We start from the raw sequence: 72089 nt of genomic DNA, 5'->3' as shown, positions 1-72089 counted from the left end.
TTCGTCCGACCTCTTCGTCTCTTCTTCTTTTTCGAGGCTCATCCGATTTGTTGGCTAAATATCGATCTAGTCGTCCTTCTCTTACCAATTTCTCAATAACATTTTTCAAGTCGAAGCACTCATTGGTAGGATGTCTATAGATTCGGTGATATTCACAGTATTCTTCCTATTTCCTCCTCCTTTCTTGCTTTTGAGTGGACGAGGTGGTGGGATCTTTTTAGTATGGCATACTTCTCAGTAGACATCCACAAGAGACACCCGGAGAGGAGTATAGTTGTTGTATTTTTTAGGCTTCTCGCCGTATTGATCTTCTTTTTTCTTGGACTCTTTCTCCTTGTCCCGGGATGAGTAAGAGAATCCAGATTTTGAGGTCTCTCCTAAACGAGAGTTTTCCTCCATGTTGATGTACTTCTCCGCTCGTTCCTGTACTTCATTCAGAGATGTTGGATGTTTCTTTGATATGGAATGACTAAAAGGTCCTTCTCGCAGGCCATTGATGAGACCCATAATGGCTGCTTCCGTTGGTAGGCTTTGTATGTCCAGGCATGCTTTGTTGAACCTCTCCATGTAACTGCGAAGACTCTCCCGATCTCCTTACTTGATCTCTAGTAGGCTTGGGGCATGTTTGGCTTTGTCCTTCTGGATGGAAAATCTGGCAAGAAATTTCTTGGCCAGGTCGTCAAAACTTGTGATGGATCTAGGGGGCAGAGTATCGAACCATTTAATTGCTGTCTTTGTTAGGGTTGTTGGGAAGGCTTTGCATCGAATGGCGTCCGAGGCATCCGTGAGATACATTCTACTTCTAAAATTGCTGAGATGATGGCTGGGATCCGATGTGCCGTCATATGGGGTCATGTCGGGAGCTTTGAAATCTTTTGGAACTTTGGCCTTCATGATCTCTTTGGTGAATGGATCTTGATCTTTGTGAGAGCTACCTTCAGGATCAGGTTGGATGTTTTTTGTTTGAAAGTCGGCTTCGAGCTTTAAGAGCTTGTCTTCTAATTCTCGATGTCGCCTAGTTTCTCTCCGAAGGTCCCTCTCGGCTTCCCGTTGATGTTCAACCCCTTTTTTGAGCTGTTTGAGGCGATCTTGTTGAGCTTGAAGTGCCTCCATGATTTCCGAATTTGGCAAATTCTTGTCTTTGTTTGGTTGAGAAGTATCCTTTGGTGTGGTGTTCGCGTTCTTGTGCGGCGTCTTGTTTTCTAGATCAGAGACGTGGTCGTTGTCAAGGTTGTCCGCCATGATGGTGGGATGACTTCCAGGTTCCCCAACAACAACGCCAATATTTCGAGGGTTACCTGAAACTGTAGGTCGATCTCAAACGAGATCTTCCGTGCTGGTCGGCAATGATGTGTCCGACTTGTGGGTGGTGGCCGGAGCTGTTGCGTCTGACTTGTTAGGACTGTGAGTGCTGCTGATCCTTCGTCACCGGAGGGTGGGGGTACCTGCAAGGAATGTTCCGAGGGTTACCTGAAACTGTAGGTCGATCTTGGACGAGATTTTCCGTGCTGGTCGGCACTGATGTGTCCGACTTGTTGGGACTGTGAGTGCTACTGATCCTTCATCACCGGAGGGTGGGGGTACCTGCAAGGGACTCCGATGCTTAAGTTAGCAAGGGTATTAAACAGGTTTTTTGTAGAATCAGAGTATGAGTTATACCTGGGTGCTCCAGTGTATTTATAATGGTGTGGAGTGACCTTTCTGAAGATAAGATAGTTATCTTATCTTATCTTTGAGTGAAGTCATCTTATCTTCAAGGGAACCACCCTTATCTCTCTAGGCTTGGGTTGCCTTTGGATTTGGGTCGTGTTCCTCTGTTTGGGCCCTTTATGGGCTTTTCCTTGGTGATTTGGTCGAACTCTTTAAGAAGAGGTCGGGTAATCCTGACCTGAAGAGGTCGGTCGACTTGTTGTCAATCAGCCCGAGTCGTACAGCTCAACCCAGGGCATGAACAAAAGGTGACTTGGAGATCAAGTCAGAATGAAGGTACACACCAGAGAACTTGAGTTAGAGATGGGGACAAACTACCTTCACCTATTTACAGGAAACTGAATTCGAATTTTGTGGACAAAATTCCCATTTAGGTGGGTAGAATGTAAAACCCGGTTAATTAATGACTAATTAACCCATAAATTAAAATATATTCTAGAAAGTGAGAAATGAGGTTTTTATGGTTTAAAGTGATAGAAAAAATTAAAACGAGAATCTTGACACCAATTTTTAAAAAAATCGGCCCAAGATTCGGCCGAACGGGCCAAACTGGGCCAACTGGACCCAAGTTGGGCCCAAGGGCCCAACCCAGCTCTTATTTAATGAGAGAGCTCAGCACTCTCTCTCCTCCAAGAACACACACGCTGAAATTGGCAAAGGGGAAAGGGAGAAGTTCCAAAACCCTTGACCCAAATTCAATTGATCATAACTTTTGATCCGGAGCTCCGATTGACACACCGTTTGCGACCACATGACCGCGGCGTCGAGCTCTACAAAATCCATACAAATATTCTGGAGGTAAGCCATGTCTTATTCCTAGAATTTTCAGCCCTTAGTTTCGAAAATTTTGGGTTAAAAGTGCTGAGATTTTTGAGTTTTGATGTTATAGGATCTAATTAACTTGAGGGGAAGGCTTAGTCTTGCCTTCTTGATCCTTGGGCTTGGTAAGTATCTCAACCCTAAGCTAAAAACTTGAAATTTTTTGATTTAGTGATTGAGTTATTGTGTTTGGGTGTGATATTTGTGGCTTAGGTTGTATATATGTGGGTATTGGAACTTGATTGGTGGTTTTGGAAAGCTTTGGAGTGGAGCACCAAGCTTGGAAATCTGTTGGGGACGTTTTGGAGACCTTGGAAGTTGAATTTGAGAGTGTTCCGGGTTAGACGGGAATCGGCCAAGGTATGGTTTTGGTTTCCTGTATCTAAAATATAATGTGGTGTGAAAACTTAGGCTAGAGACCCTAAGATAGGAGTTGAACTATTGATATTGTTGATGGGTTGAAATGAATTGTGTTGTTGTGTATGTATTTAGTGGATGTGAAATGTTGATGTGGATTAAGTTGAGAATGTGTGAATAATGATTGATTGGTTGTGAATGTTGCTAATTGTTAATGAGCATGGAAAGTTATGAAAAGTATGGATTAATATGCCCAAATGTTGTTGAGATTGAGACTCAAGTTGGTAAGCATGATTTGGTGTGATATAAATGTTTGTGCTCATGGTGATTGTTGAAATTGAATGAATGTTTGGAAGAAATTGAGTTATGGAAATGTAATCCTAAATGAAATTATTGAATTGAGGTTGGTTAAATATGGAACAATTGGTGGGTTGAGGGTTGAATGAGGTTTGGAAATGATTGATATTGGAAGGGTGAGTTTTAGTTGGTTTAAATTGAGAATTGGAATTGTATGTTTAGAAATTGGGAGTTTTATGAGTTTTGGTAAAAATAGAATTTTGATAAACTTTAACGGATCATATCTTGAGTTATTGTTTTTAGAACTTAATGATTTTTATATCAAATGAAAGATAACTTCATAAGCTTTAAAATGGTTTAAATTTGGTAGAAATCCGAATTTTGTGGAAGGAGATATGATCGTTGAAAGTTTGGGCCAAAAATCTGAATTCTGCAGAATTTGTGATTTCTGATTTGTGTGCGCACGCACACCCCATTGATTTTTGGACTCGTGCGCACGCACAACCTTGTGTGTACGCACACACGGGGAAAGGGCCACTGATGGGAGCGCTAGCACAACCTGTGCGCGTACACAAACAATAAGGTTTTGCAAGCTGTGCGTACGCACACGTTGGGAATGACATGCTGTTGGTGGCGCTAGCACACCTTGGCACACACACAACAATGGAGATTTTACTTTCTGTGCGTACGCACACCCCTGTGCGTACGCACGCGACCCTGTTCTTTTCTAAAGCTTTTGTTTTCAAGTCTTTCACATTCCCAACAAGCTTATAACCTTCCGAGATGCTGTTTCAGGCTTATAAACCCCCCATTTTCATCTTTTAAGTCTTAAATCAATGTAAAATATCTAGTGATTGAGGGAAAGTTAGAGAAGGGGATAACTTGTGGAGGAAGAAAAGAGATATTATGATGAGTTATGATTAATGATGATGACATGAGTTGTGGAGGAAGGTGATGGAGTGCTGAGTATGATATGAGTCGAATGGCTGTGTATGATGATGGTTTACAGCTGGTAATGAATTATGATTTGTAAGTCGATTGGCTGAGATGAGGAAATTATAAAGATAATGAAATTGAAATTGATTGCGATGTGCCTCCGGGTAAGATACAGTGGTGTTAACCACTTGCTCCGGGTAAGAGGTGAGGACTCCGGATAAGATGCAGTGGTGTTACCCACTTGCTCCGGGTATGAATTGAGAATGAATGAGTGGTAATGAATATGAAAGTGTGTTTCTGTATGTGACTCCGGGTATGATGCAGTGGTATTATTCACTTGCTCCGGAAAGGCTGCGGGTAAGATGCAAGGGCTGTGTTCTGTTGCCGCTTGCTCCGAGCCGAGAATGTAACACTACCTGGGTAAGAGGCAGGGTGAAGTTGTCCCCTGCTCCGGGTACGCGGGTAAGATGCAAGGGTTGTGGCATTGTCCCACTTACTCCGTGTTTGGTGTTCTGTCCAATGGTTAGCTACCAGGACATGTTGGGTTGGCTTTGCAACCGACATATGAGACTCATCAGCTACTAGGACAGGCATGTATCATATGCATTTTATGTGATTTGTTTGGAATGCCTAACTGATTGCATCATTACTTGCTAATTGTCTAATTGTCTTACTTGCTTCCTACTTGTGCATTTCTTGTATGATATACTTGTGTTTGCATATCTTTACTTTTGGCGGTTGGGAGGTTTGACGGACTTGGAAAGTGGATATTTAGTTAGATTGAAGATCCTTAAGTTAGTTGCCTGTTTTCACTTTCTCATGGTTTAGTATATTCATACGCTTTGATTATAACTGGAAGTTCTAGGATTGCCTTCGGCTTCCCCAGGACATTACATGTTAGATATTTGGACACTGTTACCATGCTGAGAACCTCCGGTTCTCACCCATGCAGATTTTGTGATTTTCAGATGCAGGACGTGAGGCTCCTCGCTGAGGCATACTGGAGACTTCTATTTTGGCGAAGATCCTTAGCTCTCGGGATTATATTTTGATCTTATATACTTGTTTAGATACTTATATTCTCCACTGTATGTATATTTTGTATTAACTCCTCTTAGAGGTCATTTTGGAGAACCAGGTTTTGTATTTTGTGTCTTGAATTCTTTTGGGACTTTCTACTATATATATATATATATATATATATGCTGTTATGCTCGGACCGGTTATCTTCGCAAAACAAGTCCTGAGCCTTGATATCTGTATTGTTGGAACTCTTTTGTATATCTCCTCATGTTAGCTTATTCTTATCTGTTTTGTTTACGTTATCGATCGGAGTGTTGCGCTTTTCGATTTAACGGTTTTGAATTACTCCTTTTTCTTCAAAGGCTCCTAGTTATAAACCTTTTCATACTACTATATGTACAAATTTTATTTTTAGAGGTCGTAATACCTCGCCACCTCTGTCTTATGACTTAAGCATAAGACTCTGTGTGGTAGAGTGTTACAATACTCTAATAGAATATTGTAAAAGTAACATCCGTGCTCTATCGTGGACTCAATTCCAAAGCATCGAATGATTTCTTGGCAACCACCGCTTTTACCTTCACAAACTGATTTAAAAATCTGTTCTTCTTTCTTCAATGAAAATGCCATCCTGGAAATGCAGTTCTTTACATCAATCAAGTTTGGTGTTTGTATATTAACAATAATTGCAAGATAAACAGTGCCATAAGAACCCGCTTCAAGACCTTCAGTTTCTTCCATTGTAAACTACTCATCTATGATTGATTTTTTTTATTCCTTAATCAACATCAAATGTTACCTATAATCATCAAATAATATTATTTATCAATATATAATTTTTTGAATACCTGCAGACTAATTCTTGTGGATTATGAAATGAGTTTTGTGTTTTATTAATTATTACTAAGTTTGTTACTTTGTGCTATTTATATTAATTAGTTGTATCATTAAAAATCATATAAAATCTATTTTTTGTGTTTTTAATATTGTCTATCATCTTATAAATATCTATAAAACGAAATTTAAATAAAGGTTTGCTATATATTAGGACAATATATAGGAAGATAATTTTTAAAATGAAAATCAGGTGTCATTTCCAATTATCTTTTATATTTTTTGATATCATAGAGAAGAATGCCAAAACAAGTCAATTGGTATAGGTATAATTATATCATCATTTGTTTTTTTATAATTTTTTGTATTAATTTTATATATACTGAATATTAATATTCCTTGTATGAATTACATTTGCTATAAATTTAAGTATGCCCCTAAGTTTGTGTTGATTACATATATATTCTAATAATTTGATACTTGGACTCTAATTAATTAGTCCAAATGGACTAGGAGATGTCTATAAAGTTCTTCGGAAAGAGTTTCTGAAAGTAAAACTTGGCGATGAGAAATTTATTTTTCAACAATCATATCCTACAAATAATGAAAGTCACTGTGTTCTTTATTGCCGTTAAAAAATATTCTGCATTTCTGCAATATATTAAATGATGTTATCTACTAAAATGATAAAATTCTTGTTGTTGCAAAAAAAATATTTTAGTCAATACTACTCAATTATGCTAGTATGTAACATAAAAAGTATAGAACATTATATTTTAATTTATGTATTGGAATTCTGATAGGGTAGTCTTTTCTAATCCAATAATATTCATATTTGTAAACCCTACAATGTTATAATTTCTAATTTACTAAGAAGGTGGATAGATTAAAAATGAAAATGTTCATTTAAATAATATCACTTTCAAATTCATAACCATGCTAGAATTAGTATTCTTAATAGTGGATTAATGAAAGTAAGAATGCGTATTATATTCTAGCAATTATACATACATATAAATTATGTTTTTATCGATAAAATAATTATATATTAATTTTACATATTATTTCTTATATTTAAAAATTTATATTTCATACAATTAATATATCAATAACAATATATAATGCCAATATATGAATTTGGTATCCAAAATTCTTTTCCAATTTTACTCTTCCTAATAATCTATCCCACTATATGTCAGTTATTCCATATTAAAAAATTTTCACTACCTCATCTTCTCTCTTATCACATACATTCACGTTCTCTCTTATCTCATTAATTCACAATCATAGAACTTCTATAATTATCTCTTTTCTCTCTTACTATCTATCATCTCAGATTATTGTTTATGCATAATAGAAAAACTTTTTTCTTTTCTTATTCGTCGTCTCTTGCACCCTTCTCACTTTATTTAGATATAACATAAAACCTAATATAAGGATAATTTGTGTCTAAATTTAAGTTTCAATATTGCTCCTAAAAAAATTTATTATTAAAAAATTTTTTTCATCAGTTACGTTAAATAAAAAATTTTCTATCCATTTTTTCACAGTAATCTGATTAAGATTTTTGTATTGGATATAATTATTGTTAGTTTTTTTATTTGGATATATTTTTAAAAAATAAAAATAAAATAGTTCAATAGGGATAATTTAAAAAAAATAAATTTATACAGAATAATTTTTCTCTTATCATACTCTTCTAAAATACTCTAGGTACCTACCTAATATATAATGTCAATTGGCATCTAAATTTAAGTTTCAATATTACCCTAGAAAAGTTTATTATTAAAAAAAAATTTTTCGTACATCTGTTAGTTACGTTGAATAAAAAAAAATTTCACATATTTTTTACAGCAACTTTATCAAAAATTTTCTATTGGATGTAAATTATTCATGCAGATTTTTTTTAATTATGAATATGATTTTAAAAGAATAAAAGTAAAATAGTTTGACAAAACAATATTTTTTTAAAAAAATTTACACAGAATAATTTTTATACCAATATATCAAGATTCATTTTATATATAATATTCATTCATCTTAGTTCATTTATGGAGTACCTTATAAAAATTATATTTAAGTAATATTTTTTATCTTATAACCATTTTATATTTTGGGTTTCAAAATTTTGTATTTTTATTTGTATTCAAACTTTATTTTTACGTTTTATTTTAGTTCTATTAATAAAAAAGTATTAAAATTAGTTTTAATGTTAAGTTTATTTTAGGATAAATAGAAAGATGGATCTTTCTTATAAATTTGATGATTAAAAAATTATTTATTATAGAATAAGTTAAGTCTATTTTTTGACTATAAGAATATATATAATTCACTCTTGAATGTAATCAAAATAGATATATATTTATTTAATTTTTTAAATTTTACATTAATTATTAAAATCATGATATAATGGATGTATTCCTATAAAAAAAATAAAAATGACTTCATAACTATTTTTTTATTGGAATAAAATATGAGTCAGTGACTATAGAATATAATTTAAATAACTATAGATAAGTAACATAAGTAATAAAAAAATAGACATAAAATTTAATTTTTTTATTATTTAGTACAAAAATAATATAATAAAATAAATCATTGTTCTCATACATAATGACATAAAATTTAACATTATCATTTTCTAGAGCCATCTTTTTTTTAGTTTTTATCCTTATTTTTGTACTTTATTTTAATTTTATTAAACCAAAAATTACTAATATCATTTAACTTTAATTTTTAATTTTTATCATAAATAAAAATATGTGACTTTGAATGTATTAAATAATAAAAAAAACTCATAATAAAAAAAGTTAAATTTACTCATTCGTTACATTTATAGGAGTGTAGATGATTCACATAAGAGTTACGAGATTTTTTTTTGAACTTTTATTTTTAAAATAGTATTCACTTTTGAGTGTAATAATTATGAACTAATATATGTTGGCAACTAATTGCGATTGAAAAGAAGATAGAAAGAAAATAAAAACTGAGGAAGGAAGAGAGAACAAGCTAATATAAGAGTGGCAGTAAGACATACGTAGATAGATAATGATAAGAAAAAAAAAATAATGAAAACAAAAATTAAAAATTCTAAAAGAATAATAAGACTAAAGATAATTTAAAATGTTGAATATAAAATTATAAAAAATAAAAATTTTTTAGCTATTAAAATCATACGAGAGAAAGAGTGATTTAAATATAAATTTTTATATCTGTTTCAAATTAAATATAATTGAGAAAGAAATAAATTTACAAATATTTATAAATTTTTATCTTCACTGTTACACATAGTAATAACATAATGATTTTAGTATTATACCTAAATTAATTTAAATTCAATTATTCTATATATTAAATAAATTAAATAACTAATAATTTTTTTATTTTTTATTTAATTTTTCTATACAAAATTTTTGAATGCTTGATATCTTAATTTTTTTTTAAAATGATAAAATATGACTTAACAAGTAAGTATGAAAAATAAGTATCTTTATAATAGTTATACATCTAGATATCTAAATCAAACAAAAAATAATCCTTTTAATAAATCTTTAACAACTGAAAAGTTAACAAAATAGATATGTATGAATCAAAGTGACAAACAAAAATAAAAGCTACGATAATGGTAACTAGCGGCTCAACAGGCACTATCGTGCCTGTTCAGCCGCTTTTCTATTATTGTGAAGAGATTAATTTTTATAATTTTACTTTTAAAATTATAAATTTAATAAAATAATCTAAACATTAAGAATAAAAAAATTTAAAAAAAATAAAAATTTTATAAGTTATTTAACTTTTAGAATATATAAAATTTATAAATTTAAATTAAATAAGATATTAAACAAATTTATTATGTTGTTATTATATGTAACAAAATAAAAAAAAGATTTAGAAATATTATTTATACTTAACTATTTAGGAACGTTATTAAGTTTATTTATTTATTTTTAATAGTATTAAATTTAAAGTAGAGATAAAAATTTATATTCAAAACACTCTTTATCTTCATGTATAATTTTAATTGATAAAAAATATTTTTTAAAATTTTACATTTAATTTTTTAAACTATCTTTAATTGCATTTTTTTCAAAATTATTAATTTATATTTGTATTATATCACCTCACTATATCAAATACTATTCTTTCTCTTACTATATATTGTTTTCTATACACATACATGTCACGGTCTCATCGCCACTGTTATATTACCTTATTCTCTTTTCTCATTTCTTTTCTTCTCCTTCCACATTCTCTATATTACCTTATTCTCCTTTCTCATTTTTTTCTTCTCCTTCCACATTCTCTTCTTCCGATCGTTATTAATTATTACCAAGTATCATCATTGCAACTTTTACTGTTGTCTATCATTTTGATTTATAACTATCTATTATGTTAACTTTTATGAGTTGTTGAAATTTTGCTAAAAGAATTAAGACATAAAGCATTTAAAATTTTTTGAAATTATCAAAATTTGATGTCAATGATCTTAAAAAATAAAGTCAAAATATATTATTTTCAACCAAAATAATAAAAAATAGTACATAATTGTAAGTTTTTTAATTAATAATTATAAATTTAACCATAATTTATTATTTTCAAAATATATTATTTTCAACCATTGCTATCCACATTTGACTACTATTTTATAAGTTTCATAATTTATTTTATTGTGCACATCAATTAAACTATAATTTATTATTTTATTTTACATGTTTTGAAATAATCATTGTATTATAAGGATGAGATTAATTTTCATAATCTAATACAAATTTTCTTATTATTTTGTTTGTCATTTGAATACTATCCATAAAAAATAGTTAGTTAAAGTGAAACACTGTATAAAGAGAGATAAAAAACTTTTAGTCTTTTAGATTTATGTTTTGATTTGCTTTTTAAACCTCACTTAATATACTCAAATTTAATGGCTTTGATAGTGGTAATTTTTTGTAATTAATTAAAGAGTTTCAACTTTCTCTCTCTCTTTCTAACTCTCCTTACTAACTCTCCTTACGATTCTAAACAAATTTAATTTTGTTATTAAATAGTTTTTTTAAATTTAGAATATTTTAACTTCATATACAATAAGTATCTTTTAAATTATCTAATACATAAAAGGTTACATCTTTTTATATATCTTGAAAGTTAAAAATTAAAGTTAAATGATATTAGTTTTTATATTAAGTACAAAAATAAAAATTAAGTTTAAATGATATTAGTTCTTTTATTAAGGTAGAGAAACTTCATAAAAAGATAATATTAAATCTCATGTTCTTATATATGAGAACATGTACCATTTATTAGGGCAATTTACCTAAATAAATAAATTGGGTGAAAGCTTTACTCAAATATACAAAACAGAAATTCTTTATGTACATGTGCATTTTCACACTTCTATGTAAACCATGAGAAGCTACCACGGTTTCTGATTTGGTGTTTGTGGTTTGTGTGTAAACCGTGGCAAGCTCCAACGGTTTACGAAGAGAGAAAGCTAAGCATAAACCGTGGCAAGCTCCCACGGTTTATGAAGGAGGAATTTTTATTATAAACCATTTATTTTTAGATGTTTGATTGCATTAATGTGGTATCATTTAGACTTGCGCATGATAATTGTGACAGAATACATGTATATAATAGAAGCTCAAACCGCTTAAACTATCAAATACATAGCAGATAATATATTAGACAATTCTCAAACCTTTTTAACTATCAGTGAAGATTAGATTACATTAGATTAGTTTTGTTGGGTGCATGACATGACACAATAATGAAGTAACAGAAATGATAGTTAAAAAGGTTTGAGAATTGTCTAATATATTATCTGCTATGTATTTGATAGTTTAAGCGGTTTGAACTTCTATTATATACATGTATTCTGTCACAATTATCATGCGCAGTCTAAATGATACCACATTGATGCAATCAAACATCTAAAAATAAATGGTTTATGATAAAAATTTCTCCTTCATAAACCGTGGGAGCTTGCCACGGTTTATGCTTAGCTTTCTCTCTTCGTAAACCATTTGAGCTTGCCACGGTTTACACACAAACCACAAACACCATAATCCGTGGTAGCTTGCCACGGTTTATGTTAAAATCAGAAACCATGGTAGCTTCCCACAGTTTACATAGAAGTGTGAAAATGGACATGTACGTAAGGGATTTCTGTTTTGTGTATTTGAGTAAAGTTTTCACCCAATTTATTTATTTGGGTAAATTGCCCCATTTATTATATTACATATCATCTTTGTACCAAATACCATATAACAAAAGGTGAAAATCTATAAAGCCAATACAAAGAGTTGAGTACGACTTTAGTTTCTAATTTTTTGGACTATATTTACGCTCTAACAAACCATTTCATAAAGCAAATTATAAGAACAAAATAATCTTAAAATTTATTTTGAAAATTCTAATAACCTTCCACTAAAATAAAAACAGTTTTATTACTCCTATAACCATGATAACACATCTCTCAACAAAAAAATACAAGAGTGTCTGCAAATTGTTAATAAATCAGAAAATGGACTAAGTGAACATTAATATCTTCACATTTTTTACCATTCTCATATTTTGTTTAATTCTATATTAGTTTTAGTTTATATCCTTTATTTTATCAATGTCTTTACATTCTTCACCATCTTTATGTTTTGTTTAATTCTATGTTAGTTTTTGTCTATATTTTTTTGTTTAAATCGCCATTGTACTCTCACCAGTAGTTTGATTTCACTTTAATTATTCTATTAAAATTTTTTTATTTTTTTGAAAAATCTACCAATTTTGTTCTTCATGCATACTTTTACGTGTTTCTCTTACTATCGCCCTTCTCCTTTTTTCAACACCCTCAATTACATCTCCTCCATCGTCTTCCTTCATCCGCTGCAGTTATAAATTTTATTCGGTTTCACGCATAACTTCCACTTACATTTTTCTTTCTCTCTAGTTTACTTATTAATGTATATTTTTAGTTTTTCTTCTATCCTTTTAATTCATTCCTAACTCTTCACGTAAAAAATAGTTGTAACACCCTACTACACAGAGTTTTATGCTTAAGTCGTAGAACAGAGATAGTATGGTGTTATGGACCTCTAAAAAGTAAAATATATACATATAATTGTGAAAAAGAAAATATACTAGGAGCCTTGAAAAACGGGTAAAATAAAATCGCAAATAAAAAGCACAACGCTCTAGGAATAGGGTTACTTGCGTGCTAAGAAACCTAATAGAAAATGATAAAGATAATCAAAAGAGTAAAGGAAAGCCAAGGAAACAGCATAACTAGCTCCTGACTCAGCCTGCGAAGCCAAGGCTGGCCGGAGAATATATATACATACATATACAGATATCCCAAAATACTCAAAACTCAAAATAAGGTCCTAGCTCTCCCTTAACCTCTATGAAGAACAAAATAAACAAGTTTCTTGGAGAGCAAGCTAAGTACATAGGTACATATATATATAATCATAAAGCCCAAAATAACCCAGAGACTAATCCGCTTCAAGATCCAGACGCTTAGCGAGGAGCCTCTCGACCTGCATCTGAAAACAACAACACAGTATGGGATGAGAATCGGAGGTTCTCAGCATGGTAAAGGTGCCACACGTATAATAAATAAGGTCTTGGGAATGCCAGAGGCAATCCTAGAACTCCGTCGTATAATTGTAAAACTTAATTACTAAATAGAAGACATAAATAGGGGTAGGTAATCTAGACCTTCCTAGACTTGCTCAATTTTAAACCTAACATAACACCAAACCACTGCACTCTTTCCTCCGTTCCTCCGTCATCCATAATTCAACAGAGACAAGCAACCAAAACAAGTTCACGCACATGTAATAAGCAGATAGTGCAAATAACAAGTACAACAGATAGCAGAAGGTATATATTCAATTAGGCAAACCTAGAAAATGTATAGTAATCAAAACAAATAAATGCACGTGATGCATGTCTGTCCTATGGCTGATGAGGCTCATCTATCGGTTATTCAGCCAGTCCGACAAGTCCGAAAACCTTAGAATGTCCCCCGTTGCGCATCTCCATGAGTCTATGTATAGATTTCACATTCAATTATCATTCAAATCACTCAATGTGGGCTATCCATACCCGGAAATTTATACGTGTCTGGTCACCCTTATGATGTAGTGTCAACAGAGTATCGAGTTTCGACCTGGAACACGTGGTGGCAAGCCACGGTTCTTGCCGAGGAAAACTCGTATCTCAAATATCATTATTCATAAACCATTTCATTTTCATAATCAATGTATCATCATTTATCAAGCCATGGCATTAAACTTCATTTAACATTCTCATCTCCTTCATATAACTCATCATTTTGCCTCTTACTTCACCCCCAAGTTATCTTATTTTCCTAGCTTCAACTAACTACTGCACTTAGTACCATACCTTAAGTCTAAAAGGGAGAAAATGGAGGTTTAGAAGTGAAAATCTAATTTAAAATGTTAAAATCCAGTTTTGCAGCAAACAGGGGCCATGCGTGCGCATGGGCCACACGCACGCGTGGTGAAAATAGCACGTCACGCGTACGCGTGAGTCATGCGTACGCGTGATCATGCGCATTGGCCTCTCACGTGCACGCATGGCTATTCGCGCATGAGTCGTTAAAATGCCACACCACGCGTACGCGTGGATGTACGTTTTCCAAAAATTAGTAGAATGCCCAGAAAGCTGCATAACCAGTACTTTAACACCTGCATAACACAGTTTTATACACTAAACTTCCGTCGTCGATAACTTTCTCTACAAAATTTCATTTTTCACAAAATTGATATCGTTCAAAATCTTATAAAACCATCTTTCATTTGAAACAAACCACATTTCCATCCAATATTTGAGGAGCAAGTTATGAACTTTCATTTTCACCAAATTCATATTCCTTACCCATAAAACCTACATATTCTTAACATATCAAGTCCCTTTTCATTAATAATATCCACTAGTACATTAATATTCACACCAATACATAAAACTCATTAATCATAAATCCACCATTTCCAACCATAAGCTTCCATTTTAAAATTCATTAATTCATTCCCTTCATTCATTCATAACCAATCATAAATCAACTTCAACTAATTAAACAAGCCATAACCACCAAATCCCATCAACATATACCAACATCAACATCAACCCATCATTAATAATAAGTCCAAGAGCACACATTCAACAACATCAACAACTCAAGCTCATATATTCTAATTCAAATTCAATCATAAATTTATCCAATATCATCACAAAGCTAATCATTTAAAGCATTTAACCTTTTCAACTTAACCTATGGTTCTCTATCCTAGATTTTCACAACACCTTAAATGTTAAACGCGCGAAACCTAAACAATACCTTGGCCGATCACTTTATTCAATCTAAGGCAGCCTCACAAGCCAGAATACAGCCCCCAAGCTCAAAGAAACCAGCCACAAACCGAGCTTCAATCATCAATAAACCTCCAAATACTCCCTTTTCAATTCCAATGCATATATATGAGCTTAATTCACACCTAATACCCACATATATTCCAAATTCAGATTTTACCTAATGGATTCAAAATTAAATTAAAGTTTAGGGAATCTTTACCGCTCCTACACGCATAGCAACTCAAACCCAGTAAGTTCCACAAGCTAAATCGAACCTAGAACATCAAAATTGGCAAAATCTCACCATAGGATTTTAATTTCAAGAATAAAAAGGGGATAGAGATTCTGGAACAAAAATAGAGCTTACCGGTGAAATTAATCCGATAGAAATGTATAGCTCGATGCGCTGGACGCGTGGTCGCGAACGGTGCGGCGATCAGAGCTCAAACGGGGAAGTTGTGGTGGTTGGAGTGTTTGATGAGGGTTAGGGAACTCTCTTTCTCCCCCATTCTGTTTGGCGTCGCTGAAGCTAAATGAGGAAGAAGAAGCTGCTGCTTCTTTTAAGTTATGGGTCCGGTTGGACCCACGGGCCCAATTTGGACCCCAGTTCAATCGGTTCGGACATTTCGATCCAATTATGGGTCAAATTTTTGGAAATTGGTATCAAAATTCTCGTTTTGAGGAGCTCTATCCTATTTTGGTATTAGTTTTGTATTTTTAATTTTTCTAATTAAAATTCAATTTAATGACTAATTATTTACCGATTTTAGCAAGATTTACAATAGTTCTGTCTGTTTTTTTATTAATTTGATGTAAAAAAAATTATCTTATCAATTTGATGTAGAAAGAAAAAAAATTTATATAATATGTGTTCTTATATTTTTATTAATTTTTTTATAATTTTTTATCTAATTAAATAATCTTTTATTTAACATGTCAAGAATTAAACTTAACTTCTTTTATAATGAGTAGTTTTTGAATCATCTAATTTATAAAAAAATCACATCGTTTTATCTATTCTAAATTAAAAATTAAAAAATTAAAATTAATATTAGTACTTTTAGATTAACAGAATTAAAAAAAAATACAAAAATAATTCTCGAATAAAAATAAAAATGCAAAATTTTAAATCTCAAAATATAAAATAATTATAAGATAAAAAATTTACTTAAACATCATTTTTGTAAAATACTTTATGAATTGACATAAATATGAAATGAACTTTGAAATCATGATGTGAGCACTACTGTTATTCATCACCACAAAAATAAAAGATGACATTTAAATACATATTTTTTTTCTTTAAAAAGAAATTCAATAAACATATACCAAACGCTCTTCATTAAAAATAGTTATTTAAGTTCAAATCCATTCTTTCAAATTGTTGATACCATTCAAACTGAATATACTTTTTAAAGTTTTATGACGACCTTGAATAACAGGCCCTAATATTGAGAAGGTTTCGTATCCATGGTTACAAACAAAAAAAATTAAATTTATATAATCCAAGAGCAAGATAGAAGAAGATAGAAAAAATTATATAAATATTGACACAATTAATACCTATGTATTAATTACAGTAAGAAATCCGACTTTGATAATTATAATTTGTAAATATGAGGCTAATAGAATTATCTAAAAGATAAAAGAGAGTACTACCTGTATTTAGTGGAATAAAGAAGAGGACACCATAAATAAGGGTTGTGCATAAAATAAAAAAAGTAATCACAATATGAATGAAAGAAAGTTAATGGTAATTACATCTTATAACAATGTTACCTCAATCACTGTTTTGTAATAAGGTTAAAATGAGAATATGAAAGTTGGACACCATTCTCTCTATAGTCTCTTTATATATCACACATAAGAAATAGTTTATCTTTTTATTTTATCAATTTGATGTTAAATATTTTTATTTTATTTTATTAATTTGATATAAAAAGAAAAACAAAAATTTTATCTGATATGTGTTCTTATATTTTTTTTATTAATTTTTTATAATTTTTTTATTTAATTAAACAATCTTTTATTTAACATGTCAAGAATTAAACTTAATTTCTTTTATAATGAGTAGTTTTTGAATAATATAATTTATAAAAAAAATACATCTTTTTATCTATTCTAAAAATTAAAAAATTAAAATTAATATTAGTACTTTTAGATTAACAAAATTAAAATAAAATAAAAAAATAATTCTTGAATAAAAATAAAAATATAAGATTTTAAATTTCAAAAATATAAAATAATTATAAAATAAAAAATTTACTTAAATATATTTTTTGTAAAATACTTTATGAATTGACATAAATATAAAATAAATTTTGAAATTATGATGTAAGTACTCCTGTTTATCACCACAAAAATAAAAGATAATATATAAATACACAAATTTTTTCTTTAAAAAAATTCAATAAATATATACCCTCTTCATTAAGAATAGCTATTTAAGTTTAAATTCATTCTCTCAAATTATTGATAGTATTCAAACTGAATATACTTTAAAATTTTATGATAAACTTAAATAATAGGCATATACTTTCTCTTCTAATATTGAGAAAATTTCGTATCCATGGTTAGAACAAAAAAAATTAAAATTTATATAACCCAAGAGATAGAAGAAGACAGAAAAAAAGTATGTAAATATTGATACAATTAATACCTATATATTAATTACAGTAAGAGATTTTGATAATTATACTTTGTAAATATGAGGCTAATAGAATTAACTGAAAAATAAAAAAGTACTACCTATAGTTAGTGGAACGAAGAAGAGGACACCATGAGTGGGAGTTGTGCGTAAAATAGGTAACCCCAATATGAATGAAGGAAAGTTAATGGTAATTACATTTTATAACAGTTTTTAAAATGCAGTTACGTCAGTCACTATTTATTAATAAGGTTAAAATGGGAATACAAAAATTGGACACCATTTTTTCTGTAGTCTCTTTATGTATTGTTATAGAATAGATGTTGCCTTGTTTTATTCTCTTTTTTTTTTGTTTTCTTCTTCTATTCATCCCAATCGCAATTAATTATCACCGTATCATTATCCCAACTCTCATTTTTGTTTATCACTTCGATCCATAACTACTATTGTATTAACTTTTGAGTTATTAAAGATTTGCTAAAAGATTTTTTTTCTTTGATTTAGATATCTAGATGTATACCTATTATATAAATTCTTATCATTTTTCAGACTTACTTATTAATATTACTTTTAGACAAAATTTAAGATATCAAGTATTCAGATTTTTTGTTAATCAAATTATAAAATTTGTCAACAATTATAAAAAAATAATATCAAATATATTATATCTTCTTATAAAATTTGATTTAGCTACTATTAACATATACAATTCAATATAAAAATATTACATTATTGAATATCTCCCCTACTCTTAATACTTATTTGTAATAATTCTTAATCTTTCTCTAGATCTAATATGTCAACTTCTATGTCTCTAACTAATAAAATTTTTAAGATTTTCTAAAAGTTTCATTTAATTTCAAAACAAAATTATAATTTTTATATTATTTTTTTCTAATATTTTTAGAAAATTAATTTTTATGTTTTTAAATTATAAATTTGAGATAAAAAAAATTTAATGAATAATAAATTATTAATAAATAAAAATAAAAAAATTTATAAGTTATTTAATTTTTTTAATGTATAGAATAATAAAATTTAAATTAATTTAAGTATAATACTAAAATTATTACGTTGTTATTATATGTAACAATTAAGATAAAAATTTATAAATATTTATAAATTTATTATTTTTTAATATTATTTAATTTGAAGCAGATATAAAAATTTAAATTTAAAGAACTCTTCTTCTCGCATAATTTCAATTGTTAAAAATTTTTTCTTTTAATTTTATATTCAATATCTTAAATCATCTTTTGTTCCATTATTTTTTAAAAAAAAAATATTTTTATTTTCATTATTTTTTATCATTCTCCATACACATATTTATCATTATTTTTTTAATTAAATAAAATAAAGATAAGAATAAGAAATAAGACATGGGTAGAAGTTATGTGTAGAATAAAAAGGTAACTGTACAAATAATAAAGAAAAATTAACTAATAATTATATTTTTGACAAAATTTTAAGACAACAATTATATTAAACACTATTTATTAATAGGATTAGATGGAAAAGCGAAAATTGGATACCAAACTCTTCTATTCCCTTTATACATTGTCATAGATGCATTGTCATAGATATGATATGGTGGTAATTGATCGCGGTTGGGGTTAATAGAAGAAAAAAAATAAAAAAGGAGAATAAAACAAAGCAACATAATAGCGACGGCGAGACAATAATAGTTATGTATGTAAGAAGATAATAAGAGAAAATAATAGTGTATAATATGATGAGATAATATAATCAAAATAAAAATTAATAATTTTAAAATAATAATAAAATTAAGATAATTAAAGATGTTCAATATAAGATTACAGATGTTAGAAACAAGAGACTGAGAGCATAGTTGTCAGAACCAAACCGGTAATCGAACCGGTGAATTTACTGGGTCAATGGGTTACTAGTTCAACCGGTGGATCACTGGTCAAACCGGTTAACCCGGTATAATTAAATAATTATGTAAAATTTAATTATTTTTTTTTATTATAAGTACTTTTATTTTGTTTTTATAAAAATAATAATTATCAAATTTAATACTTTATTAATTAATTTATATTTATTGTATTATTATATTATTATAAGTAAAAACTTGCATACAGTTAATTTTTATGTAAAGTTGATATTTAAAAACAGTTAGATGATTTGACAAGTTTAACTAAATATCATTTAACGATTTTCAATTATTAACTTCATATGAAGACAACTGCATGTGAGTCTTTATCTATTATTATATACTACAAGTATTTATTGAAAAAATAATATTAATAGATATCATATAATCATAAAAAGAAAAAATAAATTATGGTTAATAATTTTTTTATCTTTTTAATATATATATATATATATATATATATATTAACAAAATTTATAGTTAAATAAAATATAATTGATTTAAAAATGAGTGACTTTAAAATTAAAATTAATTGAATATAAGTAAAATAAAAAATTGCTATATGTATTTATTAAAAATAATATTAATATATTATATAATTATGAAAAGAAAAAATAAGTGAGTTTATAATTATTGTTAAATAAAAATATAATTAATTTAAGAATGAGTGAGTTTATAACTAAAATTAAAATAAAATAAATAAAAGTAAACTATTTGATGAAAGATATATATATATATATATATATATATATATATATATATATATATATATATATATATATATATATATTATAATTTGCATATATTAATAAAAATCAACACAATTCAGCGGCAAGGGGAGGTTTTGATCTTCTAGAAGATAGGGGTTCGAACCCCATATCACACATTTTGGATAATTTTGCCTTTCAAACGGTTCGATCAGACCGGTCTTACCAAGTTTCACTGGTTCTCACCGGTTCACTCCGAGTTTGACCGGTTCATTCCGGTTTTATACCTTGTACGGTCCAAATATCAAACTGAATCGGTACTAAGTCCGGTTCACCGGCGGATCGGACCGGTTCTGCTAACTATGACTGAGAGAGTAATCTGAAAAGTGTATTATTGAGTTGTGTTGTACGGGTATTTATAGGCGCTAAATGAATCAAAGTAATAAAGACATAGAATCCTACAATTAATGTACAGATATACTATATAAATATAGACGATACTAATTTATCTAAATTGATTCTAATGATTCTCTAACATGATTCTCTAACATCCCTCCTCAAACTCAAGTGGGAGTTAAGGAGACCAACTTGAGTTTGGATAACAAAGTCCGGAAACGAGTCGGGTGATGAGCTTTCGTGAAGATATCAGTAGTTTGATCCAGTGTTCCAACAGCAATGAGATGAACAGCATCAATGAACAGCATCAATAAGAATACGTTGCCGAACAAAATGACAATCAATCTCAATGTGTTTGGTGCGTTCATGAAACACATCATTATGGGCAATCTGAATAGCACTGCGGTTATCACAAAAAACATCAGTAGGGGACGACTGAGGAGCACCCAGATCTTCGAGAAGCCAACGAACCGAGATAACCTCAACAGTGGTGTCAGCGAGGGCACGATATTCAGCTTCTGTGCTTGAGCGAGCAGTGAACGTTTGCTTCTTAGCACGCCAAGAAATGAGAGCGTCGCCAAGGAACAAACAGTAACCAGTAGTAGAACGACGATCAGTAGGATCACCAGCCCAATCAGCATCGGAGTATGCTTGAAGGGTCAAAGAGGAATGGGCAGAAAAATAAAGGCCATGAAATAGAGTGCCTTTGACGTAGCGAAGAATGCGAAGAACTGCCGCATAGTGAGTAGTACGAGGAGCGGTCAAGAACTGGCTGAGGACATGTACTGAATAGGCAATGTCTGGTCGGGTGACAGTCAAATAGACGAGACTGCCAACTAACTGTCGATATAGAGTCGGATTATCCAAAACAGTGCCATCCATAGAGGTAAATCGAACATTAGGCTCAATAGGAGTAGACTCAGTGCGACTATCTGTAATCCCAGCGCGAGCAAGAAGATCTGAAGCATACTTAGCCTGAGAGGGATAGATGCCATCATCTGTGGAGATGACCTCGAGACCAAGAAAATAGCTGAGAGAACCAAGATCTTTCATCTCAAAGGTATGGTGAAGTGAGGCCTTGAGATCAGAGATACCATCAACATCATCTCTAGTAATGATCATGTCATCAACATACAAAAGTAGAAGGACAACTCCACGTTCACTTTTACAAATGAAGAGGGCATTCTCATGAGGACTAGAAGTAAAACCAAGACTGCATATGGTAGTGCTCAACTTGTCGAACCATTCACGAGGAGCTTGCTTAAGTCCATAAAGTGCCTTGCGAAGGAGACAAACCTTACGAGAAGGACAAGGATATCCCGGAGGTGGTTTCATATAGACTTTCTTTTTCAAGTCCCATTAAAAAATGCATTCTTCACATCCATCTGACTGAGAGACCATTTTTTAACCGCAGCAATGGCAATGAGAGCTCTAACAGATGTAAGGCGAGCGACAGGAGCAAAAGTCTCTTCATAATCAATACCATACTCTTGCGTGCAACCTTGAGCAACCAAGCGTGCCTTATAATGGTCAATAGAGCCATCAGAACGAGTCTTGATCTTGTATACCCATCTACTGCCCACAACTTCCTGATCAGAAGGAGGATCAACCAACTCCCAAGTATGTACTTTTTCAAGTGCCTGTATTTCTTTCTGCATTACTTTTTACCAATTTAGATTTGTGGAGGCTTCTCTGAATGACTTAGGTTCATGTTGATGAAGAATAGTAGAAAAACAATGATAATCAAGAAGATGAGGAGGTGGATTCCTTACCCGAGAAGAACGAGTGGGAGGAGGAGGTATGACAGTAGGAGCGGAATCACCGTCCAGATTGGAATCATCGGGAGATGGGGAAGGCAGAGGGGCAGGAGCCTCGAGGGGTGGACTTGGGGTAGACCCTGTAGTATCATCACTAGGAAAGAGATCAACATTTGGGTTAGTAAAAAACGGTGACGGAGTAGAAGGAATGGACTCAAAAGAGGAAAAACTAGAGAACATGTGATGCTCCCAGAAGACAACATGACGAGATATATGAATACGGTGAGAGATAGGATCCCAACAACGATAACCCTTATGTTCAGAAGCATAACCAAGAAAACAACACATGCGAGCCCGAGGTTCAAGCTTATTATGTTCATGAGGCTGAAGAAGGACAAAGCAGACACAACCAAAAACACGGAGGGAACTGTAATCGGGAAAAGTACGATAAGACGCTCAAAGGGGGTAGTGTTACCAAGAACAGAAGAAGGGAGTCAATTGATAACATGAACAGCAGTGAGAACAGCTTCACCCCAAGCACACTCAGGACAGGAAGAGAAAATAAGCATCGCACGGACAGAGTCAAGAATATGACGGTGTTTACGCTCAACTCTGCCATTTTGTTGAGAGGTACCAGGACAAGAAAACTCGGATAAAGTACCCTGTTCAGCGAGGAAATTTAAAAGTTTGGAGTCACGATATTCCATAGCATTATCACGTCTGAAAATTTTAATGACCTTTGAAAATTGAGTTCGAACCATAGTAGCAAAGTTAATGTAAATCTGAGGCAACTCACAACGATTAGTCATCAAATAAACCTAAGTAAAACGTGAATAATCATCAATAAAGACGACAAAATATCGAGCCCCTCCCATAGAAGCGGTGGGAGCGGGGCCCAAACATCAGAATGAATAAGATCAAAAGGAGAGCATGCAATAGAGGAATTATTATTAAAGGATAAGCCAGGTTGTTTTGTAGTGCGACAAGAAATTCAATCTAAAGACTCATTTTGAACTTGACCTAAAACACCTGTAGATATAAGAGGACGCAATTTTCCTAAGGAGCTATGGGCAAGACGACGGTGCCACAAGTGAAGAGTAAATGGAGAGGAAGCAGCACAGAGATTTGTAGAGGGAACATGAAAGTTCTCGAGCTCAAATAAGTGTCCGACCTTACAGCCAGTCCCGATGATCTTTCCCGTCCGACGATCCTGCACACGACAATCAGAAATAGAAAAAATAACATCAAAACTGAGTTCAACAAGCTGACCGACAGAGATAAGATTAAAATTCAATTTTGGAATAAAATAAGCATCAGAGAGATGAATATTGGACTGGGAAATAATCTCGTGATGTGTTGCATGCAAGAGGGAACCATTAGCAGTGTTGACAGAAGGTGCATTTGTAGTGGGAGACAATGACAAAAAAAGATGACGCAGAGGAGACATATGATTAAAACAACCAGAGTCAAAATACCATTTAGAATTACCTAGAGGGGTGGAAAGAGTAGCGGGGGTATTAACAGAAAAAGAGAGAAGTTGCTTAAGAAGGGTTTCAATATCTGATGGAGATATAGAAGGTGTGTTGAGAGATGTGGAAGAGGTGGACTCAGTAGCAGCAGCAGCAGTAGAGGCAGGCACATGCAGAGAGTTGTTGGGGCGAGGTTGATACTTGTTCTGATCTGAATGTGGTGTTCGAGTAGGACAGATAGCAATCAAGTGACCCGAGAGCTTACAATAATGGCAGAATAGTTTCGGGCAGTTGGAGCCAATGTGGCCTTTTTGTTTGCACTTACGACATTCAATAGAAGGACAGTCAGAGAAGGAATGTCCAGGCCGGTTACAGTTGCAACAGATTTTACCTTTAATATCGGTGGCAACAAAGACAGTTTCACTTCTAGAACGAAGCAATCCCAAGCGCGTTTCTTCAGACTTGAGATGAGGAAGAGCATCTTAAAGACTAGGCAAGGGATTCTGATGAAGAAGAGAAGCCATGACCGGCTCATAGTCATCAGTAAGTGCCATCAGAAATTGGATGAGACGTGTCCGGTTCTGATAATCGTCATATGCCTTAGCATCAGTGGGATCTTTAAGAATAGGCTCACAAGAGGTCAACTGATCCCAAATAATCTCCATCTTAGCAAGAAAATCAAAAACTGCTTGGCCACGTTCTTGCTTGAGGCTATGAAGTTCCTTAAGCAGTTGGTACTGATGAGAGAGATCAGAAATAGTGTAACGTTTCGCCAAATGATCCCATACCTCTTTAGCAGTTTCAAAACGCCCAAACTGTAAATGAATGCCAGGAGTAGAAGTGTTGCGGAACCAAGTGATAATCTGATGATTTTTACTATCCCAATCTTCCAATTTCTCTGCATAGTCCTTTTCCTTCTCAGCATCCTCCTTTGATTTGGAGGCACCATCTTTGGATTTGTCAGTCACAGTTGGCTTAACCGGACAGGCAATATCACCAGTCACATATCGCCATAATTTTCGCCCTTTAAGAAATCCTCTCATAGCTTCAACCCAATGTGCATAGTTGGAGCCATTAAGGATAACAGGGATAGGCTGAAAGACATATAATTTTTCCATAGTAATAGAAGAAATAGCAAAGGGAAGAATAAAACTGCAAATTCGGGACAAAAAACGAGAAAATGGAGTGCAGAATCGGAAAGAGCTCACCAAAAAATCTTAGGGAAGGTCCCACTTGTCTGCCACGTCAGCGCCACGTCAGCAGTCACGTCAGCGCCACGTCAGCGAGACAAGGACAAGTGGCGGCACCTGAGAGGAGGGAGAGAGACACGCTGGCAGCCAGATGGAAGCGCGGGTCAAAGGCGGGTCGGGCCGGGCGTGCGCGGGTCGGGGCCGGCGTGCGCGGGTCGGGGCCGGCGTGCGCGGGTCGGCCAAGGAGCAGTTGACACGTGGCAGCGCGATGATCGTCCGATTGGAGCCGAGATCCAACGGCTGTTGAACCTTCAGAAGGAGAAACAATGGAGGCGGGCAGCAGGATTCCGGCGGCGCATGACGGCGCGTCCGGTGGCTGATGGTGGCGATCTCGGCGGCGTTGGAAAGCTGACGAAGAGAAGAACACGATGATGCCGGAGGTGACAAACCAAAGCGTCAAAAACAGATCGAAAAATGAGAGCAAAGAGGCACGGGTGGAATCTGGAAGGAAGATCAACCTAGTCGTAGCAGCGTCTTTCGGCGGCGCGTGGCGGCGCATCTGGCGGCGGATGGCGGCGGTTCTGATTGCGTTGGAATCACGGCGACAAGACGAACAAGATGGTTACGGGGGTGACGAACCAAAGCGTCGAAAAGGGAACAAAAAAAAAGGCCAAAGAACACTGCCGGAAAGGAAAAAACAATGGGGCTATGAACTAATATTCATTGAAAAAAAAGACCTAAACTCTTGATACCATGTTAGAAACAAGAGACTGAGAGAGTAATCTGAAAAGTGTATTATTGAGTTGTGTTCAGAGGTACAATATACAAGGGGTATTTATAAGTGCTAAATGAATCAAAGTAATAAAGACATAGAATCCTACAATTAATGTATAGATATACTATATAAATATAGACGATATTAATTGATCTAATTTGATTCTAATGATTCTCTAATAACAGAAATAATTTTTTATCTATTAGAATTATGTATAAGAAAAAGAATGTTTTGAATATGAATATAAATTTTTAAATTTCTTTCAAATTAAATAGAATTGAGAAAATAAATAAATTTAATATATAAATAATTAATTTATTAATAATGTTAATAAATTTTTATCTTGATTTTGTTACACATAGTAATAACAAAATCCTTTTCTTAAGTTTTTAATTTAAATTTATTTATTTTATATTTTTTATATATATTAAATAATTTAAAATATTTTTTTTGTAATTTATTTTTTAGTTATTGATATTAAATTTATAATTTTAGAAATAAAAATATAAAAATATTTTTTTAACGCAATACAAAAGCGGCTGAACAGGCACGGCACCTAGTCAATATATAATGTGAGTACATGAAGTTTAGTTCAATTTTTTTTCCTATTTTAACTCTGCCAACATAATTTAAAACTAACCTTGCAATTATGCATTTTACTAACTGTTACAAAAAATTTACGCATAACTTCTTCCTTAATCCTTCGCTCAAATAATCAACATTTTTTTTAATTTTTTTATTATTTCTCTAATTTTATTTATCTCTCTTATTCAACTCTAATATTTTCAACCTTTGAATAACTTTTTAAATAGTTTCATAAAATAGATGATGACTATACCAAATGTTGATTTTCGAGCCATGTATAAAAAAAAAAAAGAATAATTAGAATAAAAGAAAGTGTTCAATCATCAGTCAATAGTGATAAGTAATTTTTTGTAGATCTAATTATATTTTGAGATATTTATTTAAATTATATTTTGTTTAGTTTTATGTTAATTTAGTTTGTACTTTGTACTATTTTGTTCTTAGTACATTATACTCTCACTCTAATTATTCTATTAGAGTTTTTGTCGTAGTTTCTTAAAAAACAAAAAAAGCTAATAACAAAAATTAACAAAAATAGAATAATTAGTATTGATTTTTTCTCACACAATACATTTGTTTGTCAAAATAATTTTTCACAAGATCTATATTTTAAATATTTTATGTATTTATCATTCATATACTCGTATGTATGATAAGGTAGATTATGTTAAATAATCTATATTGTATGACTCCAATCTATATATGTGTATATATGTTTATATATATCATATTTTATTATTGACTAAATTCGAACCAAATAGAAAATAAAGTCAAATATTTATGTTTATTTTATCATATTTCGATGGTATTATAATTTGTTCTTACAAAAGAAAAAAAATAAAATATTCATGTAAAAATATTGATATAATTTTTTAATAATAAATTTTTAATTAAAATATATTACTTTGCTATAATTTTTTAATAAATAATTTTTATGTAGAGTACATTAGGAGTACATCATATATAAGATGTAATTCCATACTAACTTCATGTTATTTCACAAACTACCATAACCAATTCATTTTATATATATATAAACTCACATGTATGATAAAGTAGCTTCTGTTAAATAATCTATATTTTATGACTTTAATCTATATATGTGTATATATATCTATATATATCATATTTTATTATTGAACAAATTCGAACAAAATAGAAAATAAAACTAAATATTTATGTTTACTTTATTTTACTATATTTTTTAATAAATATTTTTTTATGTAGAGTACATTAGGAGTACATAATATATAAGGTGTAATCCTATACTAAATTAATGTTATTTCACAAACTGCCATAACCAATCCATTATATATATATATATATATATACTCATATGTATGATAAGGTAGGTTATGTTAAATAATCTATATTGTATGACTTTAATCTATACATGTATATATATGTCTGTATATATCATATTTTATTATTGACCAAATTCGAACCAAATAGAAAGTAAAGCCAAATATTTATGTTTATTTTATCATATCTCGATGATATTATAATTTGTTCTTGCAAAAAAAAAATTTAATAAAATATTCATATAAAAAATATTGGTATAATTTTTTAATAATAAATTTTTTATTAAAATATGTTACTTTGCTATATTTTTTAATAAATATTTTGTATGTAGAGTATATCAAGAGTATATAATATATAAGGTGTAATTCCATACTAAATTCATGTTATTTCACAAACTGTCATAACTCATAACCAATCCATTTTATATATACTAACTCAACAGGCACTGCCGTACTTGTTTCAGTCACTTTTGTATTGAGTTAAAAAAATATTTTTATATTTTTATTTTTAAATTTATAAATTTAATATTAATAATTAAAAATATAAAATAAATAAATTTAAATTAAAAAATTAAGAAAAAAATTTTTGGTTATTATGTATAACAAAATCAAGATAAAAATTTATTAACATTATTTATAAATTAATTATTTATATATTAAATTTATTTATTTTCTCAATTCTATTTAATTTAAAATAAATTTAAAAATTTATATTCATATTCAAAACATTCTTTTTCTTATACATAATTCTAATAGATAAAAAATTATTTCTGTAATCTTATATTGAACATCTTTAATTATCTTTAATTTTATTATTATTTTAAAATTATTAATTTTATTTTGATTATATCATCTCATCATATTATACACTATTATTTTCTTTTATTATTTTTTTACATATATAACTATTATTGTCTCGCCGTCACTATTATGTTGCCTTGTTTTATTCTCCTTTTTTGTTTTTTTCTTCTATTAACCCCAACCGCAATCAATTACAACCATATCATATTACCCTTATCGCAGCTCTCATTTTTATTTGTCACTTTGATTCATACATATCTGTTGTGTTAAGTTTTTAGTTGTTAAAGATTTGTTAAAAGAATTATTTTTTTGTTTGATTTAGATATCTAGATGTATAACTATTATAAATATACTTATTTTTCATACTTACTTGTTAAGTCATATTTTATTATTTTAAAAAAAATTAAGATATCAAGCATTCAAAAATTTTGTATAGAATAATTAAATAAAAAATAAAAAAATTTATTAGTTATTTAATTTATTTAATATATAGAATAATTGAATTTAAACTAATTTAGGTATAATACTAAAATCATTATGTTATTACTATGTGTAACAATAAAGATAAAAATTTATAAATATTTGTAAATTTATTTATTTCTCAATTATATTTAATTTGAAGCAGATATAAAAATTTATATTTAAATCACTCTTTCTCTCGTATAATTTTAATAGCTAAAAAAATTTATTTTTTATAATTTTATATTCAACATTTTAAAGTATCTTTAGTCTTATTATTCTTTTAGAATTTTTAATTTTTGTTTTTATTATTCTTTTTTTATCATTATCTATCTACATATGCCTCACTACCACTCTTATATTAGCTTGTTCTCTCTTCCTTCATCGGTTTTTATTCTCTTTCTATCTTCTCTTCAATCACAATTAGTTGTCAACATATATTAGTTCATAATTATTACATTCAGAAGTGAATACTACTTTAAAAATAAAAATTCAAAAAATTCCGTAACTCTTATGTGAATCATCTACACTCCTATAAATGTAAAGAATGAGTAAATTTAACTTTTTTTATTATGAGTTTTTTTATTATTTGATACATTCAAAGTCACATATTTTTATTTATGATAAAAATTAAAAATTAAAGTTAAATGGCATTAGTAATTTTTGGTTTAATAAAATTAAAATAAAGTACAAAAATAAGGATAAAAACTAAAAAAATAGATGGTTCTAGAAAAGAATAATGTTAAATTTTATGTCATTATGTATGAGAACAGTGATTTATTTAAATTTTACAATTTAATTTATCCTTAGGTACTCCTGAGGACAAGTGCTCTGTTAGGGTTTTCTAGAGCTCTGTTAGGGTTTTTAACAAAGTCTTTGCTGCCGTCAAGACTACACTGTCAACGTCAATTAAATTTCAACATAAATTTCTGACTACTAGTTTGACAAAGATAATCTACGTAATTGGCTGAGGCAAGAAGGGATGAAGATCGGATCGAGGAAGACAACCGAAAAGGAGGTAGGAATGCGATTCTGCTGGAAGAGGCATACATATCAGAAGGTATTAACGCTTGCTCCAATAGTCTCTATGGCAGACTCTTTGCTTCCAAAACCTTCTCAGTTGGAACCATGAGGAATGCTTTAAAGGCTATATAGGGAAATCCAGAGGGATTTAGCATGAGTGACAAATGGGACAATTACTTCCAATTCTTTTTTAATAAAGAGGTAGATGTCTTGCGTATTGAACGTGGTTCTCCATGGCTATTCAAGGATTACGTGCTCCATGTCAAGAGATGGAAGGAAGATCAGAACGGTGATGAAGAGATTGTTTCCAATTTTTCAGTTTGGGTTCAATTTTGGGATTTGCCAGAATCGTTTAAAATCCTCGAACTTGGACGTAAATTGGGAGAGAGGCTAAACACAGTGTTAGAGGTAGGTAAATTTCATATGAGAGGCAGAGAAACTAGGATTGTAAAGGCCAAGATCAATATTGAAGCTACCAAGAAAGTGATGGATCAGTTAATTGTTGCAGGACCTAATAAAAAGGAGGTAGAGGCAGCATTGCGCTATGAGAGACTTGGAAATTTCTGTACCTACTGCGCAAAATTGGGGCCCGAGGTGAAAAACTACCATGATCTACTGAAGGACACGGAGAGTGATAGGTTAAAAGAGGATGACATTGGCGAATGGGTTAAAGCCAGCCAAGTTGGAATACGAATTAACTCTAAAAGAGAAAGAACGTTCAATAACTCAGCCCAGAATCAGAATAAGGCTACTAAATATAAGAAAAAGCCGGTCTTAAACTGCTTATTAGAGAAATTTGCAGGAATGTCAATGCAAGAGGAGGAACAAAGTTTGAAACCACAAAACGCTAGCAATAAGGCAGCACCTGAGTCACCTCAATCAGCCAACTCTAGAACAGAATGTATGGAGGTTATCATAGCTGGTCAGTCCAATGCCAAGGAGGATGAAGGACAACCTATGCAATTCACTATTGTGCAATGTCTCACAACAGAGGAAGGCAGGAAGTGAAAAAAATTAGCAAGACAAGGTACTGGAGGGTTAGAGACTAAAGCTGGATCTAAAAAAAGGTTGATGAGTGGTATAGTTGACGGATCTACAAAGAAAGCAAGAACAGAGGATGAAAATGCAGTTGAACAGGGGGTGGAGGGTGCCAGCCTACAAATGGCACCCAAGGCGCCATGAGAACTATAGTTTGGAATTGTCGGGATTTGGGGAGACCCCTGACAATTCACACCCTAAAAGGGATATGTAATTCCCACTCCCCTGAGATTGTGTTCATAAGTGAAACAAAGAACCAATCTTGACAGGTGGAAGCAAAACTCCGGGCATGCAGCTATGAAAACTGGCATATTGTTAACCCGTCAGGAATGACAGGAGGACTTGCGCTAGCTTGGAAGGACAGCATCAATGTTCAAATTATAAACAGCAGGGAATTCTTTGTAGCAGCTGATGTTAAGGACTTCGGAAACAATGGGGTATGGACGTTTATTGGTGTCCATTTGAGCTGTTCAGAACAAATTTGAGCCTTACAGTTTGAGGAGCTTACAACAATGAGTCAACAACGGGAAGAAAAAGTGGTAATAGCGGGAGATTTTAATGCTATAATAAGTCAAGCGAAAAAGGAGGGTGGAGGCCAAAAATCAGCAACTACCATTGCAACATTCATTAATTTTATTGATAGCAACGAATTAGTGGATATTGGAATGGTGGGGCGGCCTTTCACGTGGACAAACCGAAGACAAAGAGAGGATTTGGTGAAGGAGAGGCTTGACCGCTATTTAGTAGGGATGGGATGGAAGTTGAAGTTTCCAATGCAGTGGTGCACAGGCTCACAGAATTAGGCTCGGATCATGCTCCTATCTTGATGGAAACTGAACCTCAATCCTGGCATAGTAAAAGGCGTTTTAAATACCAGGAATGTTGGTGTGAAGAAGATAATGTCAAAAGAATTGTCAGCGAAGTGTGGAAAATAGAAGTAGTAGGCTCGGCTATGTTCTCCTTGGCCCAAAAGTTGAAAGAATGTAAACATAGATTAGTTCAATGGCAGATAACTCACAAAGAAAACTCTCAGAAAGAAATTGAGGACCTTCAAGCTAGCCTAGAGGAGCTGCGGATGGCTGGAATCAATGGGGAGAGGAGATTACCAGATTGGAAGAGAAGTTGGAGCTAGCATATATGAAAGAAGAGAGCTATTGGAGAGAAAAATATAGAGTCAAAAGGCTAAAAGAAGGAGATCAGAACACCAGATTCTTTCACCAGAAATTTCAATCAAGGGTGCGAAGGAACAGAATTTGGAGATTAGTTAGGAGGAACAATGAGATTGCATCGAAACCGGAGGATATTGCAAAGGTAGCTGAAGACTACTTCTGCGATATTTTTACTTCTTCTTGTTCGATTGATCCGAATCCATATTTGGAGGATTTGGGGCCTAAGGTTACAGCTTCCATGAACCGTAGGCTCCAAAGGCCGTAACTATGGACGAGGTCAAAAGAGCTACGTTCAGTGTTCATGCTCAGAGTGCTCCTGGTGATGACGGGTTTACAGCTAAGTTTTTTCACTTTTTCTGGGATATAGTTGGAGGTGACATTTTTAAGGCAGTGCGAAGTTTCTTTCAACAGTGGCAGAATTCTAAAAAGCTTCAACCATACTCAAATTTGTTTGATTCCAAAGGTGCCAGATGCCAGTGACATGACTCAGGTACGACCGATTAGTTTGTCCTCAGTTATGTATAAAATTATTTCTAAAGTTATGGTGTACTGACTACAAGGTATTATGAATAAAATCATAAGCCCAAATCAGAGTGCTTTTCTCAAAGGTAGACTCATTTCAAATAATATTCTAATTGCCCACAAATGTATGCACTATTTGAAAAATAAGAGAAGTGGAGCAGATCATGAGATGGCTATTAAACTAGATATGAGCAAGGCTTATGATGGGTTGAATGGCACTTCTTATGGTACATCGTGGAAAAGCTGGGCTTTAATGCTAAATGGATTAACTGGACTAAGGAATTAGTAATTACTGTTTCTTACTCTGTTGTTGTGGAAGGGCAATCTTTTGGCTACTTTAGGCCAAATAGGGGCATTGATGAGCGGATAATTTATACGCTTTTTGACATTGTTTTTAGTATGTTTTTAGTAGGATCTAGTTACCTTTAGGGATGTTTTCATTAGTTTTTATGTTAAACTCACATTTCTAGACTTTACTATGAGTTTGTGTGTTTTTCTGTGATTTCAGGTATTTTCTGGCTGAAATTGAGGGACTTGAGCAGAAATCAGATTCAGAGGTTGAAGAAGGACTGCTGATGCTGTTGGATTCTGACCTCCCTGCACTCAAAATGGATTTTCTGGAGCTACAGAACTCGAAATGGCGCGCTTCCAATTGCGTTGGAAAGTAGACATCCAGGGCTTTCTAGAAATATATAATAGTCCATACTTTGGCCAAGAATAAATGACGTAAACTGGCGTTCAACGCCAGCTTTCTAACCAAATCTGGCGTCCAGCGCCAGAAAAGGAGCCAAAACCAGAGTTGAACGCCCAAACTGGCACAAAAGCTGGCGTTCAACTCCAAGAAAGACCTCTACACGTGAAACACAAAAGCTCAGCCCAAACACACACCAAATGGGCCCCAGAAGTGGATTTATGCATCAATTACTTACTCATGTAAACCCTAGTAGCTAGTTTATTATAAATAGGACCTTTTACTATTGTATTTGGCATCCTGGATTGTATTTTGATCCTGTGATCATGTTTTGGGGGCTGGCCATCTCGGCCATGCCTAGACCTTTCACTTATGTATTTTCACGGTAGAGTTTCTACACTCCATAGATTAAGGTGTGGAGCTCTGCTGTTCCTCAAAGATTAATGCAAAGTACTACTGTTTTCTATTCAATTCATCTTATTTCACTTCTAAGATATCCATTCGCACCCAAGAACGTGATGAAGGTGATGATTATGTGTGACGTTCATCACCATTCTCCCCTATGAACACGTGCCTGACAAACACTTCTGTTCTACATGAAATAAGCTAGAATGAATATCTCTTAGATCTCCTAACCAGAATCTTCGTGGCGTAAGCTAGAATGATGGCGGCATTCAAGAGAATCCGGAAAGTCTAAACCTTGTCTGTGGTATTCTGAGTAGGATTCAATGATTGAATGACTGTGACGAGCTTCAAACTCGCGAGTGCTGGGCGTTAGTGACAGACGCAAAAGGAGGGTGAATCCTATTCCAGCATGATCGAGAACCGACAGATGAATAGCTGTGCCGTGACAGGGTGCGTGAGCATATTATTCACTGAGAGGAGGGGATGTAGCCACTGACAACGGTGACGCCCTTGTATAAAGCCAGCCATGGAAAGGAGTAAGACTGATTGGATGAAGATAGCAGGAAAGCAGAGGTTCAGAGGAACGAAAGCATCTCCATTCGCTTATCTGAAATTCCTACCAATGAATTACATAAGTATTTCTATCCCTATTTTATTATATTAAATTCGAAAACACCATTATCCATTTATATCTGCCTAACTGAGATTTGCAAGGTGACCATAACTTGCTTCATACCAACAATCTCCGTGGGATTCGACCCTTACTCACATAAGGTATTACTTGGACGACCCAGTGCACTTGCTGGTTAGTTGTATCGAATTTGTGAACCATGGTATTGGCACCATGTTCTTGGCGCCATTGCCAGGGAAGGAAAGAGCCATGAATTTTACATTATTGAAGTGTAATCACGATTACGCGTACCAAGTTGCTCATGTTGCCAGGGATTGTTCGAGCCTGGACATCACAATTTCGTGCACCAAGTTTTTGGCGCCGTTGCCGGGGACTTAATTGTTCTTGTTTGGCGCCAAGAATCGTCTGAGATACCAATCCCGGCAACAACACCAAGTTTTTGGCGCCGTTGCCGGGGATTGTTCGAGTTTGGACAACTGACGGTTCATCTTGTTGTTCAGATTAGGTAATTTTCTTTTTATTTTATTTTCAAAAATTTTTCAAAAATATTTCTAAAATTTTCTCATCTGTTTTCGAAAAAAATAAAAATTTTTTCAAAAATTTTTTTTATTATTTTTTTTATTTATTCAAAATTTTTAAGAATGAATTCTAGTGTTTCTTGAAGCAAGTGAAGCCTGGCTGGCTGTAAAGCCATGTCTAAATTTATTTGGACTGAGGCTTGCAATTTGTTATCAAGAGCAATATACTCTGGTGTTAAATGCTGAAGCTTGGCTGGCCATTGGCCATGTCTAGTGTTTTGGACTGGAGCTTTCTTTGAAAGCTTGGCTGGCTAGTGAGCCATGTCTAATTCCTGGACTGAAGCTTTAGACTAAGAATGCAAGATTCCTGGAATTCATGTTAAAAATTTTGGAATCCTTATTTTTCTTTTTTCAATTAATTTTTCGAAAAAATTTTTTTTCAAAAAAATTAGAAAATCATAAAAATCAAAAATATTTTTCTGTTTCTTGTTTGAGTCTTGAGTCATATCATAAGTTTGGTGACATTTGCATGTGCATCTTGCATTTTTTGAAAATCTCATGCATTCATAGTGTTCTTCATGATCTTCAAGTTGTTCTTGGTAAGTCTTCTTGTTTGATCTTGATATTTTCTTGTTTTGCATCTTTAGTTGTTGTTCATGTGCATTTTTCGTTTGTTAGAGTCTAAACATGAAAGATTTCTAAGTTTGGTGTCTTACATGTTTTCTTTGCATTAAAAATTTTTCAAAATTGTGTCTATGATGTTCATCTTGACATTCATAGTGTTCTTGGTGTTCATCTTGACACTCATAGCATTCTTGCATGCATTCATTGTTTTGATCTAAAAAAATTCATGCATTGCATAATTTTTATGTTTTTCTTTCTCATCATAAAAATTCAAAAATCAAAAAAATATCTTTCCCTTTTTCTCTCATCAAATTCGAAAATTTGGATTGACTTTTTCAAAAATTTTTAAAAATCAAATTGTTTCTTAAGAGTCAAATCAAATTTTCAATTTGAAAATCTTATCTTTTTCAAAATCTTTTTCAAAAATCAAATCTTTTTCAAAATTCTTAGTTATTTTCGAAAATTCTAAAAATATTTTTCAAAAATATTTTTCTTATTTTTATGTCAAAATTTCGAAAATAACATAATCAATTAATGTTTTGATTCAAAAATTTGAAGTTTGTTACTTGCTTGTTAAGAAAGATTCAAACTTTAAGTTCTAGAATCATATCTTGTGATTTCTTATGAATCAAGTCATTAATTGAGATTTTAAAAATCAAATCTTTTTCAAAACTAATTTCTAAAATATCTTCTTATCTTACCTTTTTCAAAAAGTTGGTTTCAAAATATCTTTTCTAACCCCCTAACTTCTTATCTTTTCAAAATTTGTTTCAACTAACTAACTAACTTTTTGTTTGTTTCTTAACTTTTTCAAAACTACCTAACTAACTCTCTCTCTCTAATTTTCGAAAATATCTTCCCTCTTTTTCAAAAAATTTCTTTTTAATTAACTAATTATTCTTATTTTTATTTTTGATTTTAAAAATTTTCGAAAAATACTAACATTTTTCAAAAACCATTTTCAAAAATCACTAACTCTTTTTCAAAAATTATTTTCGAAAATTCACTTCCCCCTCTCATCTTCTTCTATTTGTTTATTGATATACTAACATCTTTCCTTCAACTCACCAAAAATCCGAACCCCTCTCTCTCTGAGTTCAGATTTTCTTTTCTTCTTTTCTTCTACTCACATAAGGGAACCTCTGTGCTTGGGCAAAAAGGATCCCTATTATTATTATTTTTCTGTGCCTTCTTCTTTGTCATATGAGCAGGAGCAAGGACAAGAATATTCTTGTTGAAGCAGATCCAGAACCTGAAAGGACTCTGAAGAAAAAAAAATTAAGAGAAGCTAAAATACAACAATCCAGAGATAACATTTCAGAAATTTTCGAACAGGAAGAGGAGATGGCAGCCGAAAATAATAATAATAATGTAAGGAAGATGCTTGGTGACTTTACTGCACCTAATTCCAATTTACATGGAAGAAGCATCTCCATCCCTGCCATTGGAGCAAACAACTTTGAGCTGAAACCTCAATTAGTTTCTCTGATGCAGCAGAACTGCAAGTTTCATGGACTTCCATCTGAAGATCCTTTTCAGTTCTTAACTGAATTCTTGCAGATCTGTGATACTATTAAGACTAATGGAGTAGATCCTGAAGTCTACAGGCTCATGCTTTTCCCTTTTGCTGTAAGAGACAGAGCTAGAGTGTGGTTGGACTCTCAACCCAGAGATAGCCTGAACTCTTGGGATAAGCTGGTCACGGCTTTCTTAGCCAAGTTCTTTCCTCCTCAAAAGATGAGCAAGCTTAGAGTAGATGTTCAGACCTTCAGACAGAACGAAGGTGAATCCCTCTATGAAGCTTGGGAAAGATACAAACAGTTGACCAAAAAGTGTCCTTCTGACATGCTTTCAGAATGGACCATCCTGGATATATTCTATGATGGTTTATCTGAGCTATCAAAGATGTCACTGGATACTTCTGCAGGTGGATCCATTCACCTAAAGAAAATGCCTGCAGAAGCTCAAGAACTCATTGACATGGTTGCTAATAACCAGTTCATGTACACTTCTGAAAGGAATCCTGTGAGCAATGGGACGCCTATGAAGAAGGGAGTTCTTGAAGTTGATACTCTGAATGCCATATTGGCTCAGAATAAAATATTGACTCAGCAAGTCAATATGATCTCTCAGAGTCTGCATGGAATGCAAGCTGCATCCAACAGTACTCAAGAGGCATCTTCTGAAGAAGAAGCTTATGATCCTGAAAACCCTGCAATAGCAGAGGTAAACTATTTAGGTGAACCTTATGGAAACACCTATAACTCATCATGGAGAAATCATCCAAATTTCTCATGGAAGGATCAAAAGCCTCAACAAGGCTTTAATAATGGTGGAAGAAACAGGTTTAACAATAATAAACCTTTTCCATCATCCACTCAGCAACAGACAGAGAACTCTGAACAAAACACTTCTAATTTGGTAAACTTAGTATCTGATCTGTCTAAGGCCACTGTAAGTTTCATGAATGAAACAAGATCTTCCATTAGAAATTTAGAAGCACAAGTGGGCCAGCTGAGTAAAAGGATCACTGAAATCCCTCCCAGTACTCTCCCAAGCAATACAGAAGAGAACCCAAAAGGAGAGTGCAAGGCCATTGACATAAGCACCATGGCCGAACCTACAAGGGGAGTGGAGGACGCAAATCCCAAGGAGGAAGACCTCCTGGGACGTCCAGTGATCAATAAGGAGCTTCCCTCTGAGGAACCAAAGGACTCTGAGGCTCATCTAGAGACCATAGAGATTCCATTGAACCTCTTTATGCCCTTCATGAGCTCTGATGAGTATTCCTCTTCTGAAGAGAATGAGGATGTTACTGAAGAGCAAACTGCCAAGTTTCTTGGTGCAATCATGAAGATGAATGCCAAATTATTTGGCATTGATACTTGGGAAGTTGAACCTCCCTTGTTCGTCAATGAACTAAGTGATCTGGATCAACTGACATTGCCTCAGAAGAGACAGGATCCTGGAAAGTTCATAATACTCTGTACCATAGGCACCATGATCTTCAAGGCTCTGTGTGACCTTGGTTCAGGAATAAACCTCATGCCCCTCTCTGTAATAGAGAAACTGGGAATCTATGGGGTGCAAGCTGCTAAAATCTCATTAGAGATGGCAGACAGTTCAAGAAAACAGGCTTATGGACAAGTAGAGGACGTGTTAGTAAAGGTTGAAGGCCTTTACATCCCTGCTGATTTCATAGTCCTGGATACTGGAAAGGAAGAGGATGAATCCATCATCCTAGGAAGACCTTTCCTGGCCACAGCAAGAGCTGTGATTGATGTTGACAGAGGTGAAATAGTCCTTCAATGGAATGAGAACTCCCTTGTGTTTAAAACTCAAGGACCTCCCTCTGCAACCATGGAGAGGAAGCAGAAAAAGCTTCTCTCAAAGCAGAGTCAACCAGAGCCCCCACAGTCAAACTCTAAGTTTGGTGTTGGGAGGCCACAACCAAACTCTAAGTTTGGTGTTGAACTCCCATATCCAAACTCTAAGTTTGGTGTTGGAGAGTTTCAACAATGCTCTGAACATCTGTGAGGCTCCATGAGAGTCCACTGTCAAGCAATTGACATTAAAGAAGCGCTTGTTGGGAGGCAACCCAATGTCTATTTATCTAACTATATTTTTCTTAGTTATATGTCTTTATAGGTTCATGATCATGTAGAGTCACAAAATAAACAAAAAAATCAAAAACGGAATCAAAAACAGCAGAAGAAAAATCACACCCTGGAGGAGCATCTGTCTGGCATTCAAACACCAGAACAGAGCATGGTTCTGGCGCTGAACGCCCAGAATGGGCAGCACCCTGGCGCTGAACGCCCAGAACAAGCATGGTTCTGGCGTTCAACGCCGGAAATGGCACACAAATGGGCGTTGAACGCCCAAAATGGGCACCAACCTGGCGCTGAACGCCCAGAGTTGTGTGCAAGGGCATTTTACATGCCTAAATTGGTGCAGGGATGTAAATGCCTTGACACCTCAGGATCTGTGGACCCCACAGGATCATCTCAGGATCTGTGGACCCCACAGGATCCCCACCTACCTCATCATCTCTCTTCCCATTCATGATCATCCCTTCTGTTTTCCATTTACCACTCGCATCCATACACCCACTTACCTTCAAAATTCAACATCTCTTCCCCACCCAATCCCACCCATATGGCCGAATACACACATCCCTCCATCTCCCCCATATCTTCTTCTTCTTCTTCTATTCTTTCTTCTTTTGCTCGAGGGCGAGCAACATTCTAAGTTTGGTGTGGTAAAAGCATAGCTTTTTTGTTTTTTTCCATAACCATTGATGGCACCTAAGGCCAGAGAAACCTCTAGAAAGAGGAAAGGGAAGACAAAAACTTCCATCAAGGGTCTATAGCTCAGTGGTAGAACATTTGACTGCAAATCAAGAGATCCCTGAGATACCTCAGGGGATACATTTTCTTCCACACAATTATTGGAAGCAACTAAGGGTGGAACATCAAGAGCACTCCATCATCCTTCATGAAATAAGAGAAGATCAAAAAGCAAGGAAAGGAGGAGCAACAAAGACAAGGAAGAGACATAGAAGAGCTCAAGGACATCATTGGTTCCTCAAGAAGGAAACGCCACCATCACTAAGGTGGATTCATTCCTTGTTCTTATTTCTTCTGTTTTTCGTTTTCTATGTTATGTGCTTATCTATGTTTGTGTCTTCATTACATGATCATTAGTAGTTAGTAACTATGTCTTAAAAGTATGAATGTCCTATGAATCCATCACCTCTCTTAAATGAAAAATATTTTAATTCAAAAGAACAAGAAGTACATGAATTTCGAATTCATCCTTGAACTTAGCTTAATTATATTGATGTGGTGACAATGCTTCTTGTTTTCTGAATGTATGCTTGAACAGTGCATATGTCTTTTGAAGTTGTTGTTAAAGAATGTTAAATATGTTGGCTCTTGAAAGAATGATGACTAGGAGACATGTTATTTGATAATCTGAAAAATCATAAAAATGATTCTTGAAGCAAGAAAAAGCAGCAAAGAACAAAGCTTGCAGAAAAAAAAAGGAGAAAAAAATAGAAAAAAAAATATAGAAAGAAAAAGAAAAAGCAAGCAGAAAAAGCCAATAACCCTTAAAACCAAAAGGCAAGGGCAAATAAAAAGGATCCCAAGGCTTTGAGCATCAGGGGATAGGAGGGCCTAAAGGAATAAAATCCTGGTCTAAGCGGCTAAACCAAGCTGTCCCTAACCATGTGCTTGTGGCGTGTAGGTGTCAAGTGAAAACTTGAGACTGAGCGGTTAAAGTCAAGGTCCAAAGCAAAAAAAGAGTGTGCTTAAGAACCCTGGACACCTCTAATTGGAGACTTTAGCAAAGCTGAGTCACAATCTGAAAAGGTTCACCCAATTATGTGTCTGTGGCATTTATGTATCCGGTGGTAATACTGGAAAACAAAGTGCTTAGGGCCACGGCCAAGATTCATAAAGAAGCTGTGTTCAAGAATCATCATACTAAACTAGGAGAGTCAATAACACTATTCAAAATCTGAAGTTCCTATAGATGCCAGTCATTCTGAACCTCAATGGATAAAGTGAGATGCCAAAACTATTCAAGAGGCAAAAAGCTATAAGTCCCGCTCATATGATTGAAGCTCTGTTTCATTGATAGTTTGGAATTTATAGTATATTCTCTTCTTTTTATCCTATTTGATTTTCAGTTGCTTGGGGACAAGCAACAATTTAAGTTTGGTGTTGTGATGAGCGGATAATTTATACGCTTTTTGACATTGTTTTTAGTATGTTTTTAGTAGGATCTAGTTACTTTTAGGGATGTTTTCATTAGGCTTTATGTTAAATTCACATTTCTAGACTTTACTATGAGTTTGTGTGTTTTTCTGTGATTTCAGGTATTTTCTGGCTGAAATTGAGGGACTTGAGCAGAAATCAGATTCAGAGGTTGAAGAAGGACTGCTGATGCTGTTGGATTCTGACCTCCCTGCACTCAAAATGGATTTTCTGGAGCTAAAGAACTCGAAATGGCGCGCTTCCAATTGCGTTGGAAAGTAGACATCCAGGGCTTTCCAGCAATATATAATAGTCCATACTTTGGCCAAGAATAGATGACATAAACTGGCGTTCAACGCCAGCTTTCTACCCAAATCTGGCATCCAGCGCCAGAAAAGGAGCCAAAACCAGAGTTAAACGCCCAAACTGGCACAAAAGCTGGCGTTCAACTCCAAGAAAGACCTCTACACGTGCAACACTCAAGCTCAGCCCAAACACACACCAAATGGGCCCCGGAAGTGGATTTATGCATCAATTACTTACTCATGTAAACCCTAGTAGCTAGTTTATTATAAATAGGACCTTTTACTATTGTATTTGGCATCCTGGATTGTATTTTGATCCTGTGATCACGTTTTGGGGGCTGGCCATCTCGGCCATGCCTAGACCTTTCACTTATGTATTTTCACGGTAGAGTTTCTACACTCCATAGATTAAGGTGTGGAGCTCTGCTGTTCCTCAAAGATTAATGCAAAGTACTACTGTTTTCTATTCAATTCATCTTATTTCGCTTCTAAGATATCTATTCGCACCCAAGAACGTGATGAAGGTGATGATTATGTGTGACGCTCATCACCATTCTCCCCTATGAACACGTGCCTGACAAACACTTCCGTTCTACATGAAATAAGCTAGAATGAATATCTCTTAGATCTCCTAACCAGAATCTTCGTGGCGTAAGCTAGAATGATGGCGGCATTCAAGAGAATCTGGAAAGTCTAAACCTTGTCTGTGGTATTCCGAGTAGGATTCAATGATTGAATGACTGTAACGAGTTTCAAACTCGCGAGTGCTGGGCGTTAGTGACAGACGCAAAAGGAGGGTGAATCCTATTCCAGCATGATCGAGAACTGACAGATGAATAGCCGTGCCGTGACAGGGTGCTTGAGCATATTATTCACTGAGAGGAGGGGATGTAGCCACTGACAACGGTGACGCCCTTGCATAAAGCCAGCCATGGAAAGGAGTAAGACTGATTGGATGAAGATAGCAGGAAAGCAGAGGTTCAGAGGAACGAAAGCATCTCCATTCGCTTATCTGAAATTCCTACCAATGAATTACATAAGTATTTCTATCCCTATTTTATTATATTAAATTCGAAAACACCATTATCCATTTATATCTGCCTAACTGAGATTTGTAAGGTGACCATAGCTTGCTTCATACCAACAATCTCCGTGGGATTCGACCCTTACTCACGTAAGGTATTACTTGGACGACCCAGTGCATTTGCTGGTTAGTTGTATCGAAGTTGTGAACCATGGTATTGGCACCATGTTCTTGGCGCCATTGCCAGGGAAGGAAAGAGCCATGAATTTTACATTATTGAAGTGTAATCACGATTACGCGTACCAAGTTGCTCACGTTGCCAGGGATTGTTCGAGCCTGGACATCACAATTTTGTGCACCAGGCATCCAACAGGGTGACCCCCTATCTCCATATCTATTTCTTTTTTGTGCATAAGGGCTTTTCTTCTTACTACACAAGGCAGAGCAAAACAGATTAATTCAAGGAGTTCAAGTTAATCGGAGATGCCAAACAGTTAATCACCTTTTGTTTGCTGATGATTCAATCCTTTTTTGCAAGGGCTCACCTAATACAAGCCAAAGCATTTTGGAATTGCTAGAGATCTACGACAGCTTCAGTGGGCAAAAAGTCAATTTGAACAAGTCGGCCATCTTTTTTAGTCACAACACACCTCAGAACACAAGACTAGCAATTGCGCAGACACTAAATATTGAACATATTGGAGCCCAACAAAAATACATGGGCTGCCCTCCATAGTTCAGAAATCAAAGAAAGCAACCTTTGGAGCTATCAAGGATAAAGTTCAGAAGAGGATTATGGGTTGAAAAAGAAGTTTATTATCCTCAGGTGGCAGGCACACGCTATTGAGAGCAGTGGGGGAAGCGATTCCTATTTACACACTCTCTTGTTTCAAGCTTCCAGACACGCTGTTAACTGAGATTCATAGCATGCTCTCGCAATTTTGGTGGGGTCAAAAAGGCGCAGAATGAAGACTGGTTTGGATTTAATAGGACACAATGACGAGACCGAAGAAAGATGGAGGGTTGGGGATCAAAGATCTAAGGGCACAAAATTTGGCTTTATTGGGCAAGTAATGTTGGCGTCTAATAAAATACCCTAATTCTACACTGTCAAGAATGTCCAAAGCTAAATATTTCAGATATACAGATTTGTTACATGCAGAGATAGGAAGCATACCGTCGTGGGGCTGGAGAAGTGTTCTTGAAGGCCGCAAGGTGATTGAGAAAGGCTTTTTATGGAAAATAGGCTCTGGTGCTAATGTCCGCATCTTCCATGATCCTTGGCTCCCACCACCATTGCCCTTTAATGTCCCTCAAGCTGCAGTGACAATCCCACCGAATCTGCAAGTGTATTATGTTAGTGCGCTACTAAATCCTGATAGAAGCTGGAACAGAAACCTGATTGAGTCAATTTTTCCAGTTGATATATGCAATAAAATTTTTTCCATCAAACCAACAGAGGAGGAGGATAAAGTTAATTGGTGCTGGACAAAATCTGGTATATACGAAGTTGAGTCGGGATACAAAGTTGCTTATGGGTTCTTTCATTCTCCTACTTCATTGATGTCTCAGAACATACAGAACCACAGAGTATGGAATAGCATTTGAGAATTGAAATTACCTCATAAAATTAAGATTTTTTTATGGAAGAGTCTTCATGAAAAGCTTCCAATTTTGCAACAAATCCATAGCCGATTTGCATCCACGCTCACCACTTGCTCAAGATGCATGCTGAAAGATGAATCAATTTCTCATGCCTTGTTCCAATGCCCTCTAGCTTCAATAATCTGGAGTCTAAGCTTAATAACCCCTGACTTATGGCAAAGAGAAGAGGAGACCTTCATCAATTGGTGGCAACGAGCCTTATCTTGGGTAGCGGCTCAAATCGAAGGTAGACAAAAGATCCTTTTTATTGCGACGCTGTGTTGGAGCACTTGGAAAGCGAGGAATAGGTGTGTCTTTGAGAAGCTAATAAGCCCAGCGCCGAAGATAGTGCAAGAAGCCAGCAGTCTAGTGCGTGAACTCAATAGCCATACCTGATGAATGCTAATAATTTCTCTTTATTCTTACTTTACTCTTTCTTAAACTATTTGTCTTCCAATCACATTTGGTGATAATTGGAAATACCCAACTTTTTTTGTACTTCTTTATGGAAACATTATTATTTTATAATAATAAAATAATATCTATCTTTGGAGAAAAAAAAAGAGAACAGTGATTTATTTTATTATATTATTTTTGTACCAAATAACAAAAAAATTAAATTTTATGTCCATTTTTTATTACTTATGTTACTTATCTATAGTTATTTAAATTATACTCTATAGTCATTCAGTCATGTTTTATTCCAATTAAAAATAGTTATGAAGTCATTTTCATTTTTTTATAGGAATACATCCATTATATCATGATTTTAATAATTAATGTAAAATTTAAAAAATTAAATAAATATATTTATTTTGATTATATTCAAGAGTGAATTATATATATTTCTATAGTCAAGAAATAGACTTAACTTATTTTATAATAAATAGTTTTTTAATCATCAAATTTATAAGAAAGATCCCATCTTTTTATTTATCCTAAAAGTTAACATTAGAGCTAATGTTAATAATTTTTTATTAACAGAACTAAAATAAAACGTAAAAATAAAGCTTGAATAAGAATAAAAATACAAAATTTTGAAACCCAAAATATAAAATGGTTATAAGATAAAAAAAATTACTTAAATATAATTTTTATAAGGTACTCCATGAATGAACTCAGATAAATAAATATTATATGTAAAATGAATCTTGATATATTAGTACAAAAATTATTCTGTGTAAATTTTTTAAAAAAAATATTGTCCTATTAAACTATTTTACTTTTATTCTTTTAAAATCATATCCATAATTAAAAAAATCTGCATGAATAATTTACCTCCAATAGAAAACTCTTGATAAAGTTGCTGTAAAAAATATGTGAAAAATTTTTTTATTCAACGTAACGAACAGATGTACGGGAGAAGTTTTTTAATAATAAACTTCTCTAGGGTAATATTGAAACTTAAATTTTGGACCCCAATTGATATTATATATTGGGTATGTACCTAGAGTATTTTAGAAGAGTATGATAGAAGAAAAATTATTCTGTATAAATTTATTTTTTAAAAAATTATCCCTATTGAACTATTTTATTTTTATTCTTTAAAAATATATCCAAATAAAAAAAATGCAACAATAATTTATATTCAATACAAAAATCTTAATCAGATTACTGTGAAAAAATATATAGAAAATTTTTTATTTAAGGTATCTGATGAAAGAATTTTTTAATAATAAATTTTTTTAAAAAAAATATTAAAACTTAAATTTAGACACAAATTATCCTTATATTAGGTTTTATGTTATATCTAAGTAAAGTGAGAAGAATGCAAGAGAAGATGAATAAGAAAAGAAAAAAAAATTATTATGCATAAACAGTAATCTGAGATGATAGATAATAAGAAAGGAAAGATAATTATAGAAGTTCTATGATTGTGAATTAATGAGATAAGAGAGAACATGAATGTATGTGATAAGAGAGAAGATGAGGTAGTGAAAGTTTTTTAATATGGAATAACTGACATATAGTGGGATAGATTATTAGGAAGGGTAAAATTGGAAAAGAATTTTGGACATGAAACCCATGTTTTGGCATTATATATTGTTATAGATGTAACACCCTAACTTTTAGCATCTCATGATCGCACTAAAGTCCGAGCGCTACATACATCTATTCTTTTAATTATATATTATGTTTATTTAATATTGAGTCTTCGCGACTACGAACCGAAAGTCTAATTAAGAAAACGGAAAGGTTTTACTTTTAATCACTTAATCACAACAGTATATATATATTCACATAGCTTAATATACATAAACTTATTCAAGGAACCTCAAATACAATTTCTACCCCTCTAAAAACAAACAATAAATGACAAGGGGAAAATAAAATCTAACAACTCAACTTGTAAACAGAATCTTCTATACTCTTATAGTTCTGCCCTAAGCCTTCGCACCTGTAGCTAAAAGGGGTGGAAATAGGGGGTAAGAACTGGGAAATTCTTAATAGGGTCAGGGTTAGAAGTTAAGTTCATTTAATTATATTCTCAGCCAATAACAATAGTCAACAAAGTATAATCCAACTCAACAATTACAGAACATAAAATCCAATCACGAGTACACACAATCATAGAAAACACATTCATAGCAAACACAATCACAAACACATATGCGCAAACAAGTATGATACATGTCTAGTCCTATACACTACAGGCCATGAGCTCATGTGTCGATTTGTTGCCTGATTTCCGACACAGGTCCTAAAATAAGCGTTTCGTACCGCCGTTCTTATCTCAGCCAACGTCCCCTCCATGAGCATTACGTATCGCCGTCCTCATGGAGGAACCTCCTTTCCGGTCTCCAATGAGCGTTACATATCGCCGTCCTCACTGAGCCGTCCTTATAGTATCAAGTGAGCGTTGCGTATCGCCGTCCCCACTAGACACTTGGCACTAAGATTCAAAATACATCTTGGTACAAAATGCGCCAAATTCTTAGGTATGTCTTTTATCTTCTCGTAACATGTAATGTGATATATTTTTTTGATATGTTCAAATTTTAAGGTATTTATATTGAAGTGATTAACTGCCATCTCAACAAAAAATGTGACATTTAGTTTACTATTTTTTCTCAATTATTTTTTTTTGTGAGATATTTGTAAAAGCTACTTGGATTCGGTTTTTTTTTTCTTTTTTTGAATATCTTGGTGAATAAATGCATTAATTATGTTTGTACGGTCAACAAATAAAATGCAATTGTAATTATTTGCATTTAAACTCAACTCTTTTCAAGGTTTTTTCTTTGTGTCATTCATTTTGTATCAAATATCAAATATTAATATTTTATTTATATCTATAACAATATATAATGCCAATACATGGGTTTGGTGTCCAAAATTCTTTTTCAATTTTACCCTTCCTAATAATTTATCCTACTATATCTATTATAATATTCTGGATTTTTGAAAATTAAGTAATTAGTTATTTATAAGTTATTATAGTATATTGAGATTTTGTTTTTAAGAAAATTATTTTTAATAAAAATAATTAAATAAAATTTTATGATTATTGAAGTTTAATTTAATTATAACTTATTCTATTAATTTGAACTATTTGTTAAAAACTATTTTGATAGGTAAAATTAAGTTGATATTTTATTATTATTATTATTATTATTATTATTATAAATAAATACATTATGCACATATAATAGAAAAAAAAATATTATCAACAAAGGTATTAAGGAAAAAAAAAACAGAAATGAAACTTGGCTTTTATATATATATGACTGTGTACACCTGACCCTTTATTTAATGGAACTATGATACCCTGATTAGTATTATTATTTAATATTAATTTCTTTGATTCCTTTCTTTTGGCTTAAGCCATTAAGGACAGAAAAATCAAGAAAAAGGCAAGCGTATGGCTTGTTTACATTATGTATATGAGGCTATTAAGAAAACAAAGTTCAAAGAAAAGCCAAACGTGGCTTGTTCACATACATGTATATATATAGATAATGTGACACCTATCCTTTTTATTCCATTAAGCACTTATCCCCCTTTATTTCATTAATTACCTATCATTAGCCTTTAGTTTCTTTTCTTACCACTATCGAACCTAAGCAAATAAGAAAGAAAGACCAACCGTGGGTGAGGGAGAAAACCGTAACTCCATTGATGTTCGGACTTCGATTTTTTGAGATTCATAAAAATGTTTTATATCTTTTCCCTCTTCGTGTTAGCGTCACTTTTATTCGGTGAAAATTAACAGTGACGAAACTCCCCTTCCCTTTGAGTTTGGCCAATTGAAGTTAATTTTCCATTGCATGTTGTCGGAAATTGATTAGATATGCGACATTTTCTTACAGTTATTAAATGATGGATTATTGTCCATAGTATGAACAGTTTTAAATTTTATTCTTATATAGTAAGTTTGAATTTCAATTAAAGATGGGGCATCCGAAAAAATGAGATAATAGGTCAAAATATGCAAAATGTGATTGTAAGGTTATCCCGGTATATTCTTTTGTCTCAGCAAACTTCAGTACCATTAGCGGTCGCAACGGAACAATTAAATTGTTGAAACAAACCAAGTATGAGTATGCTAAATCAAAATTTTACAACTTCATATATCAAACCTACAGGAAATGATGCATCTATCCTAAACAAAAGAAAATCCCATACTCATCCTATTCCCAACCAGTGGGAGCAACAGCTCCGGGTACCGGAACGGAAGGCTGAGGAGCTGGAACCGGTTCCCAATCACCTGCAGCTGCAGCTATAAAAAGAACTTAGGTCAAACAAATTGTGATCTTATATTTTTTTAACAAGACTATGTTAAAGCTGTAAGAGTTTCTACCATTTCGAGGGAGAACCTTTGAAACACAAGAACATATTAAAAGCTTGATGCAGCAACTATTACGCATCCAATTTATTAGGAAAAAGGGGGGAGAACAAATACGGACGTAAAGAGAATGACAATACAACCAATCAAACTGAAATTAAATCACACAAATGACTAGCATATAACCACAGATCCAAAGTTGAATAAATTATTCTTACAAGCATCTGGGGCCCAGTCAGCAGGCGCAGCTGCAATAGGTTGTTGTGGAACTGCCTCAGGCCAGGGTTGTTCTGTGACAACCGCCCATTCACCATCAGCTGCGGGGAAACCGGCAATGCCAGCAGCACCAAAGTCTTGAATGGCATATTCTGGGGCAGCTGGTGCTTCCTCCTCCTCTTGTTGCTTGGCCTCTTCAGGTTCTCTATAGAAGAATAGATCCACCTACAAATGAAAAGTTGACATAAATTATCTAATATTGGAAGGTTACCACAAAATAATATTACTATCTTACAAGAAAATATGAATTTCTAGACGCTTGCACGTACTGAAAGAAAACTTGTTCTGAATCAAGTGCAAAGTAACAATAGTTACATTCATAAGAGCAGAAATAAGTTTTTACCATCACATCCCATTTAAGCCCTGGACGAATAATACCCCTCATCTGCAAAACCATCCTTGCTAATAGCCAAAAAAGACAACCAATACTGTGCTTCCCCTTATTATTGGCAGGAATGCCAACATCAACATACCGCATTGGAGAATCAGTGTCGCAAAAGGCAATGGTTGGAATATTTCCAAGAGCACCTTCCTTAATCGGCTGCACAAAAATGGAAAAACAAAAATGAGATCAACTAATAGCAGAATTTCAAAGCCCCATGAAAACATTGGTAGTTAAAAGTGAAAACATATTATATATACAACATTACATCCTCAACACAACCAAAAAACTCTTTGAACATCTAATGTGGTACCTGATGATCAGTCCTTGGATCAGTCAGAATGAGAAGGCGAGGCTCGTTATAGGATGTCTGCATCTGATTAGTGAATGTTCCAGGAGTGTGCCTTCCAGCAATTGCATTTGCACCGGTGTATTGGGCAAATTTCAAGACTGCCCTCTGACCATATGGCCTAGCAGACTGAACAATGATATCCTGCGGATTCTCGATGGCGACAATAATCCTAGCAGCAAGTTGGAGCTTCTCCCATGTCTTGCCAAGGTTAATTATGTAAATACCTGGTAACAGGAAATACTAAAAATCAACAAAAAGATAAAATGCGTGCTTTGTTCAGTACAATGTACAAACAAAAGAAGAGTAAATTGACAAAAGTACACATAAAAGAGTTTGGGATGGACAAAAATACCTACAAGATTCGTGAATACAAAAGTATTCTTCAGATATTGTTTTCGATAGACAAAAGTGTCATACTGTTAGTAAGGTTTGATATTTACAAATCTTTAATGTGTACTTTTGTCCAATGAAAACAATCTTTGGGTGTACTTTTATATTTATAAATCATAGCCTGTATTTTTATCCACCCCAAACTCTTTCACGTGTACTTTTGTATATTTATTACTGAATTAGAATGATTATAGGCATCTTAAGGTTTGATAAATTTTGGAACAGAAGTTACCCGTTTATAACAAGCTAATAAAAAGCACATAACAAACAACAGAACCCTATAGACACGAAAGATAAATAAATAAACCGAAAAGAAAATTCACGAATGAGCAAGGAATATATAGACAGAATAAATAAATAAATTTCTACACAGATCTCTGTGTATTTAATATGAGCAAACGAATATCAGAATAAACCCCAAGATATAACGTTACAAAATCAAAATGCCCTTCAAATTCACCACAATCGACTCACGCTTCAATCATATTCATATTCACAACCAAAAAGTAACCGAGAAAATAAGAAAAAAAATATCAAAAGAAGAGTGATTTACCATCATTGCGGCGTTTGAAGACATAGCGTTCCATCTGGAAGTCGCAGTTTTTGGTTCCCAAATGCACCTCAGCCGCAAGCATCATCTGGATGTCTTGCTCCTTCTGAGAGAGCTGGCGCGGCGCAGCGGCGGTTGTGGTGGCGGCGGAAGTGGCCATAGTTGCGGTGGAATTTGGTCTCTTGAGAAGATTTGGAAACGCTTGAAGGTCCAAGTAGTAGCAGTGGCAGCGGCCAGAGGAAGAAGGTTTGACGAGTGAGGGTTTTGAGGAGGCACTTCTTCTGTTTCTCTCACATATATATATACTAGTATAAAACCAACTATTGTTTTATTATTATAAAAATTTATTGATACTTATTTATTGATATTAATAATTATCATTTTTAACTTTAAAAGTTTTCATATATAAAAGTCAATTATTAAGTGTATAAAACTGTTTTATTCTCTATTTAATAAAAATTAAAATAATATTGTTAGTTTTTAGTTTGTATTAATAGATTCTACTTAAATATAAAAATTATGTTTATGTGTTTAAATAAATATTGTTACGCAGTCTCTGTTATACTATCCAAAAAAATTAAAATTTTAATTAAAATAGTTTATATTCTAACTACACAAATAACAAATAAAATAAATTGTGTATCATTTTAAAGAGGTTCCTATTTTAATGAAGAAAAAAATAATTATATTAATTAAAATACAAATACCAAAAAAAATATTATTTGTACACTAAATATTTTTTGTATCTATATAAAAGTATATTTATTATTAATTAATCATATATTTAAATTGTTTTTAATTAACAAAAAAAAATTTGTGTATAATTATTAAAAAAATACTGGTATCAAAATAGTATTTATTATAAAGATGTATATACATCAGAAATAACAAAAATTAATCACTTAAATTGTTTCTTTTAGATATTCATTACTAATAAATTCATAAATATATCTTACTTTTTAGGTTGCGAAAACTGAACCGGCCATTGAATCGATCAAATAACTGGTTTAATAGTTTAACGGTCTAATCAGAATTAAATCGGAGTCGAACCGGAGTCGAACCGATTTAATTAAATATACATTAAAATTATTTAAAAATTAATATTCAATTTCAAATATTTAAATTCAATATTTTTAAACTAATTTTAATTCAATTACAAATTTCAAATATAAGACAAAATTCAATTCAATTCAATTCAATTCAGTTACAAATTCCATTGATTCCACCAAATTGCTAGCATACCATAAGCCCTATTCCAATCTGTTCATCAACAAAATAAATAAAACATTAGAAAAATCAATTGGGATTTTTTTTTGGTAGCATTACAACAGGGAAAGAAAGATTTTAAATTATAAGTATAGTTTGCTGTGACAGAGTGCAAATATCTTGTCTTCAACAATTCCAGCGGCTTTGGTTTAACATTCAACAAAACAAATAAATAATTCAATTTCAAACTCAGAACAGAGACTCAGCTCAGAATCTTCAAAATTAGTTGGAAAAAAGATGAATGGCAAAGAGCCAAAGACAGAATGAGCTCGGAGAGTCTGAGACAGAGTTACCTAAAATCAGAGGAGAAGAGAAGGGGCGACAGCCAAAACGGTGAGGAGTGGAACAGCGACGACCGACGGTGAGGAGTAGAGCAGCGACGACCCACGGCGAGGAGCAAAGAAGCAGCGACAGCAAGAGAGCCCGAAGAGGGACCTTGAGCTTGGACAAAGACACAGAGAGAGAGAGAGAGAGAGAGCTTGAACACGAGACCCACAGTCTGTCCCGTCGGTGGCCAAGGAAAGGAGATCAATGATGAAGAAGGTGGTAGCTAGGGCTTCTAATGGGTGTTTGCTCTGGTAGGGTTCAATTTGGGATTTTGGTAAATAGTAAATACTCAATATTGAGAGAGAGAAGGGAGACAGGGTGTCTGTTTTGCTTCTGCCCGTCTGGGTTTTTTTTTTTTTTTTTAAGGATCAAAACGACGCCGTTTTGAATCCTAATAGAGAACCAACTCTCTAAATAACCAGTCCGGTTTAGCCAGTTCACCGGTTAACCACCAGTTTAACCGATTTTTTGCAGGTAGTTTTAGACATCAATCAGACCGTCTAAAAGATCGATTTTCGGTTAATTCGATCGAACCAGTCGATTCGATCCGATTTTCAAAAATTTTTATTGTAATATATCCACCATTAGCTAAATTTTGAATAAAATAAAAATAAATTTAATTTATTATTTACCATGATAGCAGTAAAGACAATAAATTTTATGTTTGTTTAATTATTCAATAGAAGATTTTTACATAATATCTAAAAACAGAAAGATAAAAATACTTCCTACAAAAATAGTATTATACATACTACCATCATCGCCTACACAAATATGAAAATTACAAAAAAAATTTAAATATGAGATCATTTTTCTATTCTATAAAAATTATTATTATTATTATTATTATTATTATTATTATAATAATAATAATAATAATAATATTATTATTATTATTAAAAGAAAAATAGTGAAGTAGTGAAAAATAAATAATTTTGATACGATCTAATTTTTTACATGGTTTTCGAGTCTATGCTTATTTGATAGTTAATATTTTTATTACTATTATTTGGTAAGTATTTTGTGAGTTAAATGAGATTTATTTATTTATTTATTTTACCAACCTAAAATACCTTTTATTTTTTAAAAATAAAATCTTAAAATTTTATCCTTTAATTAATACCGCATGAGAAACATTTACCATTTGTACCATTTTAAAAAAATATTTATATAAAATAGGAGTATATTTCCGCTATTTAATTCATGTTAAGTGATCTTCAATGAAATTTTAAATTATTATATTAATTTGATTGATAATCTGAATTTGATTTATATTAATTAGTTTAGAACATGATAAAGAAGTAAAATTACTTAACCAAAGCCTAAAATCATAGGCAAAGAAAAACTTAGTAGGATAGTCAATTTTATGACAAAAATGATAAAAAATAGCAATTGAAATATTCAATTCCTTACCAGAGTAATTATAAAAATGATAAAATTGAGATATTAATTTTTAAAGACTAATACCTTATCAAAACGTAATGTAACAAAAGAAATTTTCTGGTTTGCTATTTTATAAATTTATCAGTTCACTCCATCATATAAGTCTTTTTCAATAGGACATTTAAATTGGTATTTATTTGAGTCAATCATTTGATATTAAAATGAAATGTCAATTTAAATGCCACAAATAAATTTTTTTTTAATTTAAAGAGAATTTATTTAGTTTAACATAAAATGTTTAAATATAAAAGTAATGAGAAAAGAAAAATCCTAAGAGATGTTACAAATTCTAATGGTACAATGCTTTGGATTCTCATGTTTTGAATGAAAAAGAAAAGAAAGGACAATAACAATATAAGAGACCCACTTCAATGAAATTCAGTAACATTCATATTTTCAAATTCTTCATTGTTACTTAGCTTACCCGAGATTGTTCAGATCCAATGTAACTAAATATAATCACAAAAATAATTGTTTATCCTATAATATGAATACGCTTTCCATTTAACAATGAGCAGCAGTATGAAACTTTGAAAAAAAATAGCAACTACACTTATGAAAATGGTATGGTGAAGCAAAAACAGATAATAGAACTTGCAAGGATGGAGTAATGACAAATAAAAATAGGTAATGTATCTTATAAAACCTAAACATTCTGTTATGAATGTACAAAAAATAAACTTGTAAGTTGCACAATTTACCTTTTTGTAGAGAACAGTTTGTAGGGATTAGAAATTAAAAAAAAATATTAACAATACTAAGTAAAAGAATAGAATGTAGTAAAATTTCATATGAATAAAAAGATGCTAATCACCTACTTATACTCGTATAGACATATATGAATATGAGTGAATTCCGATAAATAAACATGTGTCAATAGTTATACAACATCACATTTAGTAAAACAACTTATTTTTGTAATTTTTCTATCCAAAATTATTTCAACCACCCAAGTGAATATGTCAATTTTTTGCCTATTAAAAAGACAAAGCAAACAATAAAAAAATCTTAAAAAATCTAAAAAATGTTCACAGCAATTTTAGATAAACTACCATTCCAATAAAATTATTTTATGTTTTATTTATCTTTTAATTATCAAAACATCATAACCATTTGAATCCGCCTGACTAAGATTTACAAGATGACTATAGCTTGCTTCAACCCGACAATCTCCGTGGGATCGACCCTTACTCACGTAAGGTATTACTTGGACGACCCAGTGCACTTGCTGGTTAGTTGTGCGGAATTGTGAAAAGTGTGATCACAATTTCGTGCACCAAGTTTTTGGCACCGTTGCCGGGGATTGTTCAAGTTTGGACAACTGATGGTTTATCTTGTTGCTTAGATTGGGTAATTTTATTTTATGTTTAAACTTTTTAATTTTATTTTCGAAAAAAAATACAAAAAAATTTAGTTTTCGAAAAATTCATCAAAATTTTTAAGAATGAATTCTAGAGTTTCATGAGATATGTTGAAGCTTGGCTAGCTGTTAAGCCATGACTAATCTTTTGGATCGAGGTTTCCACTTTTCATTGTAGAAAAGACATGTCTGTATTTGTTATGCTAAAACTTGGCTGGCCATTTGGCCATGTCTAATTCTTTTTTACCGAAGTTTTAGACTAACATTGCACGAATCCTGGAATTCTTATTAAAAATTTTGAACTTCTTTATTTTCTTTTTCCAAAACAATTTTGAAAAAATACAAAAAAAAATTAATAAAATCATAAAACCAAAAAAATTTTGTGTTTCTTGTTTGAGTCTAGTGTCAAATTTTAAGTTTGGTGTCAATTGCATATTTTTATTTTTTTTAGATTTTCGAAAATATATGCATTGTGTTCTTCTTGATCTTCAAGTTGTTATTGATGATTTTCCTTGTTTGATCCTTAATTTTTCTTGTTTTGTGTCTTTTCTTATTTTTTTTGTGCATTTTCGAATTCATAGTGTTTAAACATTAAAAATTTTTAAGTTTGGTTCTTGCATGTGTTTCTTTTCTTAAAAATTTTCAAAAATATGTTCTTGATGTTCATCATGATCTTCAAAGTGTTCTTAGTGTTCATCTTGACATCCAAAGTGTTCTTGCATGCATTACTTGTTTTAATCTTAAATTCTTATGTCTTGTGTCATTTTGTTGTTTTTCTCTCTCTTCATTAATTCAAAAAAATAAAAAATAATATATTTCCCTTATTTCACTCATAAATTTTGAAATTTTGGGTTGACTTAGTCAAAAAAATTTCAAAATTTAATTGTCTCTTGTTAGTCAAGTCAAAATTTCAATTTAAAAACTTTATATTTTCAAATCTTTTTCAAAAATAAAATCTTTTTCATTTTTCTTTCATGTTTTTTGAAAATTCTTCAAAATAAAATTTTCAAAATCTTTCTCTTAATTTTATTTCATAATTTTCGAAATTATTGCTAACATTTAATGTTTTGATTCAAAAATTTCAAGTTTGTTACTTTGCTGTTAAGAAAGATTCAATCTTTAAATTCTAGAATCATATCTTTTAGTTTCTTGTTAGTCAAGTCATCAACTTTAAGTTTCAAAATCAAATCTTTTTAAATTTCTTTTTCAAATCTTTTTCAAAATAAATTTCAATCATATCTTTTTCAAAATTCTTTTTAATTAACTAATTATTTTAAATTCTAATTTTATTTTATTTCTTTTCTTAAATTTTGAATTCTAACTTACAATCAAAATAAAAACAAAAATATTTTTCTTTTCTTTTAATTAATATTCGAATACTCTCCCTCTCTCATCTCTTTCTATTTATTTTATTTACTAACACTTCTCTTCTACTCAATTAATAATTTGAACCCTATCTCCCTCTCTGTGTTGGAATTTCTTCTTCTACCTCATTCTTCTATTCTTCTATTCTTATACTCACATAAAGGGATCTCTATACTGTGACATAGAGAATTCCTCTTCTTTTCTGTTCTCTTCTTTTTCATATGAGTAGGAACAAAGATAAGGATATTCTTGTTGAAGCTGACCCTGAACCTGAAAGGACTCTGAAGAGGAAGCTAAGAGAAGTTAAAGCACAACACTCTGGAGAGGACCTTACAGAAATTTTCGAAAAAGAAGTAGAGATGGCAGCCGAATCCAATAACAATGGTGGAGATGCAAGGAAGGTGCTTGGTGACTTTACTGCACTAACTTCTGACTTCTATGGAAGAAGCATCTTAATTCCTGCAATTAGAGCAAACAACTTTGAGCTTAAGCCTCAATTAGTTTCTCTAATGCAGCAGAATTGTAAGTTTCATGGACTTCCATTGGAAGATTCTCATCAGTTCTTAACTGAATTATTGCAGATCTGTGACACTGTTAAGACCAATAGGGTTAATCCTGAGGTCTACATACTTATACTTTTTCCTTTTGCTGTAAGAGACAGAGCTAGGATATGGTTGGACTCACAACCTAAAGAAAGCCTGAACTCTTGGAAAAAGTTAGTCAATGCTTTCTTGGCCAAATTCTTTCCACCTAAAAGTTGAGCAAGCTTAGAGTGGAAGTCCAAACCTTCAGACAGAAGGAAGGTGAATCCCTCTATGAAGCTTGGGAAAGATACAAGCAATTGATCAGAAGGTGTCCTTCTGACATGCTTTCAGAATGGAGCATCTTATGTATATTCTATGATGGTCTGTCTGAATTATCAAAGATGTCATTGGACCACTCTGCTGGTGGATCTCTTCATCTAAAGAAAACACCTGCAGAAGCCCAGGAACTCATTGAAATGGTTGTAAATAACTAGTTCATGTATACTTCTAAAAGAAATCCTGTGAATAATGGGATGACTCAGAAGAAAGGAGTTCTTGAGATTGATACTCTGAATGCCATATTGGCTCAGAATAAAATATTGACTCAGCAAGTCAATATGATTTCTCATAATCTGACTAGAATGCAAGCTGCATCCGGCAGTACTAAAGAAGCTTCCTCTGAAGAAGAAGCTTATGACCCTGAGAATCCTGCAATGGAAGAAGTGAATTACATGGGGGAACCCTATGGAAACACCTATAATCCTTCATGGAGGAATCATCCGAATCTCTCATGGAAGGATAAGCAGAAGCCTAATCAAGGCTTCAATAATAATAATGGTGGGAGAAATAGGTTTGGCAATAGCAAGCCTTTTCCATCATCTTATGAGCAACAGACAGAGAATTCTAAGCAGAGCCTCTCTGACTTAGCAACCATAATCTCTGATCTATCTAAGATCACTCTCAGTTTCATGACTGAAACAAGCTCCTCCATCAGAAATTTGGAGGCACAAGTAGGTCAGCTGAGTAAAAGAGTTACTGAAACTCCTCCTAGTACTCTCCCAAGCAATACAGAAGAGAATCCAAAGAGAGAGTGCAAGGCCATCAATATAACCAAAATGACCGAACCTATAGAGGAGGAAGAAGCTGTGATTTCCAGTAAGGAGGACCTTAATGGACGTCCACTGACCACTAAGGAGTTTCCCATTGAGGAACCAAAGGAATCTGAGGCTCATACATAGACCTTAGAGATTCCACTGAATTTACTGTTGCCATTCATGAGCTCTGATGAGTAATCTTCCTCTGAAGAGGATGAAGATATTGTTGAAGAGTAAGTTGCTCAGTATCTAGGAGCAATCATGAAGCTGAATGCCTAGTTATTTGGTAATGAGACTTGGGAGAATGAACCTCCATTGCTCATCAATGAACCGAATGCCTTGGTTCAACTAAAATTACCTCAGAAGAAACCGGATCCTGGAAGGTTCCTAATACCCTGTACCATAGGCACCATGACCTTTGAGAAGGTTCTGTGTGACCTGGGGTCAGGTATAAACCTCATGCCACTCTCTGTAATGGAGAAACTAGGGATCTTTGAGGTACAAGCTGCAAGAATCTCATTAGAGATGACAGACAAATCAATGAAACAGGCTTATGGACTTGTAGAGGATGTCTTAGTGAAGGTTGAAGGCCTGTACATCCCTGCTGACTTCATAATCCTAGACACTGGGAAGGATGAGGATGAATCCATCATCCTTGGAAGACCCTTCCTAGCCACAGCAAGAGCTGTGATTGATGTGGACAGAGGAGAGTTAGTTCTTCAATTGAATGAGGACTACCTTGTGTTTAAGGCTTAAGGATCTTCTTCTGTAACCATGGATAGAGAGCATAAGAAGCTTCTCTCAATACAAAGTCAAACAGAGTGATAAACCACTATTTTATGGTTCATATTGTGTTTAACTGTGTGGTTTTGTCATGATATTTGCCCACTTATTCATTAAATAAGCATGCATTTATATTTCCTTCCTAAAGTTATTGCATGATTGAAAACTTGCTTCCTAGAGACTTTAATTATGTATTTTATTTCTCCTTTATTCCATTCGATGCCGTGATCTGTGTGTTAAGTGTTTCAGGCTTTATAGAGCACGAATGAGTTGAAGATTGGGAAGGAAGCTTGTAAAAATAGAAGGAACACAAGAAATTGAGGAGATGGCCAGCGAGAAGCGACGCGGCCGCATGAACGACGCGACCGCGCGGAGAAGAGCAAATCGCAGTGACGCGGCCGCATGGATGACGCGACCGCGCGGCATGGAATAGCACGAGTGACGCGGCCGCATGGATGACGCGACCGCATGGCAAAGCAGAATGCCAAATGACGCGTCCGCATGAGCGACGCGATCGCGTGACATGCGCGATCTGCATAATCTGCAGAATCGCTGGGGGCGATTTCGGGCCCCATTTTGACCCAATTTTCGGCTCAGAACAGCAGACTAGAGCCAGAGAACATGCAGAAACCAGGGAGAACATTCATTCCGTGTAGTTTAATTTTTAGATCTAGTTTTCTTCTTCCTCTAGGTTTTTCTCTCTACATTCATAGTTTGAGGATTGGTTATTTTCATTGTTTTTGCATTGGGATATTGAGAAGAGTTATTGCCTCATCAAGACTTTGACATTATAGTTCGTTCTCTTCACTTGTCTCTTACTCTTCCATATTCCTTAATTTTACTTAATTTTACTATTGGATTATTTAAGTTTTTATCAATACAAGAATTACTTTTATTTTTAATTAATCTTTTCCTCATTATTTATCATGTCTTTCTTTAATTCCTATTCTGACGTTATGAATTTTACATTTACAATGAGTGAGTAGTTCCCTAACTTGATGGGGAGTTGATTGAAAGGAACCCTTGAGTTGGAATGCTCAAGAGAAAGATTATGATTGGGTTATTGTTGGTTTGCTCTCTAGTTCCTGACACCAATCCTCCCAAGGGTGGATTGGGACTTATGGATAGAACAGCATTCTAACTTGTTTGACCTTCCCTTACTTAGTAAGGGATAACTAAACGTAATAACTCTCAATTGTCAATTAATATTGAGAGTATTCCATCAAGAATAGGGCTTCCATGTAATCAACTCCCAATCAAGGCTTTTATTTACATTATTCAAATTCTCCAATTTAATTCCCTGCTTACTCAATTCAAACCTTTTTGAAAACCTCTGATTAATAAAATAGCACACTTTTCTGCAACTCGTTGAGAGACGACCTGGGATTCATACTCCCAGTATTTTAATTTAAATTTTTGTGACACCTTTCTAAATTGATAAGTGGATTTCTGGCGAGTTAAGAACTATACTTGCAACGTATATATTTTAACAATTTTAATTCGCCAATTTCTGCCCGCATCACAGAGCCCCCACACTCAACTTCTAAGTTTGGTGTTGGGAGGCCACCACTAAGCTCTGAATCTCTGTAAAGCTCTCTAAGAGCTCACTGTCAAGCTATTGACAATAAAGAAGCGCTTATTGGGAGGCAACCCAATGTTATTTGATTATATTTATCTTTATAAACATTTGTTTTCCATTGTTATTTTATGTTTTCTTTAGGTAGATGATCATGTGAAGTCACAAAAATAGCTACAGAATTAAAGAGGAATAAAAAACAGCATAAAAAATAGCACACCCTGGAGAACAGGCTTACTAGCGTTTAAACGCCAGTAAGGATAGCAGAATGGGCGTTTAACACCCAGAATTGGCAGACAGACTGGCGTTTAACGCCAGAAAAGGGCATCAGCCTGGCGTTTAACGCCAGAAAAGGTAGCAGAGTTGGTGTTAAACACCAGAAATGGCACACAGAGGGCGTTTAAATGCCAGAAAGGTGCAGGAAGCAGAATTCCTTGACACCTTAGGATCTGTGGACCCCACACGATCCCTACCTACCTCAACTCACTCTCTCTCCTCTTCACACCTCTCCATAACACTCTTCCCCAAATACCCTTGACCAATCACATCAATACCTCTTCCCCATAATCTCTTCACCACTCACATCCATCCATCATAAAACCCCACCTACCTCACCATTCAAATTCAAAACATTTCCCTCCCAAACCCAACCCCCTCTTACACGAATTCCCCCTCTCTCTTACCCTATAAATACCCCTCCTTACCACCTTTAATTTCACACATCATAAACACTTAAACCCCCTTGGCCAAATTCACTACTCCCCTCTATCTCCTCCATTTCTTCTTCTTTTCCTCCTTTCTTTCTTCTTTTGCTCGAGGACGAGCAAACCTTTTAAGTTTGGTGTGGGAAAAAGCTCTGCTTTTTGTTTTTCCATAACCATTAATGGCACCTAAGGCCGGAGCAACCTCTAGAAAGAGGAAAGGAAAGGCAATTACTTCCACCTCCGAGTCATGGGAGATAGAGAGATTCATCTCAAAGGTCCATCAAGACCATTTCTATGAAGTTGTGGCCAAGAAAAAGGGTGATTCCCGAAGTCCCTTTCATGCTCAAAAAGAGTGAATATCCGGAGTTCTGACATGAGGTTCGAAGAAGAGGTTGGGAAGCTCTCACCAACCCCATCCAACAAGTCAGAATCTTAATGGTTCAAGAGTTCTATGCTAATGCATAGATCACTAAGAACCATGATCAAAGTCTGAACCCGAACCCAAATAATTGGCTCACAATGGTTCGAGGGAAATAGTTAGATTTCACTCCAAAAATCGTGAGATTAGCATTTAACTTGCCAATAATGCAAGAAGATCCTCATCCTTTCACTAGAAGGGTCAACTTTGATCAAAGGTTGGACCAAGTCCTCATGGACATCTTCGTGGAAGGAGCTCAATGGAAGAGAGACTCAAAAGGCAAGCCGATTCAATTGAGAAGGCCTGACCTCCTGTGGCTAGAGGATGGTTGGAGTTCATCTAACGCTCTATCATTCCTACTAGCAACCGGTCTGAAGTTACAGTAGACCGGGCTATCATGATCCATAGTATCATGAATGGAGAGGAAGTAGATATTCATGAGATAATACCTCTAGAATTATACAAGGTGGCGGACAAGTCCTCTACTTTGGCAAGGTTAGCCTTTTCTCATCTCATCTGTAACCTATACAATTCAGCAGAAATTGTCATTGAGGAAGACATCCTCATTGAAGAGGACAAACCCATCACTAAAAACAGGATGGAGCAAACACGAGAGCCCACTCATGGATCTCAACAAGAGCATGAGAAGATTCCTCATCAAGAAATCCCTGAGATGCCTCAAAGGATGCATTTTCCTCCACACAACTATTGGGAGCAACTCAACACCTCTTTAGGAGATTTGAGTTCCAACATGGAGCAACTAAGGATGGAGCACCAAAAGCACTCCATTATCCTCCATGAAATCAGAGAGGACCAAAAGGCCATGAGAGAGGAGCAACAAAGGCAAGGAAGAGACATAAAGCACCTCAAGCACTCTATAGGATCTTCAAGAGGAAGAACTAGACGCCGTCACTAAGGTGGACCCGTTCTTTAATTTCCTTGTTCTTATTTTTCTGTTTTTCGGTTTCTATGCTTTATGTTTTGTCTATGTTTGTGTCTTTATTGCATGATCATTAGTGTCTATGTCTTAAAGCTATGAATGATTCCATGAATCCTTCACCTTTCTTAAATGAAAAATATTTTCTGAAAAAGAAAAAGAAGTACATGAATTTCGAATTCCATCTTGAAATTAGTTTAATTATTTTGATGTGGTGGCAATACCTTTTGTTTTCTGAATGAATGCCTGAACAGTTCATATTTTTTATAGTGAAGTTTATGAATGTTAAAATTGTTGGCTCTTGAAAGAATAATAAAAAAGGAGAAATTTTATTGATAATCTGAAAAATCATAAAATTGATTCTTGAAGCAAGAAAAAGCAGTGAAAAACATAAAGCTTGCGAAAAAAATAGCAAAAAATAAAGAAAAAGAAAGAAAAAGAAAAAGCAAGCAGAAAAAGCCAATAACCCTTTAAACCAAAAGGCAAGGGTAAAAAGGATCCAAGGCTTTGAGCATTAATGGATAGGAGGGCCCAAAGGAATAAAATCCTGGCCTAAGCGGCTAAATTAAGTTGTCCCTAACCATGTGCTTGTGGCGTGAAGGTGTCAAGTGAAAAGCTTGAAACTGAGCGGTTAAAGTCGTGGTCCAAAGCAAAAAGAGTGTGCTTAAGAGCTCTGGGTACCTCTAACTGGGGACTCTAGCAAAGCTGAGTCACAATCTGAAAAGGTCACCCAGTTATGTGTCTGTGGCATTTATGTATCCGGTGGTAATACTGGAAAACAAAATGCTTAAGGTCACGTCCAAGACTCATAAAGTAGTTGTGTTTAAGAATCAACATACTGAACTAAGAAAATCAATAACACTATCTAAATTCTGAGTTCCTATGGACGTCAATCATTCTAAACTTCAAAGGATAAAGTGGGATGCCAAAACTGTTCAGAAGCAAAAAGCTACTAATCCCGCTCCTCTAATTGGAACTAATCTTCATTGATATTTTTGAAATTTATTGTATATTCTCTTCTTTTTATCCTATTTTGTTTTTAGTTGCTTAGGGACAAGCAACAATTTAATGTATATTCTCTTCTTTTTATCATACTTTGTCTGATATTTGATGGCCCAAACTGGCATCTAAACGTCAGCCAGAGACCCTTTTCTGGTGTAAAACGCCAGAACTGGCACCAGAACTGGAGTAAAACGCCCAAACTGGCATCCAAACTGGCGTTTAACTCCAAGAATGGCCTATTCACGTGAAAGCTTCAATGCTCAGCCCAAGCACACACCAAGTGGGCCCCAGAAGTGGATTTCTGCACTATCTGCACTTAGTTACTTATTTTCTGTAATCCCTAGTAACTAGTTTAGTATAAATAGCACTTTTTACTATTGTATTCACATCTTGGAACACTTTAGACATTTATGTTACATTTGGGAGGCTGACCATTCGGCCATGCCTAGACCTTTTTCTCTTTTGTATTTTCTACGGTGGAGTTTCTACACCTCATAGATTAAGGTGCGGAGCTCTGCTGTTCTTCATGAATTAATGCAAGTACTATTATTTCTCTTTTGTATATTCTCTTGGGTCTCTAATCCACGGACCGAGTCCGTGAGATTAAGATCTTCGTGGTATAGGCTAGAACCAATTGGCAGCATTCCTGATATCCGGAAAGTCTAAACCTTGTCTATGGTATTCCGAGTAGGATCTGGGAAGGGATGACTGTGACGAGCTTCAAACTTGCGAATGTTAGACGCAGTGACAGTGTGCAAAAGGATAGAGAGATCCTATTCTGATACTAGTGAGAACCGACAGATGATTACCCGTGCGGTAGCTGTACCTGGTATTTTTCATCCGAGACGAGAAATCCGACAGTTGATTAGCCGTGCAGAAACCGTACCTAGTATTTTTCATCCAAGCGGATCATACAGCTTGCCATGGAAGGGAGCACGCATGATTGGAAGAAGACAATAGGAAAGCAGATGTTCAGAAACAACAGAGCATCTCCAAACACTTATCTGAAATTCCCACCAATGAATTACATAAGTATCTTATTTTATTTTATGTTTTATTTATCTTTTAATTATAAAAACCTCATAACCATTTGAATCAGTCTGACTAAGATTTACAAGATGACCATAGCTTGCTTCAAGCCGACAATCTCCGTGGGATCGACCCTTACTCACGTAAGGTATTACTTGGACGACCCAGTGCACTTGCTGGTTAGTCGTGCGGAGTTGTGAAAAGTGTATCACAATTTTGTGCACCAATAGCCATTGCTTTTTCAAACCAATAATCTCCGTGGGATTGACTTTCACTCACCTGAGGTATTACTTGGATGACCTGGTGCACTTGCCGGTCTAGCTATGCGAATATTACGGAGTCAATTTCGTACACCAGGTGGCGACTGCTCTGACAATGTATGTATTTTTCGAAGTGGCTAGGTAAGTTGTTTTCGTAGCAGCATGATTGGATTCAAAGTGCCATTATTCGTATGTGGCATTCTATGTCGAGTCTCATTGAAGAGCTTGGAGTCAAACATCGATTCAAAAAGAGTTTGTATCTTTGGGATCCTTTTTCTTCTGTTGTAGTATAGTAAAGGAATGGAATCCACGACTAAATCTAATGATAAAAACGTGAAAGGGCATTCTAAGGTAACTCGTTTTTTGTTTTAAATAAAAAAATCAAACAAATTACATACAATAAAAAAGAAGGGGGCCCGATTTTTCCGATTTTTTTCTATAGAAATTCAAGAATTAAGTTAAACAACAAAGTTCTTTTTTATTATTATAATTTTAATTATTTTATTAATATCTTTTTTTAATTCTTTATTTTAAATTATTAAATATTTCGAAATAGAACTGAATAAATATTCTATTTTAGAATAGAAAGAAGAAATATAAATATTCTAGAAACTAGAAATAAGAAAATAATTTGAAATTCTTTTTGGATTATTTTACTCAACTTACGAGTTGCTCAAAAAATCTGTTGATTTTGAACCACAGGATGAGGCAGTGGAGGAGGTGAAGAAAAGAAGGTTCTGGAAGGTGAAATTAGGGCCTTTGGGGGGTATGATGAGAGATAGTGATGGTGATGAACAATAATGCCCCTAGATGGTTATTGGTGGTGGTCGTTGGTTGAGAATGGCGCAAAGTAAGAGAAGAGGTTGTGGAGTTAAGATGCAGGAAGAAAATTGAAAATGAAGCAATTGTGTATATGATAAAATGACACTTATATACTTTGGTTTGCCACTTTAGCCAATTCAGCTAACAGAGAAGGCTTCTTTTTTACGGTTGCACATTTTTGAAGCGTTTTAAAATATACGGGGGCATTTTTATCATAAAAAATGAGTTATATTTGTCAATATTTTCATAAATCAAGAGTGAAATCATTAATTTATTCTAGTTTTTGTGATGAAACATATTACTAGGTTGGCAAAGTGGGCTACCCGTTCCACCAAAGTCTGCCACAAAACGAGACGGGCCAGCCCGCCCCGTAAAAGTGATATGGGCTGAACTTGCTACCCTGTTCTGCCTTTCCTCTTTTATCTTTAAATAATAATGTCTTCTGCAACTTCAGATAATCAAATCCCTTTTTATTTCCAGAATTGTATTAAATTTTCACCATCAACAATGATGAGTGGATATTTTATACCCTTTTTAGTACCATTTCCTTAGTGCTTTTGAGCACATTTGATCAAGTTTTATTATGTTTTAATATGTTTTAATGCGAAAATCACATTTTGGATGCTACTTTGAGTTTTGTATTTTTCTTGTGATTTTAGGTGATTTTTGGGTGAAATTGGCGAAATATGGCAAAGTCTGATTCAAAGACAAAGAAAGGATAGCAAATCCTGTCAAATCCTAACCTCCACGCATTCCAACGAGCATATCTTGAGCTGCAGAGGTCCAATTGACGTGCTCTTACCATTGTTGGAAAGCTAACTTTCAGGGCTTTCCAGCAATATATAATGGTCCATACTTTTCTTTTAGAATCATTGCCCAAAAAGGGCGTTGAACGCCCACCTCTAGAGTTCAACGCCCAAGAAGGACCAGCCTCCAAGTTGAACGCCCAAGACTGGAGTTCAACGCTCAAAGAGGAGCAAGCCCAGTATTGAACGCCCAAGATTAGAGTTCAACGCCACCCAGGGAGCAAGAAAACAGAATGCTCACCCCCCTAATGGGTGTTCAACGCCCAGAAGCCCAAGTTGAACGCCAGGCATACGAAGTACATGACCAAAGTGGGCTCAAAGTGGATTTTAGCACTTCTTAGCTTATTTTATTTTCTTTTTGTAAATTTTAATTAAGAATAATATCTTTTAGGTTTAGTCTTAGAGTTTTTACTATAAATAAGGGACTTCTTTCCTCCTGAGGATCATGCCTCCCAAGAGAGGAGAAGCACAGACACATTACATTACACCTTCTTAAGGCATGAGCAACTAAACCTCCTAAGTTAAGGATAGGAGCTCTGCTCATTCCCAAGGATTAATATAATTACTTTTCTACTTTAATACATGTTTGATTCCATTCTATGATGTATTTTCATTCTTCATCTTTATGAATTTGGGGTGGAATGAGAGTATGACCCCTTATTCTATATGAGCTTTTACGAAGCCTTAGCAGGATAGTATTGAGCTACAGCTTGAGAGTACATCACAGGTTCCAAGAGAGTATCTGGGCTAATTAGGATACATGACATGAAATCTCGTTAGTCATGGGTAATTGAGGTCTCTGTGGCGTTAAGGCTAGAATAATGAGCATCATTCTCTGATTCGGAAGATCTGACCTTGTCTGTGGCATTTTGAGTTAGATCACCAGAGATTGAATTGCGTGAGCTTCACCCTCGTTCAGATTGGATGACCATTAGCACCGAAGTTTGATTTGGATGATCAGAAAAAATTAATGACCACTAGCCCCGGCTTTAATCACTTATAGCCTTGCCATTGAATGAATCACTCATTATTAAAGTAGTCAGTAAGAAGTATTAATCCAGAAAGATAAGCATCTCCAAGGCCTTAAGTGATTTCCTATTATTGTTTCTATATCAGTTTTTTATTGTTTTCTTTATTGTTTTGTTTTATGCGCCTACAACAACAACCACTATCTTTCTATTCGTCTGACTAAGATTTGCAGGATAACCACAGCTTGCCCAATCTAACAATTCTCGTGGGATCGACCCTCACTCACCTGAGGTATTACTTAGACGACCCGATGCACTTGTCGGTTCAGTTGTGTGAGTTCAAATTTCACGCACTAAACATCCAAAGAGGCAAAATTCACAACTCAAAACTAAATAACATAACAATATTTAAAATTAGTAAATAAATCAATATTCCAAAATCAATAATAATAAGTCAATAAAAGAGAACAGAATTAGCCTCCTTTAAATAATCAAATATCATTCAAACAAAGAAACAAAAGAAAATTTAAGAAAAATAAAGAAATCAATCTTATCAATACCAGAAGAGGACATCACTGGCAGAGAAGAAGAGCACGCACCGCTGTCCACCGTAGAGCTAAGAGAGGGAAAGACAGAGCACCTGCGAGAGGAAGACAGAGCACCTTTGAGAGGGAGAGAGTGCTAGGACGCCGGTGCGAAGAGATCGACGAGCACCTCACACAGCCCTGCCAACCGCAACTTTTGATCGATGATGCAGCGGGAAACTACCCCCTTTAGAGTCGAGTCATCGTTGTTGATTCTTTGTGCCCCTGGGGGCTTCATGTGCAGCGACAAAAAGAGAGCTAGGGCTCACCAACACGGTGGCATTGCTAGGGTGAGAGAGGGCAAGAGTCTATGTGTTTGATTGAACCCAGAGGACAGAGGGCACTAGAACAAAGGCTCAAGAACACAGTGCTGTGTTGTGTGAACCCTAATTCTCTTAATTTTTTATTTATATGATGCTAGTAAATTGACCAAAATGCCACTAAAACAAAAAATATTGTTAGCCTGTCGGACTAGTTCGTTGCGCTCCGTCAAAGTCTGTGGGTTTGGTGGGTTCAAATCTCATTCCGGTCATCTTTTTTTTATGGTTTTTATGGTTTGACACAACGGGTTTGACTCATTTTGTCACTCCCTACATATTACTCTAATATAGAAGTATAGAATTCGAAGTTTTATTTTAAAAAAGAAAATAATTAAAAATTAATATTTTTTAATATTGACTAATATTTTGAGTGAATATTTTATTTTCATACGGATAAGATATAGAATTCAATTTACACTTTATAGTTTAATTGAATGAGCTTTCTATGGTGGGAAAAGTATATTCATGACCTCCAAGCTCCAGGTATAGTTTAAAATTATAAAAAATTATAAGGTTAAATTTATAATATTAATTTAATTAATTCAAAGAACTGAAGATGACAGGTGCTCGGATATAATGCATATTGACGCCAGCAGCAGCAACCTCTAGTTTCCATGGCCGTCGTCCTCTTCATCCTCTAGCACATGACTTGAGAATATTCTTTTCCACTTCATCACTGCCGACTCCTCCTTCACCTCATTCCTCAACACCACCCACTTCTCTTTCTCCTACCTCAAGTGAAGAGGAAGCAAATTGCATTAATTTTGGGTTGAATGGAAACTAAATTAATGGATCTCTAACTATCAATTTTAAATTTGAAATTTTCTCAACATATCTCATCGATTATTTTTGAAACTCTTCAATAACAATAATAATAATTCAATTACATTGAGCAGTTTTTGAAAATTATAAATAAAAAAGAAAGTTAGTGGAGATCGATTCTCGCCATCGTCCTTTATCAATGGCACAAAACATGCCAACAAATTTGGCGTTTCTTCCCTGTCGCCGAGAAAGACATCCAGAAAATAATGTTTCACGAACTTTATTTAAATGAATTGGAACTCGAACTTTGGAACGGCAATAAGAAGCAACTATGGAGCGACGACAAAGCAGAATTTTCGTTCAAGATGAAAAGATTGTTGATGCTTCAGAGAGCGAACTCGACAGCATGACCCGCAGCGACCGGTGGAGTTGCGGCTCTAGAGGCATCCATTGCTACGTTTCCATGGAGGCTGAAAAGAAGACCAAGTGACTTGACTCATGAGGCTGCATCTCTCCTCTTGGATCTAATTGTGTTGTGCTTCAGTCCAAAAAGACCAAAAAAAATTAGGACATAATTTTAATTTAACTTTTTTATGATCATTAAAGCAAATAATAAAAATTGGATCAAGAATGAATCACAGCCACAAAAATAAAATATTTGAAGTTAATCTTTTAAACTCTTCAATATACTTTTTCCACCAAATATATTTCCCTTAATTGAATAATTCTTAGAGTTTAGTTTGTAAAATTTAGTAAGGATTTTTTTTCGTGACTAAATTTAGTAAGGGTTTAAATAAATAGTTATATATATATATAAAAAGAAAATTAGGACATAATTTTAATTTAACTTTTTTATGATCATTAAAGCAAATAATAAAAATTGGATCAAGAATGAATCACAGCCACAAAAATAAAATATTTGAAGTTAATCTTTTAAACTCTTCAATATACTTTTTCCACCAAATATATTTCCCTTAATTGAATAATTCTTAGAGTTTAGTTTGTAAAATTTAGTAAGGATTTTTTTTGGTGACTAAATTTAGTAAGGGTTTAAATAAATAAATAAATATATATATATATATATATATATATATATATATATATATATATATATATTACTTGTACAATAGGCGTGGCTCATTAAGCCAGATGTCACTCTCACATTAATTTGAAATAAAATAATGAAGAAGTAGTAAGCTAAAGGTAAAGCTTATTCTCTCTGTCTCTGCGCTGCTCCTTCTCTCTCGCTTCTAAATTTTTCACTCTCTCTCTCTCTTTCTCTCCTTCTTCCTTCATCGTGTCAGTGTCTCAATCTCTCTATGAATCTCCTTCTTCCCAGTAAAAAGCCAACAGAACCGTCTGATTCAAAACCATCACCAATCCCTACGACCCCCACCTAAAACACTAACCCTAGCAACTGGAATTCGTTGTCTGAAAGCACAGAGGAGGAGGACGTGGTGGAGGCAGCAGACCTCTCCGAAATCCTCAACCCACAGAGACACAACAGGCGAGATGGACTATAATGGGGCGGAGGACGGCTCGAGACTTCTTCTTCTGAGGCAGTGACTCTCCCTCCGAAACGCAGCAGCGTCGGAATGATCACACCAAGAGGGCGACGAGGAGTCAAAGAGGCGAGGTGGAGTATAACGGGGTGCAGGAGGGCTCGACGGGAACGGAGTTCTTCCTTTGATGCAGTGAGTGTGACCTCTGGCCGATGTGTTCTCTCTCTCCGTGGCCGACTTCCTCTTAAGGGTTTTTTGAATTGGTTCACCTCTCTTTCATCTCTGATTCTCCATTCCATTCCCCCTTTTCCATTCTCACTCTCAGGCACACAACACATCCAAAGCCCAAACCCAACCCGTAAAATTCTAGGGTTTGTGTTTACGGTTCCATGATGTCTCAGAACGGGAAGCTCATGCCCAATCTCGACCAGCACAGCACCAAGCTCCTCAACCTCACTGTTCTTCAGCGCATCGACCCCTTCGTCGAGGAAATCCTCATCACCGCTGCACACGTCACCTTCTACGAGTTCAACATCGACCTCTCCCAATAGGTTCGTTCCGTTATCCACTCCTTCCTTTCATCGATTCCATTCTCTATCTCTCTCTCTAACGCTTTCTCTGTCTTCTTTCTGCGATTACCGTTTGCAGAGCTGCAAGGACGTCGAGGGATCCCTCTTCGTTGTCAAAAGGTCTACTTTTTGTTCCTTTTCCGTCATCATTTTTTTTTCATATGCTTCTTGATCCGAGGTAGAGCACCATTTTAGTTATTAGTTATGATCTTGCCCCTAATATTGTAGGATTTGGGCTTGGGTATTGGCT

The 72089-nt window shown here is 33.8% G+C and overlaps 3 protein-coding genes, 1 long non-coding RNA gene, 2 other non-coding genes and 1 pseudogene across 7 annotated transcripts; 2 read left to right on the top strand and 5 right to left on the bottom strand.

The window, feature by feature from the left end:
* Positions 1-13230: 13230 nt before the first annotated feature.
* LOC112724097 (uncharacterized) lies at positions 13231-15879 on the bottom strand. The gene is made up of 4 exons (XR_003163302.3): positions 15713-15879; positions 15566-15620; positions 15332-15488; positions 13231-13511 (listed from the first exon to the last, which is right to left on the bottom strand). It is a non-coding gene; the product is annotated as an uncharacterized lncRNA (long non-coding RNA).
* Positions 15880-24697: 8818 nt separating this feature from the next.
* Positions 24698-25333, bottom strand: LOC114924703 (uncharacterized). The gene has a single exon (XM_029289985.1). It carries the CDS (start codon positions 25331-25333, stop codon positions 24698-24700), a length of 636 nt encoding a protein of 211 aa, XP_029145818.1.
* A 12357-nt stretch (positions 25334-37690) lies between these two features.
* Positions 37691-37798, bottom strand: LOC112725522 (small nucleolar RNA R71). Its single transcript, XR_003164625.1, has one exon. It is a non-coding gene; the product is annotated as a small nucleolar RNA R71 (small nucleolar RNA).
* A 6356-nt stretch (positions 37799-44154) lies between these two features.
* Positions 44155-44646, top strand: LOC140176249 (uncharacterized). The gene has a single exon (XM_072206186.1). The coding sequence runs from the start codon at positions 44155-44157 to the stop codon at positions 44644-44646; it is 492 nt and encodes a 163-aa protein (XP_072062287.1).
* Positions 44647-49121: 4475 nt separating this feature from the next.
* Positions 49122-53363, bottom strand: LOC112723029 (small ribosomal subunit protein uS2). 2 transcript variants are annotated; one of them, XM_025774247.2, is made up of 6 exons: positions 52978-53363; positions 51422-52678; positions 50440-50702; positions 50088-50285; positions 49687-49909; positions 49122-49402 (listed from the first exon to the last, which is right to left on the bottom strand). In XM_025774247.2, exons 2-6 carry the CDS (start codon positions 51576-51578, stop codon positions 49314-49316), a joined length of 930 nt encoding a protein of 309 aa, XP_025630032.1. In that variant the 5' UTR covers positions 51579-52678; positions 52978-53363; the 3' UTR covers positions 49122-49313. The 2 variants fall into 2 exon arrangements, with proteins under 2 accessions (XP_025630032.1, XP_025630033.1); XM_025774248.2 differs by having other exon boundaries at positions 49122-49396.
* A 4579-nt stretch (positions 53364-57942) lies between these two features.
* Positions 57943-58050, bottom strand: LOC112725126 (small nucleolar RNA R71). Its single transcript, XR_003164253.1, has one exon. It is a non-coding gene; the product is annotated as a small nucleolar RNA R71 (small nucleolar RNA).
* Positions 58051-71566: 13516 nt separating this feature from the next.
* LOC140176248 (mRNA-decapping enzyme-like protein) overlaps positions 71567-72089 on the top strand; it is a 1138-nt pseudogene continuing 615 nt past the window's right edge.

This window comes from Arachis hypogaea, chromosome 11 (genome assembly GCF_003086295.3).
Source record: "Arachis hypogaea cultivar Tifrunner chromosome 11, arahy.Tifrunner.gnm2.J5K5, whole genome shotgun sequence".
In the NCBI taxonomy this organism is placed as follows: Eukaryota; Viridiplantae; Streptophyta; class Magnoliopsida; order Fabales; family Fabaceae; genus Arachis; species Arachis hypogaea.
Note: the sequence above shows the minus strand (reverse complement) of the source record. Positions and strands in the feature narration are given on the sequence as shown.

Excerpts from the sequence above, each read along its gene's own strand:
- LOC114924703 (XM_029289985.1), bottom strand. The coding sequence starts at position 25,333 with ATGGAAAAATTATATGTCTTTCAGCCTATCCCTGTTATCCTTAATGGC.
- LOC140176249 (XM_072206186.1), top strand. The coding sequence starts at position 44,155 with ATGTCCAAAGCTAAATATTTCAGATATACAGATTTGTTACATGCAGAG.
- LOC112723029 (XM_025774247.2), bottom strand. The coding sequence starts at position 51,578 with ATGGCCACTTCCGCCGCCACCACAACCGCCGCTGCGCCGCGCCAGCTC. Across the intron at positions 50,703-51,421 it reads CTTCAAACGCCGCAATGATG|GTATTTACATAATTAACCTT; the intron begins GTAAATCACTCT and ends TCCTGTTACCAG. Across the intron at positions 49,910-50,087 it reads GGCTTAAATGGGATGTGATG|GTGGATCTATTCTTCTATAG; the intron begins GTAAAAACTTAT and ends TTTCATTTGTAG.